The sequence below is a fragment of the Urocampus carinirostris genome, chromosome 1 (assembly GCF_059441175.1).
Source record: "Urocampus carinirostris isolate Australia breed hairy pipefish chromosome 1, RoL_Ucar_1.0, whole genome shotgun sequence".
In the NCBI taxonomy this organism is placed as follows: domain Eukaryota; kingdom Metazoa; phylum Chordata; class Actinopteri; order Syngnathiformes; family Syngnathidae; genus Urocampus; species Urocampus carinirostris.
In genome coordinates, this window is record NC_142349.1 from 31957688 (window position 1) to 32029776 (window position 72089).

General features: G+C 38.9%; 2 protein-coding genes and 1 long non-coding RNA gene across 6 annotated transcripts; 2 read left to right on the top strand and 1 right to left on the bottom strand.

Annotated features, from left to right (window-relative positions):
* Positions 1 to 21776: 21776 nt before the first annotated feature.
* Positions 21777 to 48158, bottom strand: LOC148374325 (major facilitator superfamily domain-containing protein 8-like). Of its 4 annotated transcripts, XM_088334974.1 has the most exons (11): positions 47936 to 48158; positions 47594 to 47779; positions 45218 to 45280; positions 45003 to 45122; positions 42799 to 42878; positions 40977 to 41262; positions 36704 to 36777; positions 34700 to 34913; positions 31272 to 31394; positions 30229 to 30359; positions 26817 to 27043 (listed from the first exon to the last, which is right to left on the bottom strand). In XM_088334974.1, exons 1-11 carry the CDS (start codon positions 48051 to 48053, stop codon positions 26963 to 26965), a joined length of 1476 nt encoding a protein of 491 aa, XP_088191100.1. In that variant the 5' UTR covers positions 48054 to 48158; the 3' UTR covers positions 26817 to 26962. The 4 variants fall into 4 exon arrangements, with proteins under 4 accessions (XP_088191120.1, XP_088191108.1, XP_088191113.1 ...); XM_088334994.1 differs by lacking the exon at positions 30229 to 30359 and having other exon boundaries at positions 21777 to 27043; positions 47936 to 48026; XM_088334982.1 differs by lacking the exons at positions 30229 to 30359; positions 47594 to 47779 and having other exon boundaries at positions 21777 to 27043.
* A 1252-nt stretch (positions 48159 to 49410) lies between these two features.
* LOC148374326 (uncharacterized) lies at positions 49411 to 50604 on the top strand. Its single transcript, XR_015852918.1, has 2 exons — positions 49411 to 50357; positions 50416 to 50604. It is a non-coding gene; the product is annotated as an uncharacterized LOC148374326 (long non-coding RNA).
* Positions 50605 to 59104: 8500 nt separating this feature from the next.
* kcnmb3 (potassium calcium-activated channel subfamily M regulatory beta subunit 3) lies at positions 59105 to 71262 on the top strand. The gene is made up of 4 exons (XM_088354911.1): positions 59105 to 59190; positions 63923 to 64126; positions 67023 to 67197; positions 70894 to 71262. Exons 1-4 carry the CDS (start codon positions 59105 to 59107, stop codon positions 71260 to 71262), a joined length of 834 nt encoding a protein of 277 aa, XP_088211037.1.
* The last annotated feature ends 827 nt before the right edge of the window (positions 71263 to 72089 follow it).

Below are 72089 nucleotides of genomic sequence, written 5' to 3' on the forward strand. Positions count from 1 at the left end.
ATCACAATGACCCAGCACTGGTGAGCTTAGTTTGAACAGGCACCTCAGCTGTCCTTAGGGGGCACTCTGGTGCCTGTGAGCACCACGTTAGAGACACCTGCACACAAAATACAGTGACATCTTGTGGTCAAATATAACACAATGTCCCTTCAAAATTAATTAGGACATCTTTGTATGTTACAGCCACCTTTGATTGATATTTAGAAAAAATAATATAGAGTAAATAAATAAAAAACCTGCATACAAATAAATGAATGACAGAAATAAAAGGTTCTCCGCAGTACAGAATGTGAATACCACAGACATTTTGATAAGATAGTGAATAAATACTAACTTTAATTTTACCCTTAAATGCATTTTTTAGAATTTTTTTTTTTTTGCCGTTCGGTCAATTTGATTCTCAGTATTCCTCTTTGTTCTTAGTAGCAATTGCTTTCGGTTGCACTACACAATAAAGTGACACCTAGTGGTCAAATAGTACAGTGTGTCCCTTTAAAATGAATTAGGACGCCTTTGTATTCTACAGTCACCTCAAATTCATAGTTGGGAAAAAATACTATAGTAGTCAATTTGGACAATTTTCCCAGCACACCTGATGATCTTACCACTCTGATAAGGAATCACCCAGAGCTGATCCCAAGACGTGCAGATGCGCCTGACAGGCAAGTGACCGGGGCCAACGTTTTGTTTGTCGCAAGGGACAAATGGTGACATACGATGGCAAATTGGACTGAAGGCCCCCCTCTGAGCTTTGCAAGAGGCGGCGAACGGCGAGAACAGAAGCGCACGGCACATGCATGAAGGTATCCAAATGTAATAAAGTTCAATAAAAGGAACTGCGTCGTTAAAGAGCAGACAAAGAGACGACATACAAAAGACTGCTTTGCGTTTGCTCCCATGTTTCACATGAAAGAAGAGGACTAAACCAGGGCTCAGCCTGATCCTATAAAAGTTCAAAACTCCAGACAGATGGAAACTAAGTTCTGCGGGTTTCCCGGAGAAAAAAAAAAGCTCTTGCTCCATCCTGCACTGTGAAGTGCGCTCGAGAAATAACCACAATAGAGTCATAAATAGACTCTGGTCTGCCGCCACATACATTTTTTTGTATTTTATTTAATTGGCTGGATATGGCAAAGATTTTTTTAATTTCCCCAGAGGATTTGCACAGCAGAGGGAAGATATGCAGTGCCAGGAATATACACTTGTTTCAGCTCTCAACTCTCTCCACAAATACTGGACTAGTTGTGCAGGTGGTTAAACATCAAAACGACTCAAATACTCTTACGGACGGTGAGCTGACTGCTTCATCATGGCGGCTTGCAATCTTGAGGTCCGCCGGCCCCAAACAACCCCCACCTTGCTCAAGCACAGACGCTTCATTGTGTGCTGGCACAGATGAGATTTGCATGCATGTTAGGCTGGATTACACATTTGGACTCTTGGAAGCCAGCCCCCTGTGGCGCGTCCCGCCGGCAAAACTAGCCCCCCCCCCCTTCTTTCACATAACAAACTCAACAAAATCTCATAGCCTAATTTTCTGATCGGGTTGGAGTCAAAGGTCAAAGTTTTTGGGTGATTTTAGAGAAAATGTTGCTTTGAGGCTGCCTACTTGTGTTTGAATCAATCTAAGATGGGGGGCTCCAAATGTATCCGGCATACAGAAAATGGTCGCAAATAAATTGTTTCACTTCTAGACGGAGATGGAAAATGAGAGCAATTTGTAGTAATCGACCAATTTTAAAGCCTTTACCTTCGATTGGTAAGCAGTAAGTGGAGGAGCCCCTTTTCCGTTCTGAAATAGATTGATCTTCAGTTACGGTTATAAAGACCAAGTTGTGTTTCTTTTTATCGGAAATTATACTTGTAACCAAAAATGTGTACAGTATATTTTCGATTTTGGTCAGGTGTTATTACACCAGATGTGAGAGCAACATTATTTGATATAATTTTAGCATTTGCCCAGGATTTGTTTACTGAGCTTTATGGCTGTCTGACCAAAGGAACGCCTTTCGTGGCAAGCTACTATGAAAAAAATTGACAAATCGCAAGAGTGAAAAGTTTTGCTTCTGTCATGATGAGTTGGACGGACCCAGATGCAGGACAACAAAAAGAAGGAATAAAAGGAACGTATTTCCAACATAAGATTGAAGAAACAAGATATGAAGACACATTTTTCTATACATAGGTCGATTACTGTATTATATATATCTCATCTCTCATCTCATCAGCTGTACCGCTTATCCTCATTAGGGTCGCGGGGGGGCTGGAGCCCATCCCAGCCATCTCCGGGCAGTAGGCAGGGGACACTCTGAACTGGTTGCCAGCCAATCGCAGGGCACACAGGGACAGACAACTCATTCGCTCATTCACACCTAGGGACAATTTGGACCGGCCAATTCACCTGAAATGCATGTTTTTGGAACGTGGGAGGAAACCGGAGTGCCCGGAGGAAACCCACGCAAGCACGGGGAGAACATACAAACTCCGCACAGGAAGTCTGGAGCTGGATTTGAACCCACGACAGGTTCCCATGACATGAACTGTGCCGCACAAGCGCTAACCACTGCGCCGCCGTGCTGCCTGTATTATTATTATATATATATATATATATATATATATATATATATATATATATATATATATATATATATATATATATATATATATATATATATATATATATATATATATATATATATATATATATATATATATATATATATATATATATATATATATATATATATATACATATATATATACATATATATATATATATATATATATATATATATATATATATATATACATATATATATATATATATATATATATATATATATATATATATATATATATGTATGTAACCGCGGTGTACGTGTCCCACCAAAGATCCACATTCACGCTGGACTGAATGATGAGGTTTTTATTATTACAGTTTCTGCAAATGGATGAGTCACAACATTAGCTTTTCTGCTGGCTTTGATCTCTTTGATCTCATTGCAGTTCTCTCTGGTAAGACTGCCAACAAAGCATATCAAAGAGCTTTCTTTTCACTTTACATAAAATACATTTTAGAATATCACAATACATTTTTACATCTTTACATTTTAACAAGATACTTTTAACAAGAGATCGTATAGTGGATTTTTAACGTTTACAATGAATTCAACATATTTTTCTTTAGTCTGAATTTTAACCAACATCATCCTTTTTTAATGTATATGAGAAAATAGAAATAAAAACAATAATGAGTATAAAAACAGGTACAATTTACCTGCAAATGGATGAGTCACAACATTAGCTTTTCTTTCGGCTTTGATCTCTTTGATCTCTACAAAGGGAATTAATATTTTGTAAAACAGAACCAAAACGAAAATAAACCTAAAAGCTTGACAATATCAATCAAATTACTGTGCATGTTGAGAGATTTGTCAGCTGGGGTTATAATGTTTAAAATTAACTTCTTTTGTGGAGCACCAAAAATTGTGTCTTACCATTGCAGTTCTCTCTGGTAAGACTGCCAACAAACCCCGCCTACCGGTCACATGTCAGAAGCCAAAACCAAACCCCACCCCATACCAGCAGATGGCACTGTTGGACTCATCGTTGCAGGACATTTACCAAAAACTATACACATATTTCAGCAGGAATTTCAATAAAACAAAAGTTATTATTACACCCGTTACATATATATATATATATATATATATATATATATATATATATATATATATAAAATCTAACAGAATAAAGGGAGCATACTAAATCCATTCAGCACATTAGGCAAACTAACACCCGAACATGACATGAGTGGCTGAATAACCGGAGGAATTGAGATCAAAAGTTAGGGTTGACAAAAACAAGTGGACGAACTGATGACTCTCCAGATAAAAAACAGTAGTCTAGAATAAAAACCATATCACGACCAAACAAAGTACCATGGTCTGGTTAGCTTCCCCTTTTCTGTTTTTCCAATGGGAGAACTTCAAGAAGCTAAACATGAAGTAGAAGTGTGAGAAAGGGTTAATCAGCAATGCAACTAAATGGAAAGTCAGTATTTGTTAAGAAGATGAAAGATGAAGGATAGAAGCGTCCAAATCCTCTTAAAAATAGCCGATCCGCAAATATTTCTGGAGTCGATTTTAAATTCAGATCCCGGCTATGCTTCTCCTTGATCATATTTGAGGTATTTGATCAAGCTTTTCATCAGGCGTATTTATAGAGCATTGCCTGCCTGCAGGCAACAAAATCACTTTTTCCCAGCACGTGTTCCTGATTACGTTTACTCACATGAGCATTAAAGCAAATTGTTAAACGTCACTGTGTTGAAGCAGCTTAGCCCTGCCGAGCCTACCAGCCCTGCAGGAATATGACCAAGACAGGATTTGATATTGATCCGTTCCCACCCCTTTGGCAACATTCTCATTATTTGATATTAGTCGTCACACTTAGCGTTAATGAGCTAGCCGCTAGACCCAACGGACCTCAACAAACCTTGACCTCGGTCAGGTAGCGAGCGTGACCGCATGCTCTATGGGGCTCCCTTCAAAACTGCCCCATTTTTGTTTACTTAACATGCTCAAGTCATATTTTTTTCACACTGTCAACCATGAAAATGATATAGGGTTCAGTAGTGTCACTCCACCTTGGCAGGGGCCAGAGCGTGAAAAATTGTGTGTAATTCTACTGCGCGCTGGAACTAAACTGGCAGATTCACAGTCAGCTCAGAGTCTTGTTTTTCAACTCCATGTCAAGGAGTGAAAGCAAATACAAAAAAACACCTACAATGAAGTAAAGTCATTTTAGTTTCAAATCCTGCTATGTTTTGTGGAAAATATTGCCATACATTGCTTAAACTAAAATCTAACCTACAGTTCTGTTTGAAATAATAGCTGTGACCATGTGACTAACCAGAATATGCCTGCTTTTTAGTGTATTCTTTTATTGTTACATGCCAGACAAGTTACCAGTAGGTGCATTAGCTTCTCCGAAAACAAACAAGAGCTAGCGTTCATAGTAGGGACGCTCCAACAGCTGTGCAATTGGGCAAATGGTTCAAAGGGGTGTGTTCAAAAAAGTAGCAGTGTGGCAGCCTATCTCTGAGGTCAACAATTTTGGGGATGAAATAAAAACAAAAACAGGTGTGAATCGGGTGTGAATTGGGTGGCACCAATTCAAGGATGATGAAGCCAGCAAAGGTTGAACATAGATTTGATGGGTCGTTCAAGACTCTGATCCATAGAACGGCATATTTTGATTTAAAAAAAAAATGATAGGAGAGGGCAAAACATATAAAGATGTGCAAAAAATGGTTAGCTGTGGAGTTAAAATGACCCCAAATGCCTCAAAATGGGTAGAAAAAACAGAGAAACGTGGAAGAAAACGGAAGACAACCATTAAAATGGACCGGAGAATAACCAGAATGGCAAAGGCTCAGCCAATAGTCTGCAGTTGTAAGTGCTGTGACAGTTAGAAGACGTTTGTGTGAAGCAAATTTACACTTAAGAATACCACGGAAGTGGCTCTGTTAAAAAAAAAAAACATGTGCAGAAGAGGTTACAATTCGCCTGAGAACACATAAAATGGCCTAAAGAAAAACGGAGGAACATTTTGTTGACTGATGAAAGTAAAATTGTCTTTTTGGGGTCCAGGGGCCACGGACCGTGTGTGATACAACCCCCATACTCTGAATGCAAACCTTAGTACATATTGAAGACAGTAATTCGTGGTGGTGCAAGTATCATGGTCTGGGCACATTTCCCCTACTCTCGTGTTGGGCACATTTATTGCATTCCAGGGATCCTGGATCACTTTGTGTATGTCAATATACTTGAAGAGGTTATGTTGCTGTATGCTCAAGTGGAAATACCCTTGAAATGGGTGTTTCGACAAGACAATGAGCCCAATCACACCAACAGACATGCAAGTTCTTGGTTTCAAACCAATAAAATTAATGTTATGGAGTGGCCAGCCTAATCCCCAGATCACAATCCAATTGAAAACTAGTGAGGTGACATCAAAAAACAAGTTAATTGACTCCATGCCACACAAATGTGAAGCAGTTATAATAAAAAACTGTGGTTATGCAACTAAATATTAGGATTGCTAAATTCTACCTTTTTAAAAAAAATACCAAACAATTTTGAGTTTGTACAGTTAACAGCAGTCACTGATATGTTTTGAAAACACCCTTTCGAACTATTCGCCCAATTGCACCCCCTATTACGAATGTTGGTCTAATGGTAACTAGTTTTGCATGTTACAATAAAAAATATACTAAAACCTGAGATATTACGATTAGTGACATTGCACTAATATTATTTTGAACAGCACTGTATACTGTTTGTTCTTTTTATTGATTCTTGTCTAAACGTGTTCCAATTACTTCTTACTTATTTTTTAAACTTGTTTCAGGGAAGTACTGCAATTTATCATTTCTGTGTGTGCATAGGTTTTTCTGACACAGCATTCAGTCATACAGCATCATGTTGTGGTATGCTAGGAGCACGGCAGCTGACACAAATCCACACAGGTAGTAATCAACATATCCCAGAAAACCATTGGCTACTCTCTGCCCAGTCTGGAGGACATTGGTGACTTGTGATCTTCTCACTCTAGCCACCACCTGTTTGACATGTTGCCATCTGGTAGGTGCTACGGGTCCCTTAAAAAATGACTAACAGACTCAGAGACTGTTTCTTCGCCGAGGCCATCACCACCCTAAACAAGCAGTTGCTCTGACATTCAAATGCTTATATCTTATTTAGAAACTTATATATGATTTTTGGTTGCTGCTAAATGTTTTTTCAATACTTTCAATACAAAACACTATTTTTATTGCCCTATTACAGTGGAACCTCGGTTCTCGACCATAATCTGTTCCAGAACCCTGTTCGAAAACCGATTTGCTCGATCACCGAAAATCGTTTTTGCCATTAAAAGTAATGTAAAATCATTTTAATCTGTTCCAAATCCTTGAAGGCTTACCATGAACGTAAACATGAAGCTAACCCAGGCTAATCGTACGTTCGCGTTAGCGTAATCTTCCGTACGAAAGATTACGCTACCATGAACGTGCAAAAATAAAAAAATCAGGTCGTTTACACGTCATTTAGCACCGGGGTCTCCACAACAAGTGGTGAGCCGCTAAATGATAAAGAAAAGATTTATGAATAGGATTTCTTACCTTTGTGGTGGTCTGCAAAAGCCATGCTCTATTCCCTCAAAAGAAGGGAAACTCGCACATCTTCTTCATATTTTGCTATTATTTCTTTCTTAAATGCAATAGTTGTAGGCACTACTCTTCTTTTTTCACCTGTAGTAACTTTGTTGCTTGCACCGCCCTTCTTCCGAGGCATAATTAGGGGTTAAAACACTCCGTTCACTGATATTCAAAACGAAAGCAAAAAGAAGTGCGCGATCACGTGACAACAGTTCTTCTCGAGGGGTGGGGGCAATCTACACCCGTACGCCGCTCAGCATCGCCCCTAGCGTACCGGCGTTCGAACTCCGATTTTTTGAACGAAAAGTGAAGCAAGAATTTCTAGAAATTTTTGGTCGAGAACCGATTTGTTCGAACTGAGAGGCGTTCGAAAACCGAGGTTCCACTGTATTGCACCTTAAGCCTGTCTCAAAACACTGCTTTGCCTATTTTTCCTGGCATTATTATTTTATCTTATTCTTATAACTGAAGTCTTTATTACAGGTATATCATGGAGTGCCATGTCTAGTCTCATTGCAAACAATGTTCACTACATTGATTAAATTGTAGATCTTTCGTAGCCTCCGTCACATGTGACGTCACAGTCAAAGCTGGAGGAAAAGAATGGTCAACACACAGAAGAAACCAAGATTTCATTTCTGCTAGTTTAGTGTTGAAATGTCTTCATGTTGTGTGTTTGTGTGCCTGAATTGGAGAAAAAAAGTTAATCCACGGATCCCAGAAAACACTCCCGATGGAAAAATTTCGGAGCGAGTTGGGGTTAAATGCAGTGAAGCAAAAAGATTGATCCGAGGCACTCATGAAAAATACCTGGATTTGCAGCATATGACTGCTTTATTTTCCTCTGTCTTCTGGCCAGCACAAGTATTGTTTTTGCTTCCAGGCTAAGCCCCGCCCACTGTATACGTCACAATGTTTTTAAACAACTGTAAGCGTTTATAAAGACAGTTCTAATTCTAAACATCAAAATACCATAATGAATACATGCATTTAGTCAAAGATACTTTAGTTTAATTAATTTCCTGATTTCCTGACCAATATAAAAGTTTATAATGCGTGAGTCAGTTCTAACATTAAATTCCTGCTACCACTTGTTGCATATGGATGGTACAACTTTACATGGGTTAAAAAAATAGGTTTTTGCATGTATTATACAAGACAATGCAAAAGCAACATAAACAGCGGTCACTTTTTTCTTATAAATATTATTATACGAAAGCACAAATTTTAATAATTGACTGGTTGTAATGGTGATGGATGCCTTAATCACTAGGGTTGTAGGGACACCATTTTCTGAGGTGTGTCCTGGGCAAGTACATTCTGGTAGTGCCCATCCCTTTGCAGACCTTTTGTATTCTGAACAATTGTGCTAACCAATGCACAAAAGATTCATATAGAAGTTTTCACAGAATGGACAATAGCGTATAATGTGCTGGTAACTAACCAGCATCATCATTTAAGTTAATCTACGGTTTGTTCTCAAATCACCATGTCCGTGCCGTGAGGAGGAACTGGATGCAGTGGCAAAAAAACAAAATACCTCAGTCCTTTTTTCGAACGTAGTTGTTTTTTAGTTAAATGAGACTTGTCTGGTAATTCAACATTGATTTTATTAAGTGCACTCAGAGATCTCGAGTAAAAATGGGATGAAATGCTTTAACTGTTTAGCATGTGCTATTTTTACATTCATGACTGGCATGCGGGATAACATTATTTTTGGACTCCAGTGATATTTATTCATCTTCCTTTCAGTTTCAATGCTGTCAATCGTAGACATCTTTGTTTTCCACGAATAGGTCTTAACAATAAATCAGCGTAGACTGGTTCTGCTCTTTGAAAGTATTCTAGCGTGTAGTCCATCCCTCCAGTCATTTTTGCATAACTCCCCGATACATTCCAGGAAATATTGACTAAGAGACTTGGCTTAAAAAAATGGAGACGTAGTCATCACAGCGTAAAACGTATAAATGCCCAACTGGTAGAATTATGGTAATACATTAACCTACATTGATTAAAAAGCCTGTTGGCTACTCGCCCACTCTCTTCAAATAAGTACTGTATGGACTTTGTGGTTGGCTTGCAAATTGTAGACATTGTTGTAGCATTTTTATCGTTTGTTTAAAACAAAATAGTTTTTAGATTTCTGAGTGACGATTGCAAGTTACAACATATTACCAAAGGGAGTTGAGCTGGGTCAAAAACACACACAAATTGATTGATAAACACTGAACTAAATTTCTTCTTATGAAAGTGAATAATCAAACATTTCAATTGGAATGTGGTGGACTTTCAATAGGTGGGTGTATTGTGGGAAGTGAACTTAGTTAGAGCAAGAAATGAGCAGAGATTTTCTATGGCAAATTTTAAGTGTTGACCTGCAGCACCAAATCTGCAGTTATGCTTTCTTTGTGGCACAAGTATCTTGTCTTAGAGAGACGTAGTTGCTTCGGTCGTTTGCAGTCAGTTGGAGCGCTTGTTTTGGAGAGAGAGGAACTTGTGGACAAAGACTGTTTTTTGAGACGTACTTCCGTTGCCGCACACGAGACATTAGCGTGGACACTGGCAATCCTGAGGTCCTGGAAAAGAGAGCAAAGCTGTGCTCTCCCTCCCTTTTTAAGGCAAACTACTGATGTCAGCGACCCCCAAAACTCTGTCGTCCGAACCTGCAATGTGACTTCTTCTCAAAGTACTTCCCACTTTCTTTATCAATAACAAAGTTGGGGCGTTTACAGCTTGTTTTGTGGGTTTTCATCATAAATTGTCTCAACAATGAACATAGATTGTTTAACAAGCTTCGATATAAAGACATACAGGCAAAACAGACTCTGTCACCTACACTTTAAACTGTACTTGAGACTTTACCCTACATACCGCATACTGGATTGTGATGACCCAGCTTCGCATGTGAGAATGACCTTAACAAACATGTGAACACCATTTTATCTCAGAGCCAGATGTTCTTATGGAGAGAGCCATATATGGCTCGCGAGCCATAGGTTCCTGATTCTTGCACTATACCGTAGCGCTTGAAGATTTATGCATTCTCTTTGGGTTGTTTCCAGATTTCCCGAATTATCACAAACTATACCTTTAAACATTGATAAAATCAATATTCAAAATCAACATTCTATGCATGTTTTTAACGAGTTATCTTTGGACGTGGTTACTGTTCGTCTGTCAAGCTCTTCCCTGGTTTCTCTATTTTGCCATCATAATGAGTTGTAAGCAAGCGCGCTTTGCGATTTACACCATGAGCCCACGAGGCATTAATCTCGCCTAGACTCCCTTAGGAGATTGCGGGTGGATGCTCAGTGTGGGCGGAGGAAAATCGTTCAAAGAATGTGAGGCGATGCCAGTGTGCGGAATTCAAACACACACACACCAGTAAAAACTGAGGAAGGAGGGCTACCAGAGCTTTTTTTTCGCAATTCCTGCCTGCCGATTGCAGACTGCTGTCCGACCATCACGTGTGATAAATCAAATCACTTTGCCTTGCCGAATTCTCATCTTTTTGCGGAATCCAGGGCCGAAGCCATGAAGGGGAGATTTTTATTCCTCACTACCCAACCATGAGTCGTTCCTTCTATGTTTTTGTCAGCTCATTATTAAACCATACACATTTGAGGCTCAAGACTGAGACTCTCTTCCAATTACACGTCCTCTAACTTATAATGCTGTCAATTATAAAGGGGAAAAAAATTGGTGGTCGTATAATTGGAACGCATGCACTTTGGATTGGAGCACGCTGGCAAAGGCACCAAGCTCCTAAATCAAGAACCAAGACGGCCATGCTGTAAACCCTCTGAGTGCTGAGCAGCCACCGACGTCTATCTGAAAAGAATAGTCTCATCCGCGGAAGCAAAACGACACCCTTAGATAAATATATTCCAGCAAGATTAAATCTCCCACTTGGATGATTTGTGGCCATGCGCCTGGAAATTATGGATTGAATATAGCTGGCTGGTATCCAAGTCCTTTTGTGTTTTCAGGCATGGAATTCATTTATCTTGCGGGAGCTATTAACAGTCGTCCTCGATTTAGCTAATAGCAGCGCCAAGAACAGATCCTGACGTCGCCAAGCATAATTGTTACACTTCAAAAGGGCGCTTTGCACGTGGTCGTGACCAATTATGTTGAGTGTTGGCGGATGCTTATGCACCGTGAAAGACGCTCCTATGTGGCGAACGCGTTTCATAGTATGTGATGGTTTGCTTACAGACTTAAACTTTATTTCGTTCATCCCACAACTTCATTCGACTATTTACAGGCAAACACTGAAATATTAAAGAACCCTTCATTTTGTTTAGCATAAGTCGGCTAACTTAAAGCCCCAGTGTGTAATATTTGACCACTAGATTGCACTGTGTTATCGAGCGAGGGCCATACACGACAGAGCATGGCGGCTGAACAATACAATATTATCATAAACATGTGCCCAAAAGTATGCTTAAGCAGTGTTTAATTGTGCTTTATAAAAAAAGTCCGAGTGATTATTGTGCCATAAAATTATTCATACTATACGTTCTTATCTCAATAGAAAACAACAAACAATGACAAGCTCTAAGGATAAGAAAGAGACATTATGCAAGCCACAGCAAGCAGCGGTCATTACTGAAATCATCCTCAACATGATCTTCATTGACATGCTCACATGTTTGCATTGCAATGCAAAGCTCTCAAAGAAGAAAGAGTGAGGGAGTTAGTGAGCAAGGGTGATAGTGGTTACCTTTTGCTTGTTAATATTGAATGGAATTTCACATTTACATTTATTTCTTGTTACAAAAGCTCATGTCCCTTTAAACAACAAAAATACACATTCTTTTGTACTTTTCAAAAGGCTATTATGTACATTTTCAGGTGTACACTATTGATTTGTATGTATTTTTGTTTATCGTTAAGTTAACCACTTGGAATGTTCATGTTGATACGTGTCACTGGGTAACAACAAACAAGAACAAAGATGCCTTTTTTCGAATTTACGAAGAAAAAGTATATATACAGTATTTGCAGGTGTGCAGCATACATCTGTATGTATTTTTTGTTATCACAAACACAGATTTTTTTTTAAATTGTTTAATATTGTAGAATGTTCTGTTTTGTGTACTTTATTCTTATTTTTTCACTAAATGTCAATAATTGAATAAAGAAGAGGACTTTAATAACGTATTTTTGTATCAGATTCATCGATTAATCGATATAATAATCGTTACACACTGTCCCTTTAATCTTACAAAATAATGCATGCATTGCAACCAGTTACTGTATAAAGAAACATGGGTATCGTATTGAAAATTGGGTTTTCATATCTGTTAAATGTTATTGCACTTTTCATTATCATAAAAGACAATCGCACTTTCAGCTCCAAGCACTACATTGTAAATATGTTTGCCTATTCACCCCGACATTCTTTTACCTCAATTTTCTGTTATAGGTATTTATTACATGTTTATCCTGTTTAACATAGAGTGTCATGTCAAATCTCATGGCAATATAGGACTTCCCATATCATCAGTGGCATTCACAGGAAGCAATTAGTGCTAGAGGTGCCGTTCCTACGCCCTATCAAATTAGTAAATTTACATGTAAATACATTTATAATGGCAGAAACTCCAACAGTGGAAAACAATTGGTGAGGTATGCTGTACATTTTCTTATAGACAGAAATGGGAAAGTGGTATTTTTGTCAAAGTGACAGTTTTCAACTCCCTTTTCTTCTTTTCAAAACCAGGGTCAGATGACAAATTAATACTGCCATAAAAATTGTATATAAGGTGTTTTGTTTTTTTAAATATAGCCAAATTAAAAGCAAATGGTGTGCTGTACTTTTTTTTGATGGTCCTCTTTTAGCTACGACAAGAATATAGAACACCTATATTTAAAATATTTGATCACAAGACAAATCATATTAAAATGATGGTAAACCTATACACTATTTCCTTATATAAGTATTATGTTGTTAGAAAATGAATTAAAAAGCATTATCCTTGCCCTCATGTCAGTTTTAGATCAGGGGATGGCATAATAATTGTCCGTAGTTTGCAATAATCTGTGGTCTGTGCAGCCCTTGGAGACTCCTTGTGAAAAAGGGCTATACAAATAAATATGACTTGACTTGACATTAGCCATAAGTAATAATAATAATAATAATAATAATTTCCTTGTATTGTCATTCTGTGTAACAATGTACACAGAACGAAATGTCGATTGCACCTGACCCGTTGTAGCGAGCCGATGCAGCCGCAGCCAACAGAGGGCGCCGCCGACCACTTTTTAAGTCTAAGGAATGACTCAGCCGGGGCGCGAACCACCGACCTCCCAGTCTCAAAGCGGGCGCCTTACCATCTAGGCTACTGAGCTGGTATAGTGTCATTCGTCTCAAGAAGCAGCCAGTTTTGTACTTGCTGTCCAGTGAAAATGACATCATAAGTTTTAAAGGCAACAGCTAACAACCAATCAAAGCTCTTGTTTGGAAAACAGGTAACATGGTTGGTATTTACCTAATTCCTTGGCAACTTAGCATTTTCTTCCCCAGGGCCAATACCATCCTAAATAGGCATGCAAGACTGAAAATTTAGATATATCTTGCGACATGTCGGGAAATTTTGTTTGCTACCAAATGTTATTGCACTACTTTTCTTTGCACCATTGTTATGGTAAACTATTTTTCATTCCACTGTTATTACGAAAGAAATGGCACTTACATCTTGGTCTCCAGGCACTACCTTGTAAATATTTTTGCCTATTTATCGTGTCTTTTATTAAGTGTTTATCTTGTTTATCCTGGAGTGCTTTGTCTACTTTCTCTGCAAACAATGTTTACTATATTGTTATCATGGTAAGACTATTCTATTTTATTTTCAGGACACAGCAAGAATCCAAACAACCATGGCACGGTGTACAACTCAGAGGTTCAGTGCAGGACCGCAGGTAAAAATATTGCGTATTTATTTTTATCCTATTGATGAAAAAGGAGGATGTTTATTTAATAAAGATAAAGTACACAGGTATGGAGTGAGCCTGACTTGGCATGAAGAAAGCCCGAGTGGAGCAAACGTAATTACTGCACGGTTCAGTTCATCGCAGAGCAACAGTGACCCCCAAAATCTACTTAACACTGAATAATGGCTGAAGCTATTTCGAGACTAAAATAAACGCTTCCAGCTGACTTATTATTCTTGGGCACGGCGCCACTTCATGCGGTGGAGCAGAAGGACGAAGCCATTTCCTGCCAGCCACCAGCGCGACATGCAAATATTTGCACTACACCTCAATTTGTCCTACAACCACCTCTCGGTTGCATAATCCGCTTGAATCTTTAGCTCTTACTTACTTCCCACAACACCCAATCTCCATGGCAACCCACACACAGCTCTCTCTCATAGAGAGAAAAGTTGACCGCAGCATCAAATGGCTTTTTGGTGCTCAACATGTTTAAATATTCATACGGTGTGCTTCTCTGCGTACCTTTGGGGCATTTAACATAAAAGCCCCCCGGCCTCTGACTTGTCTATTTATGTCCTCTGGGGGAGATTGTGTGGTGTCCTTTTTCGATGTGTGGGCTAGTTGATGCATCCGATAAGCATTTCTAGAATTACACTTCAATAATGGCTGTTTGTTTATGTTACTTAACTTAATAGATATTTTACACGCTAATGGTGGTCTACGTAACTTCAAAATATTCTACCTGCAGCCATCTTATGGCTGAGATCATCATTGCAGCCTCTGTCAAGCTGCTTGTTTTGCACGTGCAAGTACGTGAATCTCTCGGATGCAGTCGAATAAACTTTTCAATTGTTATCTTTTGGGGGGGTTTTGGTTGGCATTTGGACTCTATTTGAAAAAGTCCTTTTCTTACTTTCCCCATTTCATCCTAGAATAAAGAAAAAACGTGAAAAAAGGAAAATCAAAGCGTAGTGAAACAAAAAGATATAAAGGATATTTGAACTCCGTTGGGCATTGTTAACACATACTTAATAGAGAAAATGTAAACTTTTTAAGGACACCTCAATCAATGCATACCACCATTGAAGTAAATGAGTTGTGGTGTTTTTTAGGGTTTATTTTGCGTTATTATTTTCAGATTCCCCCCAAAAATCACATGTCACACTTTTCATCATGTAGCACAGGGGTGCTCATTTACATAGAGCGTGATATATCAGTGGATCAATGAGGTAGTACTGGTAAATCACGGGAAAAGTATTCAGTGCATTGTATCTGTTGGGACACGCTGCAATCTAGCAGTCAAATGCAGCATTTCAGCATACACATCAATGTTGCTTTGCAGCAGTTCTAAATTTTGTCAATGTAAGGTGTAATTTATTGCATTTATTTTCTTTTTAATGTTTTGCTTATCATGTAATAAGCATTTAACGATTAAGAATAATATCAGCATTAACATTTATATATCGTAAAATGATGTTAAAGTTTATCAACATGCCTGAAAAATAAATCCCCCAAAAATAGAGTTAATTAAATTACTATTTAGGGTTAGGTTGGAATGTTGATTCTTACCCACAAATGTAAGTATTTGCCTGGATTGAGTACAGGGTATTTCGTCTTTTCCGAGTAATCGAACTGCACGACTGCAGTACAGTGAAACCTATTTCATGCAAGAGCATCATTGCACGAAAACATTGGCAATAAAAAAAACTGACTTGAATTAAGCTATGGAGTTTATCATTGCATTAGATGTTTTTATTTTGATTAAATGTGTTTGATTTATTACGCGCGCATTGAGAAATATTGTGAGCATTCAATTTCACTAATTAGGACGCTTTTTTTTAAATGCTCGACTGCTCTTGAATCTCCATTTTTTTGTGTTTGGTAGATCATTTTGGCTTTTTGCATTTTGTAGCTCAAATGTGGAAAAGTCTGAGCACCCGTAATGAACCGCCTTACTTACAAAACTTAGTGCTCAGGGTCAAATTAGCTTAGAATCTTTAACTTTAAATTTAAAGCCTTGAAGCAGTGTGTATTATTTAACAATTACATGGCGCTGTATTTTGTCGTGCTAACAAAATTGAATTCTAAATCCACAAGGAAAAATACAGACTCCAACTGACCAAATGGCACTGTTATTTTTCTCATTGTATTCCTTTTTGCTTTTTTGGGGTACTCTTAGCGACAAGATTCCAAACAATCATATCAGCTTCTTTAGGTGGCCCTCGTTTTCTGGAACATAAAATCAAATTTCTCAAAAAGTGCACGTTTAAATAATAGTTAATATATCTTTGCTTATTATCTAAATCAATATTGTTTTCATTTAAATTATTTAAGAAAAAATATATACCACTAAGGGTTGCTAAAATAATACACACTTTCCCTCTAAAGCTGCGGTGTACCAACAGTTGTAATTCATGCATTAAAAATAAGATTATTGTTAAACAATTCTCTGTCAATACAAATAGTTTAGGATTTAAAATATGTTGGCATTTGTTTGAAATAGGTGCTCTAGGCTGATGGAATAAGGGATAGTAAGACATAAAAAGGCCCATTGATCATGATTTGGACACTCGTGCTTTGAAACTTTAATTTTGATCCAAATTGATTTTTACCATATTGTGCTTGTTCACGTATATGCTGCTGCTAGGGTTTTCTTGTATGACAAACAAGGAACTCTGAAAAGTGCTTTTTAAAAAATAATATTTTAAGGTAGTTCTGGGAAGTCTTGACTTGAAAAGCGCTATATAAATGCTGATCATTTCATTTAATTTCATTTCATTTCTGCCATCCTTTGGCACAATAGCACATTCTACAGCAGGGATGTCAGACTCAATTGCACAAGGGGCCAACATTCAAAACACACTTAAGGTCGCGGGCCAACCAGGATAAACATTTATTGAACACACTTAAACTGAATGTTTTTGGAACAAAAATATGAATAAAAACAGACTAGAATATTAAATTTAAACCTTAAATCACTTATACAGTATTTATTATTTTGCTCTAAATAAAAATATCTTGTTAAATTATACAACTTATAACTTAACTTAAGCAACTTAACATTAAAATAACATTCCTTTGCTCCTATGTCAATGTATATATCAAATAAAACTTAAATATCCCAAAAGATCTCATGTAAACTCACCCAGTGTTTCAGCACTTTTTTCTTACTCACCAGTAACTTATTTACCACTAGTTTCCAGCAGCTGCCCTGTTGTTTTATTGTCTGTTCCTATCTTCGGTGTTTTTTCTTCCCGTTTTGACAACTACACTATGGATTGCTTCTATCCTATGGACATGGGTTTTAACGCACAAGAAATGCGTGTATTCAAGGAATTTCAACTCCTTGCCCTGGGGAATTCTCGTGCCGGCGTGATGAAGGGGCCTATCGTGGAGGAAAAGCCGGAGCTAGCGAAACGGCTAGCGGCGTTATAAGTCTTCGGTACCATCCGTAATCATGGTAAATGCGAACTCACGACCAAATAAGATCATCGAGTGCTGGTGGAAAACATCGAAGCGCACAGGGAGCGCAGTTGCTGTGTTTTGCGGAAACGTGGCTCACGTTTGGCATTCCGGACGCTAGCGTGTAGCCACCCGGAGCTTCCCGGAGCAATCCGGCTTCAACGCCGCTAAACAGAGACACAAAGCCGGGGGGAATCGGAGAGGAGGCGGACTTGCTAACACGAGGTGGTGCATCCCTGGATTTTCACAAAGAAAAGTTTTCCAACTGCCGCAGGAATGTCGAATTTTTGGACTGGCGTGACGTCATCCACTTCGCTACAAGCACCCCTAGGGCATCATGTTCATCTGTTAATAAACAACAGGGTAGACTGCTGGAAGTGTGAATTTCCCTACGGGGATGAATAAAGTATCTATCTATCTATCTATCTATCTTTAGTAAAAAGAATAAATAAATAAAAATGAATGAATAAGCATTCGAATGGTAAAATCTACAAATGTCTGACCAATGCGTTGACCATTATTATATTGACTCATGCATAGTGACAACATCGAAAGATAATTACAACTTTTAATATAAAATTATATTCATGCTGTTACATGCTCTCCTTAATACATCTCCTGTCAAAAGTAGAAATATGAAAATGCTACACAAAATATTTTGTAAAAACGTCACAACATTCTGAGAACAGGGAGCCTGATGTGCTTACCTTTGGCGCAGACGGAGTAGGGCGAGAGATGGGAGGGAGTGCTTGCACTTTTTGCATAGCTTCACCCATCCCTCCCACTCACCCAATCAAATAACTTTAAGTTCTCCTCCGGTGTTTTAGCGTATTTACAATTTGTTCCGTGAATTCATCAAAAACAAGTTTTTTTTGTGTGACACCTTGACTGTAAATTGTAGTGAAAACATGCCCTCTATATTCTGAAAAGTACTGCCTTGAAATTCAAATTTGGTTTGGCTTTGCGTGTTTCTGAACAGGATTAATGGCTCAAGTTTTAAACAAGATGGAAAAAATGTGCATGCAATTCAATCTGTCTCTGAGCCATAGGTACTCATAGAAAGAGCCATAGGTTCCCGACCCCTGGTATATAGTATAGTATACGTCATATATGAAGGAATAGGTACAGTGACTAAAACGTCAGAATATGATGTCCAGGGATGAGACGGCGTTGTTCATATTGACGGGCCACTAATAACAATAATGTAAAATGGTCTTGCGGGCCGAATATGATTACACGGCGGGCCGGACGAGTTTGACACATGTGTTCTACAGGTAAAAGGGGATATTACAGCAAAAGTCTTGCTTTGAGGTGCTTATTTCTAAGTGACGTAATTGTATATGGTGTGTTATAAGAATAATATAGCGGTGGCTACAACATGAAATTAGTTTTCCCATGTCAGTGTTTGTCACTTTTAAAATCAGCTTTAATAATCACGATAGAGAAGATGACATTGACCAAGAGTACTTTCATTACCAAATGTAGATTTTTTTTACTTCAGTAGTCAATATTAAAGGGTAGTATCTTTGAATAGATCAATGAGAACAAATAAAATAAAACAAATAACATACATTTTCTTTAAAACTAAATTATTGAAATATTCTATTCTTCTATATTATCTTTCCTAAGAAGCAAAGGCAAGTACTGATGCAGTGAGATACAAGATCCATATTGATATTTTTTGGAATTTTTAACCTAAGAGAGTTTTGGAAAGACAATATTAAATTATTGTCATGGTCATTTTCTCCCCCAAGTCTGTTTCAATGAGGGATGAATTATCCTTTTTTCTTCACAAAAGATATCATTGTGTTTATGTTTGACTGGTTGAAAATGACTCCATTTACATTTGTTTGTACGTTCATCCTTGCCTACTGAGAAAATTACCCTTAAGCTCACAAATTTGTTGTGAAGTGTGCCATTTTTCATTGCTATATTGATGATGCTTTTTGCTAAAAGTGCTCCAGGACATTTAGGTACTATCTACTAAGTTAAGAATCATCGATCAATTGCCTTGGAATTAGTGATGCATAGAACAATCCAAGTATTGATACTACAATTATAAAAGTGAGTACTGTATTGGCATTGTATTGTACCGTATTTTCCGCACTATAGGGCGCATCCGGTTATAGGGCGCACCCCCAAAAAATAGTTTTTGGTCCTATATCTTCCGTACATAAGGCGCATCGGATTATAAGGCGCTACAATGGGAACGTGGACAAAACAGTCAGATAGTTCAGTCAAACTTGTTACCCCCTTAACATTCCCAAAGCTTGCAAAGAAGCAAATACGTGTCGAGAACATGTGCGGATGCGGTGTCCGTACGATGTCACTCAAATGCATCGTTCCAAATATCATTCGGATGGTTAAAGTCTTGGGATTCAAGAAATGCCAACCATTCCTTAGTTTCTATTTTCTTTTTCGCTCGCAACTTTACTGTGCATATGACAATAAAAACTTGGAATTGAGTTTAATTTAAAAAAAGACCCATTACAGAACCATCGATATCACTCTGAAACAAGATACTGGGAAAATATATAGCCGGAGTAGCTCACCGAAGTCGTTGTGTTCAACAATAATGTGCAACCATGGTCCTCTTATATCCGTGAGTGTAGTAAATCCAGGAGAGTAAAATGTTTACAAATACAGTACAGAATAGTAAAATACTGTTTACTCTATGCCGTAGTTCTTCCCAACATGCTATTCACATTCATCTTTTTCGGCCAATTGCAGACTTTGTTTTGCCCCTTTAGCCTATGCGAGCCTGTAAATGATAAAAAGGATCCGCCCCCTTTACCTCCAAATAACTTTAGCCAATAGTGATCGATTCAAATGATGATTGACACATTGGCTGGGAAATGAAACGCCGGCATATGTATCCCAGCATACACATCGCCTACGAGGAAAAATCTAGTCGGCGGCTGCTTGCCTTTGTTGCGAGACCTTGCAACTTAATATTGATCCATATATAAGGCGCACTGTATTATAAGGCGCATGGTCAGTTTTTGAAAAAAATAAAGGCTTTTAGGTGCGCCTTATAGTGCGGAAAATACGGTAATTGAAAAGCCAGTATTGGTTCTTTTAATTTAAAGTGAACAGGTTCTGAAAAATGTTTTTATACATAAATATTTGGAATAGTTATTTACAGTGATTTACATTTTACGCTGGAATCACATAATTCTTTTAGATATATTGTGTAGCACAAGATTCAAGTATGTTATAGGCAATAGTGTGTTTCTATATACAACAAACATTCTCGATTGACCTTTCTATGAGTGCAAAAGGCTAAGAAGAAAAATGTTAGCGTTATACAATTTAAGTTTTCGGCTGAGTATTAAGTATTTTAACAAAGAAGCAGATGAACAATAATCAAATATGTTATTCTAAAAGGACACATACTTAAAAATATGAGACTATTTTATAGGACCTTTTTCCCCTATAAAGTAGGATTGTGTCCAATATATATTATGGATGTATGAGACTGATATTTATCAAACAAAAAAATGTGAAAAATGAGCCCCTTATTGAAAACAGAAGTACAAAGTTGTTGCAAAAGAAGATAAATGTAAAAGGGTTTTTATTTCTCTTTTTAAGTTTATATTTTTAAGAATTGATGTTATGATTTGATGTAGTGATTTTGAACCCATGTGGGGTATGCAGAAACTGCAGGCAGAGGTTCTTAACAAAAATCATAGTACCAAACAAACAATTGTGTACTAAACGACTAACAAATTGTCTAAACAAAAACCTATGAACAAAAACCAAAGTTGACAAAGTTCAAACTGGAAACAACAACCAAAACTGGAAAAGCAAATGGAAAATGTAAGGATCAAGGTAACAAAGAAACCAGAAAACAATAAACTTGGCGTCGAAGTAAAAATGACACAAGGAGGATGACAGGAGAAATCAAAATGACCTGATAGAGTTAGTGGAGCGAAAAATTTTCTTTTAAAGGTTTCAGCATGTTTGGGCACAGGTGTGTGATAACTGGACACACCTGTGACCACTTCAAAACGCCAGTTGTGGCCCTCTGGTGGTGGGAGGTATGTCAGACCCTAACAATTTAACTGTAATTTTGATTTATTTCAACATTAAAAATCTAAATGTATAGTTTATAAATCCTTTTTTGTAGTGTGTGTGTGTGTGTGTGTGTGTGTGTGTGTGTGTGTGTGTGTGTGTGTGTGTGTGTGTGTGTGTGTGTGTGTGTGTGTGTGTGTGTGTAATACGTATAGGCTTCGAAACGGCTGACCCAATTTTTGTGAAAATGTGTACAATTTTACACAGGCCTCCCCAAGTGTCTTTTGCCAGGTTTCATGCCAAGGCATCCCCAATAAATACAAATCTGCTTTCATGTGGTCTGCTTTTGTGGGGTATCTAATGCCCCATGGTGGCTAAATTAGGTACTGCACCTCCCGACATCCAACCTACTACAAGTAGCCAAATCCAATCATCTCTCAGGCCGGCATTTTGCTCGTACTTAAAAAAGACAACGATCTGCCATCTGGCATTTTCGACAATTGGCTTCTATATCCACCCATCCATTATCTGCACCTCTTATCCTCAGTAGGGTTGTGGGTGCTATCTTCGGGCAGTGGGCAGGGGACACCCTGCACTGGTTGCCAGCCAGTCGCAGGGCACGCAGGAACAGAAAACTCACTTGCTCATTCAATCTTAGGGACATTTTGGACCGGGCAATTAAACTGATATGCATGTTTTTGGAATGTGGGAGGAAAACAGAAGGCCAGGAGGAAACCCACGCAAGCAAGGGGAGAACATGCAAACTCTGCTCAGGAGGATTCAATCCCATGACCTCAGTAATGTGCTGCTGACGTGCTAACCCCTCTGCCGCCGTGCCAGCTATTGGTTTTTACAGATGATGAAAAAATATAATGAAAAGTTTTATTTGAAAAAAGCTGCTTAAGATTAGCAAAACAATTCATCAAGTACTCTTGGTTATGAGAATCGTTAGTTAAAACATGTTATTGCTCATCCCTATTATTGTTATATATTATCCATCCATCAATCCATCCATCCGCTTATCCTCAGTAGGGTCACGGGGGTGCTGGAGCCCATCCCAGCCATCTCCTGGCAGTGGGCAGGGGACACCCTAAACTAGTTGCCAGCCAGTCGCAGGGCACACAGGGACGAACGATTTGCTCGCTCATTCACACCTAGTGACAACTTTGACCGACCAATTAACCTGACATGCATGTTTTTGGAATGTGGGAGGAAACCGGAGTGCCCGGAGGAAACCTACGCAAGCACAGGGAGAACATGCAAATTCCGCACAGGAAGGTTGGTAGCTGGATTTGAACCCATGACCTCCAAACTGTGCCACACGTGCTATCCACCGCGCCGCCGTGCTGCCCCTGTTATGTATTATTATTATGTTAAAATCAAAATACCATGCAATAATTCCTATTTATTGGGCTTATTGGTAGTTAGAGTCAAATTCAGTGAAGCAATAATAAAGTGTTTAGTTGACACAATCTGTTAGCAGGCTGTTCTCTGTATTTGCTTTGAAGTGGTAGCCGACATGTTTTTAAGGAACACAGTCGCCCAGGCCGATTTATTTTTCACTGCATCAAGCAGCAGGAGTCACGCTGAAAGAAGTGAGCGAGTTCAAAGAGTGTAAAATCAGCTTTGACCCTGTTCAATACACTTTCTTATCTCCCTTAAATGTCAAGTAGCTGAATATGCTGATCATGGCATGAAAGTACTTATGAATACTGTGTCCTTGAGGCTCGGAGATTAGATTTTCCATTCCAGGTGAAAAAAATGGCTCCTGAAAACCAAACAACGGACGCTGATTGTTGAAAAATGGAAAGGTTACGGGGCGTTATCAGTAAATTATGCAAAACAGTCAGAGAATGTTGAAGGCCGTGATCAGACACACAAAAGCAATGGAGCGCCTTCATGTTACTTGCAGCCATTTCCTGTCAAGCGCAGATGCAGTTCCTCCAGAGGGATGGCAAAACCTGCAAGTGGCTGACTATGCGCAGCTCACAACTTGACAAGCGCTCAATTACAAAGAAGGGAAATGAAGCCGTGAGCGCTCTTTTGCCTTCATTGCCACAGAATAAATATTGCCGACTGACAAGCCTGATTTGGGCCGTGGCGGCGTATTTTCAGATATGCTCTTTGTGTTGGACTCAAGGCTTTGTGTTGTGATTGAGCCATAAAAAAAATCCCATTTTTTTTCTTTAAATATTAAGCAATCTGCAATGCGTCACTATTTTTGAACATGCTCTCCTGTCAGCTAACTGTCATGAAGCTGATGAGATGCTGACAGCTCCACTTTCACACTCAGCATGTCAACTGTTTTATTTCAAGTGTTTTTTTTTTTTTTTTTTTTTTTCTTATCACAGAAGGAATGGAGATGAGAAATGAAAAGTTGGGTCACATGGAAACCTCTTCTCTTATCTTTCCATCAGCACATGGGAGTATAAATAGTTTAGTTGGGAAAGGAATCACTTTCTTCTTCAATTATTCTCTCGTGGAGTTTTTACCTGAGAGCAACAGTGCCCCCCTGTGTTAGGATTAGTCTTGAGGGGGTGACGTTCAAGCTTTTAGGACATTTGGACGTCATAAAAGCTCTCAGGTCTGTACTTCCAGCACAATTACATTTTTTGTTGTCACAAATACCCTGACTGTAGGGACAGTGTGTATTGCTTAGGGCCAACCAGTGGTAAATAGAAATACATTCAAAGAAAAAAACAGATACATGCACGTAATACACAAAAATACATATGAACATGCATTATTTTAAATACCTCTAAATTTACATGGGCTTTAACTAGAGAGAGCTGACATGATTGTCCGCCATCTTGATGATACAGGTACCCTATGTGAAAAGCTGGGTGAAAAAAATGAGAACTAAAATGGAACATTTTTGGTCACTCAATAGTTAGTATTCTCCCTTGTGTTTATTGAGCACTTGTTTTCTGTTGCACTAAACCAGTGCTCCCCAACCTTTTCACTACCAAGGACCGAGTTAATGTCTGACATCGTTCTCTCAGTCTGGACCAATAATAACATTAGTGATAATAATAATAACAACAACAACAACCCTGAATCCAAGTTGTAATTATTAGACCACTGGGGACGTAGATTACATAGGAAAAGACATTCAGTTTTAACTGATCATCATATTTTTTTACTTGCGGTGCCAGAAATGAATGTTAGAAGATGGAGAAATGTCATCCTGAAAGATACAAACATAATCCGTCTTTGGTGTATCTTATGATTGGACTTTCATTTTGGTATTGTGTTAATTGTAACTTTTTCAATTAATGATTTGAATCACAACGCTACTTATTCAAGTGTGTAATCATGAGATAACATCCAAAGCCTTTTCCCATGTCATCTACATCCAGGGTAGTCTAGTCGTTAATATTTGGTATTCTCACTGCCATATTCCATGTTCGATTCCAACTCATTCCAATGTTGTGCAATTGTGGTAAGCAACGTTTTTTGACGAATTGGACGTTAGTCCATCCATTCATCCATTATCTGCACCGCTTATCCTCAGTAGGGTCACGAGGGTGCTGGAGCCCATCCCAGCTATCTGCAGGAAGTGGACTGTGGTCACACTGAACCAGTTGCCAGCCAGTCGCAGGGCACACACCTAGTGACAATTTCGACCGGCCAATTAACCTGACATGCATGTTTTTGGAATTTTTGAGGAAACAAGAGTGCTCGGAGGAAACCCACGCAAGCACGGGTAGAACATGCAAAATCCACACAGGAGGGTTTGATCTCATGACCTCAGAACTGTGACGCACACGCGCTATCCTCTGCGCTGCCGTGCTGCCGATGTTGCTCCGATACAATCATATTTAAATAAAAGCTCCCAAAATAAATCACGTTATACACAAAAAATAAGCATGAGCAAAATAAGGCAACTTTTTTGTGCGGCCAGTTACTATATTCGTGTAGGTGTTAATTAGTTGAAAGAGATTACGAGTGTTTTAAGTCCAGTTTTGGTAGTTTTTGTGGAGAATGCCTTGGAGATGTGTCTTGGATCTAGTCATGGAACAAAATTAGGTCAAGCAGGCAAAAAGGGGTTGACTGGCACACACAGATGGCTAACGAGGCATAACCAGGACGATCAACAAAAGTGTTATTACGTGCTTGGAGGAAAAACGCGAGGTCAGCAGACAAAAACATGCAGTGAGCAGCCAGGCCACCCAGGAACCAAGAATGAAAAAAGGCTTCGGCGACAAACCCAAACTTGGCAAGAATAAACACGTGGATATGGCACGCTAGCCTTGTGCTAACGGTGTTAACCGCGACCAATCCATGAAAGACGGCCTCAGCCTCAACAGAATAACACGAGGCTGGCAGACCAAAAACACGCAGTGAGCAGCCCGGCTAACCAGGGACCAGGTAAGAACAAAAAACGGCTACAGCACCAAACACGAACCCGACCAGAAATAAACCAATAGACACGGCAGACTAACCGGCTATCTGGCCCAACAACCATTTGTCTAGCTACCGAAGTTAACTGGGAGCGAACAAAACAGGAAGTCTTCCGCAGCACTAACACAAGCGCAGCACTAACACATTATACCAATGACGAGGCAAGAAGTGAAAAATCCAAATGAAAACGCAAAGAATGAATGCACACTGTAACTCTAGCAGGTAAACTTACCTCACGCAGCTTTTGGAAATCAAAGCATGCAACTCAAGTGAAAACAGTATAAAGTTTCCCAGTGACAGGGTAGGCAATGTTCAAATGTTTCCAAACAGAAATGAGCGGAATGCAATTGCTGACTACAATTACCATATATTTCGGAGCTGCCTAATATGTTGTGCTAACAGGAGTTACCATTCTGAAAGTGATGTGTTCCTTCAATGACATCACAGCTCTAGAGTAAACAAGATAGATGGGTCAACTTTGAGCCAAAATGTATTGAGTGCCCCGACACGAGAAATATTTTGCGATATAGCTGCATAGTCGGGGGGAGGAACACTAGTCCTGTGCCTAATTGGGGAGAAAAATGGTCCTTGTGAATACCTTTAAATGTATATGTTTTTAATCCCAGAAGATAGTGGCCTTTACGCCAGTGATTGCCAACTAAAATTCAACTCTGTAAAATCGGAAGCAGAAGTTAAAAGTTATCAGAAGACATAAATAATGGACTCACTTCAAGTACAGATACGGGAACAATTTGCTTGAGTACAGTCACAAAGTCTTTGTTGCTTCCCACTTGTGATGAATGGATGCTTTCTTTCCGTCTCTGCTTTTCCTCTCTTGTGCGCCCACATTGATCCTCTGTATGATGAAGGGTCTTTCGTCTTCCCTCTGCGTGGAGCTTCCTCGCCACTTTGCGTTTATCCCCCGCCATCGGGGCTGTGAGCCCACTGAACACTTCTGAGCTGAGTCAGGCGGCCGTACGACAACGCTGTCAGTACCTAAAATCATAAATCATGCTGCATGGAGAGGAAAGGCTTTGCAACATGTGCTCTGTAAAAGCGTTTACAACCAAATGCAGATAATGTTTGAAATGCTCAAGCCAGTTTAGTTTAGATTTTTTTTTATTCAATGAATTTTGGATTAAGATTTGATCTATTGGTCCACCGACTGTATAGCTATTTCATCACAAAAACAGCGGAGTGACAAACACATACGAGTGGGACTATGAAGGCAGATTGATTGGATGGGTCGGTGGGCCATGTAGTTAAGAAGGGTAACGGTGGAGGGGATCAGGCTTTTCCCGAGGCAGCCCCTCTAAAATCCTGTTGTCCTGTATCTGCACTGTGCCAGTAGATAGGATGAAGTGTTGGTGTAGTGGGTGAGTGATATCCTGGACTATTGTGCCTGCCAGTCCGACGATGGACCTATTATTTATGTATGAGAGGTTGAATGTGGGGTATAATCAATTCTTGACTATCTTTAGGGCCTATACATTATTTTAAAATGAATTTGGTTTGAGCTTGACCCAACAAATTGTTTTCACCTTGGTAAACATTAATAAAGAATTTGTTTCCTATTTTGTAGGAAGGTTCAGGCTAATCCTGTCAATACAGTACAGTGGTACCCCAGTCCACAACTGCCTCAATGCTCAACCAAATGGGTGTTCGACCAAAAAATATGCGAAAAAATGTTTTGATGCTCGACACGGAATTCGGTGCCCAACCGAAAATAGCCGAGTCATAATAGCCGAAAATAGCTAAAAATACTTGAATCAAGTAGAATAGTCGAACGAAATTTGGCACGTAACGAGTGGAGTCGAGTGGAGCCAAGATGCACTCGGCGGCGCGAGTTAGCCTAGCTTTAGCGCCGCTTCTATCCGTCCGGACCGTCAATGACTGGTACCACTGTATTGTAAATGTAAGTTTTAATGAACTAAATTTTGCTTTTTTGTAACTTAAAACTGTTTAAATAGTGGATAACGGTTAAAACTCACTTTGGTCACAGGTAAACTGAATCCACTACCAGCTGATTGGGGGTGATTTGTCGGTCACTTACGAATTACAGAGCAAATCAAACTGCATTTCATCTCCAGTGTTAAATTAATACATTTGGATCAGAAGTGGATGTGTATGTTAATATTGTATCCATCGTTCAATTTTTTGCACCGCTTATCCTCACTAGGGTCATCCCAGGCATCTTTGAGCAGTGCGTGGGGGACACCCTGAACTGGTTGCCAGCCGCACATAAAGACAGACAACCCATTAGGGACAATTTAGACCTGTCATGCATGTTTTTGGAATATATGTACTGGACTGTCTCAGAAAATTAGAATATTGTGATAAAGTTCTTTATTTTCTGTAATGCAATTAAAAAAACAAAAATGTCATACATTCTGGATTCATTACACATCAACTGAACTATTTCAAGCCTTTTATTATTTTAATATTGCTGAATTTGGCTTACAGCTTAAGAAAACTCAAAAATCCTATCTCAAAATATTAGAATATCATGAAAAAGTATACAAGTAGGCTATTCAACTAATCACCTGAATCATCTAATTAACTCGAAACACCTTGCGAGGGTTTCCTGAGCCTTAAAAACACTCAGCTTGGTTCAGTAAACTAAATCACTGCTGATCTGACTGCTGTCCAGAGGACCATCATTGATACCCTCCATCAGGAGGGTAAGACACAAAAAGAAATTTCTCAAAGAGCAGGCTGTTCACAGAGTGCAGTTTCAAAGCATATCCACAAAAAGTCTGTTGGAAGGGAAAAATGTGGCCGGAAACGCTGCACAACCAAGAGAGATGACCGCAGCCTTAACAAAATTGTGAAGAAGAGCCGCTTCCAGAATTTGAGGGAGCTTCAAAGACAGTGGGCTGAAGCTGGAGTCCAGGTATCAAAAGCCACAGTTCACAGACGTGTCCGGGAAATGGGCTACAATAGCCGTATTCCCATGGTCAAGCCACTTCTGAACTCAAGACAACGGAAGAAGCATCTGACTTGGGCTATGGAGAAGAAGCACTGGACAGTGGCAGAGTGGTCCAAAGTCCTCTTTTCAGACGAAAGCAAGTTTTGCATTTCATTTGGAAGTCAAGGCGCCAGAGTCTGGAGAAAGGCTGGAGAAGAGCAAAATCCAAGTTGCTTGAAATCCAGTGTGAAGTTCCCACAGTCAGCAATGGTTTGGGGAGCCATGTCAGCTGCTGGTGTTGGTCCACTGTGTTTCATCAAGTCCAGAGTAAATGCAACTGTGTACCAAGAGATTTTAGAGCACTACATGCTTCCATCTGCTGAAAAGCTCTATGGAGATGAGTATTTCATTTTCCAGCATGATCTGGCACCTGCCCACAGTGCCACAACCACCAGTAACTGGTGCACTGACCATGGCATCACTGTCCTTGATTGGCCTGCTAATTCCCCTGACCTGAACCCCATCGAGAATTTGTGGGGTATAGTTAAGAAGAAGATGAAAGACACCAGACCTACAAATGCAAATGAGCTGAAGGCCGCTATCGAAGCATCCTGGGCATCAATAACACCTCAGCAATGCCACAGGCTGATTGCCTCCATGCCACGCCGGATTGATGCAGTAATCCGTGCAAAAGGATTCCCAACCAAGTACTGAGTGCATCAATGGACATTTTCAAATGTTTGATTTAGTTTTGCTGTTATAAAATTATTTTTTTTACTTGGTCTGAGGAAGTATTCTAATATTTTGAGATAGGATTTTTGAGTTTTTTTCAGCTGTAAGCCAAAATCAGCAATATTCAAATAATAAAAGGCTTGAAATAGTTCAGTTGATGTGTAATGAATCCAGAATGTATGACATTTTTGTTTTTTTAATTGCATTACAGAAAATAAAGAACTTTATCACAATATTCTAATTTTCTGAGACAGAATATATATATATATATATATATATATATATATATATATATATATATATATATATAAACCGTCTTAAAGCATATATGTGTTTGATTTTAGATTCAGTTGTGTCCACTGAGGAGAATGAAATCATACTTAAATTCAACATCGCTATCATATCTTCTTGATAAAAAGAATCTACTTTTTGTACAAGCTTTGTTTTCTCTGAAAACATATTACTCATTAGGGTAGATCAGGAATATAAGGGCTGTTCATTTTCAATGAGAATATATTTTAATAATAGAGATGGCACCTACCAAGACCAACAATAAGAGAGCCAACATCATGCCGATCATGATGTAAAGATGATTTGTCAATCCTCCAGCCCACAAAGGACCCATGATAGTAGCGAGGCCCCCGACTGACCGTCTTATACCTTGACTGAATCCTTTAGATTGAAGAACACAATTATTACTGAAGGATTTTATACATTTAACTATAAAGGATTTTATATGATTGAATAAAAGTTACATTTATTGCGTTTAATGCTGTAGTTATTTACTGACTGTGCTTTTATTCAATGAGCAGTGAAAGTTCAGGGCAGGCATGAGTGGTGGAAGTTTACAGAATGGGACGTACTGCTGATAAGATAATCAGCACATCCAGACGGAGGAAGGCAGGCGTTGTTTTGAAAACAAGGCCCTGATTACTTAGAAACGCTCGGTATTGTTTTGAGTTTTCCAGACATTGCTACGTTCTTCTCCGAGATGGTGTAGCCCAGGGGGCTTCATTGGCGCGCCCATGGGAGGAGTCTGCACGCTATTGTGCGAGGAGAAGATGGCCAATAAGAGAGCGCTAAAGGACTTCAGAAGAGGGTTTCCCAGACACTCCAATGACTCTAATTCGGCCGTTTTTCGATGGAGTACACTTAGTTAAATTGTTAATGAAATTAAATCTGCCCCGTGTGGAAATGTTGGCTTTCCTGTTCATCTTTTCCATCAAGAAACGAGCGCACATAAATATCTGGGTGAATGTAGGTTGTCTTTGGTTAATGGAGTCAGATAACTCAAACCATTTGGTAAACGGTACATTTTAATATTAATTCCCAACATTACCCTGCAATGTTTTAGATTCATTTTCTTCAAAGGGAAATCAATATACGAATGCTCAATATAAAAATCATGGAGTACGAAATAGAGAAGTCATTGCTCTGCTTTTGAATGACTATTCTCAATTGGGCCTTTCCTCTTTATTTTCAAATTTTGTGGGTGTGTGTGTTAAACTGTTCCCCATTCTAATTTGAGTCTAGCATTTAACCCAACACTTGAACTATATGTTTGAGGCCAGTGGGTGAAGTCACCTTGCGTTTTCTCGGCTGTCACTTTGGAAAAGAGCGACAGCTGAGACACGGCTACGAACGGGAGCCCCAACAGTTGCAGGAACACACCGATAATGAAGGCTGACAGCTTCCACTCCGGGCTTCCTATTTGGTGACGGAATACACAAGGTCAATTCTCGTTAACTGAAGAAAAACAAAATAAAAGGTTGGATGGATGGTTGGTTTCCTTGCATTACAGACAGACAGACAGAAAAACTGACTGGTTGATTGACTGACCGACCAACCACTGAAAAAACATGACAAAATCATTGATAATTTATAACCTTTGTTCCAGCCATATGTGACTACACAACTGATTAAAAAATGTCAGTACAATAAGATAATCTTGAAATTGTGTATGGGGAGTAAACCAAATTAGATTTTGAACTTTTAAGCAAAAAAGGCTACTCTTTACCCCTCGAAGACAAAAGAAAGACGGTGTAAGCAGCTTCCTTATTTGTTTTTCATCTGACGGTTTAAACTTTAGTAGACACTCAAAAAAGGCTGAGAAAACATCAATGGATTTTTGGACTTCACAGTTAAGGAATTTCCATCCTCGATATAAAGCCCTACCCCTCTTTTTATTCAAAATCCCAGGTTAGTAAAAGAAAATCAGCCCAAAAGGGTGTGATAATCAAAGAAAATAAAGCAAAATGATTGGCCGATCGCGACAATGACAATAAACGAACAACAGAGTACAATAATAGTCAAAATAAGGAACTGGTATCCTTTCAGGTCTCCTTTACAGGTGTCCAACATTAAAAATTGAATAATCTAATTAGAACTGAACTGGTTCCAATTAACAGCCTAATAGTAAACATGTCAGTAAATGTCCAATTGAACTTCAGAAATTAATTTGTGGTTCATCAGACGTCTTAAAATTGTGGTGCAAGGACTTTCTATCCTCTGTAGACTCAGATATCCAAACTATCAAGTGCAGTCATAGGAAATCTCTGTTATTTACTTTTTGTGATCTTCTATTCACTGCTCTAGCCCTTCCCCTGCCCACAAATGTATTGGCAAGTGCACAGACGAATGCTATCTGAACGTGCATTCTCTGCCAAGCTCCCATTTCTTTCCTGGGCCACTCTGCATCCCGCACATGTTTGTGTGAATTTCTGCCCACTCAAAAATGTTGGATATTCCTAGCTCAAGTAAAAGCTTGTAATCTCATTTTCAAAATGCAATTTGGTAAAATTGGACATGCTTCTAGATGGCAGAGGTCCAAATCACGTTTGCAGGTACGTCAACATTTAGATTGCTTTCTTTGTTTTGCTGTTCAGCTGTAACAAATAGCTTACAAATGTATGATACGCTTTAACAAATAGCTTTCTGCTCTAACGAGATTACCGTAATCCTGTTATATGTACTCAGGCAATTTCCCGCCCCGGCACCTGTCATTTGTCATCTCAGTGATAAACGTGACACGGCGAGGCAGACGAGCGCCGACGTGGAGACGCAGAATTCACTTTGCCTCTTTGAGCTCCACATGACCTTGCAAATGCTGAGTTATATATATTGTATCATTTACATATTCACAACAAAGGATTGTGCAAAGAGGAGCCAAATGTTGTCCTCATTTTAAATGAACATAATTTAAGTTTTAAAATCCAAAGCTGTAATACACGATGTATGTAGACATCATTTGTTTTGTAGTCACTGTAACATTAGAGTAGTCCTATTAGAGTACTTATAATTTTTAAATGACTTGAATGTATCTTATTTAAAGGAGAGCAGTGCAACATTTGACCACTAGATGTCACTGGAATGTGCAGAGCAAACTTAAAAGCACAAGGAAGAATACAAACTACAGAGACTTAAAGTGACCAAACCACATAATTTTTCTTCTCATTTATTTTGCCCATCCTTTCACAAGGTTTTTGTTTTTGGAGGGCTTCCGGCAGCAGCGAGATGGCAGATCATTGTGTCAGCTCCCTCTAAATGAGCCAAATGTTTTTGGGTTTTTTTATAAATAGAAATTTCTCGACCGACGAGTATTTAAAACACAAAGATCATCCTTAGTTCATGCATTTTTGCTTATTGTTGAATTCAACATCTTTTCAAATGTTTTTTTACTCTTGGAAGCCCTTATTTTTACACACTGCCCCTTTAAATTAAAGTTAACAAGTCAAATCAAGTCAAGTCATTTTTATTTGTATAGCCCTTAAACACAAAGAGTCTCAAAGGGCTGCACGGGTTATTGCACAGACTATTATTACAGACTATCATTACACCATCCCCTGATCTGAAACCAACATGAGGACAAGGAAAAACTCAAAAACCTCAACATGAGGAAAATGAAGAAACCTTGAGAAGGGACCCCACATGAGGTATCCCCCTTCCAGGATTACCAGACAGCAGAGGATGTTGCAATCGCAAATAATACAGGGATATTGTCCATGAAAAGTTTAGGTTATTCGTATGCTATATAGTAGTAGTGTGTTTTAAGCTTAGATTTAAACATTTCCACTGAGGTTGCAGAACATTGATAAAAAGTATTGTATTATTATTGTTGCATTATGCTATACTATATTATATATCACATTTTATTGTATTATATCATGTACCTGTCGTCATAAGAGTATTATTATTATTATTTTAAAATAAAATCATTATAAATATAACTTTGAGATGAAAAGTTGCTTGATATGCAGTCTACTGTATAAATAACAGTGACATAGCAGCAACAACAACAAAAACAATAACAATTACAATAATAATTAATGATAATATTTAATGATGATAATAATAAAATATTCAATTTAACAATAGTCCAAATAAAATAAAATAAAAAAAGATTAATGGAGCTGGCAATATATTTGCTGTGATGATATTCTAATATCTAAGAAAAAAAAAGGTGCAGAAGATGCTCAGTTAACCATTGAAAAAGCCCAAATATTCCCATAGGTGTTTCCTAACCCTTTCAAAGTTTCAGGGAATTGAGAGAGAACACTTAATCTTGGATAATGTTTTTGGAAACATAGAATTGGTGTCCAGACATTTTTCTAACCCAGCGGTGGGCAAACATTGATTGTTAAATGAGCTTCCATACATAGGGTTCCTTGAAGACGTCCAGCCAAAAAGAGGTGAACTCTAGTTGAAACTTTGCCATACATATTTTGGACCAAACTAATGTTTAACTATGTTGGTTTGGCTTCATAGTCACATAAATTGGTCGGTCTCAGAGAAGATCCCTATATACTTCATCTTATCTCCAAACCCGATGTACTCAAGAAAAAGCCATATTTGACTTGGGAGCAATAAGTTCCCAAACTTTGATGTAAATTATCATTATTAAAAAGCACGGCGGGCCATTTTTGGTCCGCGGGTTATAATTTGTACACCCCTTTTCTAGCCCCAGTAGCAAAAACTTCCAAGATAGTCCTTAACAATTGTAGATTGTTAGGTACCTCGGAGGTTGCAGAGGAACACGAGACACCAGATACAGGCGGCGCAACAGATGAGGAGGCCGGCAGCCAACACTGCACGGTCAGCCACCTTTCCACTCAGCCAGCGGACAAAGAGGAAGCCCAGGATGACTTCCAGGCCACACAGACTGTACATCACACTGTTGCCCAATTCGCCAAAGCCAAAGTAGCGCTGTGTTAGAGGAGTCACCATGGTCTGAAACGAACACAAGGATAACAGAAATCTACTGGATTCTCTTTAAGCATCACCAAGAACTGAAAGACGAGGTTTTATTTTTTTGCACAACAAGAAGACAGTGGTACTAGCTTAATACGTTCCAGGATTGTACTAGTATTTGGAATTGCTCGTAACAAGTGAAATTTTGGATATGAAATAAAATCCGGGCTATAAGCCGGGACATTTTTCCCAAGCTTTCAACCGTGCGGCTTAAGCAATGATGCGGCTAATTCATGAATTTTTTCCAGGGGTGCCCGAACAGTAAAGGTAAGACTGAAACAGGTGGAATATTTGTGGCGAGGAAGACGCAAGTTTAATGTAACTTCCCACTTAGTGCATTAATGAAACTAGCATGAACAGACCCTCATAATGGAAAAGGTGTCAATAAAAAGGGGAGGACTAACTACCATATTGGGAAACATTTTTTGAGTCTTTATTTGTAAATGGTTTTAATGTAGCAAAACAATCAGATTACAAGACGCAACGTCCAACGCAGAAATGTTTCAGGCGGAATCCTATTTATCTGTCGGTGTTAGCGTATTTTGGAATACAAATTTTGTGTTGTTGGATTCTATGGATTCTCCATGATGTAACAAACATTCAAAGAAGTTGAAGGTGACGTAATGGGGAGTTAGAGTTCGGCTAACTTGTTTCAGACTGTTCGTGGTGTTTCAAAATGGTCCTCATGTCTTAAATCCCATTTTAAGCTTTCCAATGACATGTGGCATCACGTATTTCTGTTTCTGGTGATATCATACAGACACGTATTTGTTTACAAAAAATCCTGTGTCTTTTCTTTGTAATGCATGCAGCTTATAGTCATGTGCGGCTTATGTATGTACACAATGTGTTTTCCTTTAAAAAAATGTACTGGGTGCGGCTTATCATCAGGTGCACTCTATAGTCTGAATTTTATGGCAATTTGTCACGAAATTGTTCGCCCCCGTTTTCCTAAATAGCTATAAGACACATCTTCCTGATCAATAAAGACCCATTAAAAATTAATTAAAAATATAGTAGTACAGACAAATAAGATGATATTAATAAAATACAATGTGAGGTTTATATGAGCACTTACCATGATTGAGTCACCATAATTAATGTGTGAAGTCACAGAGATCGTATACCTGTCAACTTATACATTTTTGATCATTTCAAATTGTGCATGCTGTATAACAATTTTTACACAGTCATTTTCATTTAAAAGACCTATCTCATCTTGCCCATTTTGGCTATAGTCCAGATAATATCGGTCAAAGGTAAGAGGCGACAGCGTAGTCCTAGATTGTAAGCATTTTGTTGATACGAAAACTAGTATTGTCTTCATCTATGCCAAAAAATACGGCTTCTATGTCCAAAATCGAGAAAGCTACTGTTGTTTTCTTTCATACAAAAACATAGCATAGTCACCATCAGTGTTTTAGTAATACAAAAACAAAAACGTTGTTTTACAATCCAATGTGATTAAATAGTTTTCCCCCTCGACACAATCATGTATTTTTAATCCGACGGTGACTAGTTTTTCAACTTTTATCAGGTCGCTCTGTGTGTACTTCTTTTTAAATACATTTGCTGCCTTTAGTTAGAATACTGTACGTCAAATTCCTTTTTGTCTCAAAGTGCAAATGTGCTCTAAATCAGTTGAACAGCTGATACTTAAATGGTTCTATTTTCTGGGTCGGCATGAGGTTAAGGCGATCACAAACTGCGCCAAGTATAGACTTTGGGGGATTCGAGCTGATGGGTGCAGGCTGTGTAGCAGTTCTCACCTCCAGCGCCGTCTGATTGAAGAGAGTGATGAACTGAGCTGTGAGGAGAACAATCACCTCCTCCCTCAGGAACTCTAAAGGGGGAGAGACACAGAAATGAGAAAACTCTATACTGAGCAACCAAAGAGGGGAAAAAATATCATAAAATCATCTCAAGTGCTACTATCAAATTGAAAATGTAAACTGGCAATTTATGCAGAGAACAAGAAGCTCAAAAAAGAGAGCTAGGGTTGAAGAGGCGAGGCTGCATGCATCTTGGCCTGTCACTGCTTTTTCACAGGAGATGAATGGTTCACTTGTTTTGCATGAGTCCAAAATGCAATAACGGCGAGAACAAAGTGTATTTTAGTCAATTCCAAATTTTCATCGTATCTTCTCCAGACGGAATTGTTGAAAATGGGCTTGGAAAGAGAAAAACTGAGCTTCTAAATTTGGATGCTGCTTGTCCAGATGGCTTGCTTGCTATTATGGAACTCGATGAGTACATGCTGTTAAGATCTGACTTTGTTTGTCAACATGAAGTCAACAGATAGGGTAAGTAGGATGCACATGTCATCTATGATCATCATAAATCAATAAAAAACGAACTGTGTAAATTAGATATAAATGTAAGAAAAATATCTGAAAATTGAAAATAAAGGGTGACAATGCCTGTCAATGGGGTAGGAATATCATTTTTTTTCTTGCGATGTGAGTGAAGTTTTGTTTCATGAAATGAGGAAAAATATATTTTACAATTACCCCCCAAAAAAGCTACATTTTCTGACCGTGGGGCAACAATATGAATTGTTTTTTTTTTGCAAAGTGGGTGTAATTTTGTTATAAACTCAAATAAAAATAAGGTAAAATTTGAAAAATAAGATAAATGACATTTTCTGACAATGGGGTGAAATTATTATTTATATTTCGTAATACTAGTATAATACAGTTACAAACTGAAGTAAAAATACCGTATAATGACGAAAAATGAAATAGGCAACATTTTGTGACAATAGGGTAAAATATTTTTCCACTTTAGGTGTAAATTTGTTATAAATTGGAGTAAAATTGTCATAAAATCAGACAAAATAAAATAAGTAACATTTTCTTACAATGGGGTAAAATGAATCGTATAGTAAAAATTTAGCTATGAATTAAACCAAAAATATGTATATATAATTACACAAAAGTGACATTTTATGAAAAAGGGGTATGATTTTTTTTTTTTAATTTGCAACGTAAAAAAAAAGGTAAATGAAAATAAGTCTATGGGACTGAATAATTTAAGGGTACTTAAGTCATGGCTGAGCACTTGTTTAGAATTTTTTTTCTCATTTGTTTCTCAAAGTTCTTCATTTTGAATACATTGCAACCTTGTATGCCAATCAGTCAACATTGTACAATATTTTGGAAAAACATACAGTATAGTGACAGTACTGTGGCGTATTGAGTTTTAGCTGTTCCATAGATTCACAAAAAAGGTCGCTGTTAATCCAGAAACCAACTGCAGGAGACTGAGTAATTGTTTAATATTTGTCAGTACTCTGTATGGTTATTCAAGTAGTACTGAATGTAAAGGTACAGGTTTTGTTAAAATGACACAATCTGTGATTCTCTTTATATGTTCCTTAGTTGGATAGTTATAGATAATCAAGACAATGCCTCTTCATTTTTTCTTTTACATTTTCAAAACTGGAGCTTGGTGTGTGGAGTTAGGGGGCGGGGGATCGATCCAAATATCGATATTAAGGATACTAGGTAAGTACTTTGATCCAATTCGATGTGCCCTTTGATCAATTTTTTGAGTTATGTCGTGTTGATGGTTTACATGGTCACAGATATAAGTTACAGGGGCCTAGACCTACCAGCAACTTGCATGGAAATGTTATTTCTTTCAGGATACCAACAATTTGGAATTTTTTGCCTGACCAGGTTGTTAGTGCAAATTCAGTGCAAACTTTTAAGCAAAGGTTGGCAGAGATAGATTTCTCAAATTTTCTTAGGGGAGGGGGCGTAAGGTGACCAAATTTGGCCATGCTCACCCTCAGCATTAGTTTTGTGTCATGTTTTGATTAATGTATCTAACAATACTTTCAATAAACATTTCATTTCATTTCATTTCAAAAGAATTGATACTATTCTCCTGGGATCAATACTCTCTTACTACGTTAATTAACACTATAATACTTAGTGTTAGTGAGTCGGAAGATTATACGGAGATTATAACTTTCAAATTGGATCATTTTTGTTTATACTTTATTGCACTGCTTACTTTATTCTCAAAATATTGTGCAATAAAGGATCATTTAGTTGTCCTTTTTGACATTGGTGTACAGTATTTGTATTTTTCTTACTTTCCTGATTTTTTGGGTTTGACAATTTTGATTTTTGTTTTGAAACAGTATAAATGAACTATTTATATTGATTTTTTTATACTGCAAATGGGACAACCTGTATTAGTCGACCACTATATGTCACTGTACTGGGTAGTGCATCAAAGAACGAGGAGGAATAAAAACTACAGACACTCAGAGTGACCAAAATTCACCATGTTTCTTTTCATTATTTTGCCCAGCCTTTGTGATGTTTTATGGTACCCGTAGAAGGAAGATGGTTGACAATTTGCTCAATCTAGGTGAGGCTCATGTTGTGTCAACTAAATGCAAATGTATCAACCTGTGAGTATTTAAATACAGATTTATATAACTGTTTATGTATTTTTGTTTATATTTCAAACAAATACTGTTTTTTCTTAAATGAATGAAGGCTTTTATTAACTAGTTGGAGGTGCTAAATAATACACCTAGTCCTTTAAAGGTGTGCTTTGTTATTCCATTAGAAAAACAAATTTTAGTGCCTAAAATCCGTGCTTTAATAAAGTCTCTTTGAACTCAGTTGTGCATTGATAGACTATTTCTTAATATAAATGATATTCTTTCAAGTTTTTAAGGACACCCCATTGGATGCACTCCACCTTGAAAGTTGTTATTTTTTTCTGAAGAAAAAAAAATTGTGTAAAGGATTAGCTTCCTAAACCAAGATTATTTTTCTTTCGAAATTGTATTCACATTGAACAGAGATATGACCCTTTAATACCCACAGAAAGATAAACAATATACATTATAGCAGAAAAGGAGTTTCTTTGACTTTTTTCAACTTGTTCTCGATCGATTTTGGACAGAGAGGCAGCTCCCTCCTGAAACAGTTTTTGTTCTCCGGACATTTATTAGTTTGAGACGATAAACAAAGCCCTCTCTGCATCCTACAGAGCCAAAACTTTGGAACTCGCAGTGTTGTAAACTCATATTGGAAAAAAATACTGTCCTAGTGTAAAAATTCGGTAGAAGATCTACTGGTTTTATTAACAAGAGTATATAACCTGCGACTGTATTAGAAAATAACTTTGATAATTTGAGTCAGTACTGGAGCAAAGAATATACTTTTTCCCCTATTTTGTTGGGGGATTGTCTGTGGTTTTAACTTCTCCTTGCAAGAGAAACAATAAATGGGAAGAAGGATGAGTGCACAAGCATTTCTATCTCTTTTTGGAGAATGACCAGCATACTTTGTCAATAATGTGCTATTCATCTGGCAATTCCTTTGCCACATTTTCACAGAGTGAAAGAATCAATGGCAGGGTTTGACACACACTCAAGTGCTGCACAATATACACAAACGCACAACGTACAGGATGGATCATAGATAATCAATGCCAATGTTCAATAGCTCTTTGACTGTAAACTGACACTAATCCTGTACAGTTTTTCCCAAGGCTTAACACGCCACTGACAAAAGATGGAAGGAAACATAACCCTGATCTTGTTTCAAATTTCACATTCTGGGTGTGAGATTTGTGCTTCTTACCTTGGAAACAATACTTTTATAGTCTGTGTTATTGGGCAATAGGTGGATTAACAAGATGATCGTTAACTATTGAGTATATTATTGTATTTAACTAATCAAGGTTCTTGTTCAAGTTCAAGTTTTCTTCTAAAAATCAGAGACAAAGATTGTCGGAAGTTAGATTTGAATTACCATGTTTTCCGCACTACAAGGCATATTCAGTGTACGATAAAACAATCAAATCCCCTCCTTTATCCCCACCAACAACCCAAAACACCAAATACACAAACACACAAAATGGTTCAAATACAGTAAAAAACAAAATAATGTATAAATATATAATAAATAGAATAGTAACATTGTTATTTCCCCATCCATAGTCATGCTGTTATTTTCTGCCGGAATATAAGATCATTATTCATCTAGATGGGCTTCATGGCCGCCGGCTCACCTGCACTGAGGCTGAAATCTTGAAACGCTTCGGATCCAGTCAGTGAGGCCTCGCGGGAAGGCTTCATTTCGGACGAGGTCGCCAATTGGTTGGAGTGAACCGCTTTGTAAGTTTGCACCTGCATACCGTCCGAGCCGATCAACGGCTCGTCTTCATCCTCCTCGTCTTCGTCCAGTTTTAGGTCCATCATCAGTACTGCTTCCTCTGTGTTTTCGATGGCCGGCAAGTCCCAGTACATTGCCAGGACCACAAACTGGAGCAGCAACCAAGACAAACACATGAAGATCTGGCAAGTAAGAAAAAAAAAAAAAATCAGGAAATATGCAAATAACAAAGTTTATGTTTATATTAAATTAATTTATGCTATTATGATTTTAAAGGACATTTCCAACCAAACTTAATAATAAAATAGTCCACACTGCTCAAATATACAGCAATATCTCACTTTAATGTGGTTTACTTTTCACTGTCTGGCTATTTCACAGATTTGCATTGTGTTCTATATTCTGATTGGCATGACAGTCTCCTCCATTGTTATGCCACGCGATTAAATAATGAATATTTATACTGTAGATTTATGACCATGGCAACAAGTAATGGCTGAAATGTGATTGGTTAAATTCTTAAAAATGAAAGCACACATCTGTAAGCAACGCAACCAGGAGAAAAGCAATTCTTAAGGGGTTTGGTTTTTGGTTTCAGTGTATAATAGAGTATTTAATTTTATTATAATTGTGAAGAATAATAATAATCAGCCAGCTACTTTCATGAATTTTGCCTATCATAGGTTCCACCAAAGCAAAAGCGCCAACAGACATTTAAGAAGGAAAAATTACTGTTGTGTTGATTTTATAACGAAAGGTAGACAACGCGAACAAGCCATTAAGAAGCGGGAAAAGGTTTTGTCCACCACTTTTAGCGTACAGGTAAGATCTTAAGTCCGAGCTTAAGCCCGAGCCCAACCAATCAAATTTTCGGGTGGGTCGGGCCTAAAATATCAATCATTACTTTGGGGTCGAGCCGACTTTCCCTTTCGCTGAATTATTCTTTGATTATCTACCTGTCATTGTTCTTCTGTTTGTACAAGCTTGTTTAACTTGGATTTTGGTTCAAACGACAGACCTAATGTGTCGCGCACAAGCGTTCAAGTCCCCCAAGCTCAGTCTGCATGACCAGCTTTTCAAGCGGACCGTGTTTGAGACCCAGAGAACCGAGCACCTGGTGGAGGCTGAGGTCAGCCCAAATCACTTCTACTCCAACGAAGTCCTCACAAAAAAAATTGGAAATTCAACTTCTAAGAGCGGGGCTTACAAAGGCGGTTCATTCGCCAACAACATATCACTAATTCAGACCGGAGCTAAGGCTTTGGTGTGCCAGTTGTTTATTATTTAATAGCCAAATGAGATGAACAAGATTTGACTAAGGTTGCAGATCCTAAAAAGAAATTCCACAACACGAATTATGGAAACCCGGACTGCTTGTGGAGAGCGCCGTTTGCTTTTAACACAGCTGGGGTGCCCTTGAGCAACGCACCAAAGAGCCAATTATTTGAATGTCATGCTCATGGATAGGCAAAACAAAAAGGGGAAAAAAATCAGTGTGAAACAAATTTCCCTTGTGAGGATAAAATGATTGTCTTCTGAAGTATGTGGGCGTTTTTAATTAAGTGAGGATCGATGCATGTTGTAGAAAGTATAAGCAAGAACTCTACTTCTTACAAAAAATATACAGGTGCAGGCTAAGGACGAGCACTAAATTTCTGCACATTCCATTTGTGCTTATGTTTTAGGGAACCTCAGATTATTGATCAGGATGCTGTTACCCCAGGAGATGTAAAAGTGTTGACAACAAAGGGTCCAAGTTTGAAATTACACAGCCGCAGAAACAGGTTGAACGCCGGCCCTGGAGAGACAAGAGGAAGTTCTTTAAAGATCAGACGGAATACCACAACAGCCCCACCTTGGAGAGACTTTTTTTCTACCTGTTATTTCCTGAGAAGCTACGTGAGGTCGAGTCAGGAGTGTATACCGCGCATGTACTGCATGTGTGTGTACCTCTGTGACCTAGAATCACTGACCACTGTCCTGTTGGTCCCATAGAATTTCCCATCAGTCAATTCTCTTCATTTTTGAGTGTTTCTAAAGGCTACATTGTTGTCATTACATGTACGCAAATGCTAGCTTTTATGTTCTGTCCAATCAGATTACAAAACAGGTGTCGCCATGACAATCTATTCAGCCAGGGACTATCACTATCAGTTGTTCTAGCCCATGCAACTCAGCTGATTGTTGATGTCAGTCATGCAGTATGATCTTTGGTTTCTTTTTTAACTCACTACTATTAGACAGTTATGTTCGGGTATGATTAACTGATAGAAAGTGCTGAACATTTCTTCAGGTTTGCGGAATATGTCAACCAAACTTGTCACAGACAACTTCAGCCAGAAAACACATCATTGGAAATCCGCATAAATATTGGATGAGATAAATATTTTTCGGTAAAAAGCTCTAAATGACGCAACACTTCAAAAAAATGAATTCTTACCCCATCAGCAGAAAATGTTGCTTATTGTATGTCTTTTTTCTCATTTTTATCTCGTAAAATGAAAAAATATATCCTGCTAGGATCCAGCACGCCACTGTCCTCCAAAAGGTGCCAATGCAGTGATAGACTGGAGGACCTCACACCTATTCATCATTACATGCACCTCAATCTAATCAGGAGAGGGGTATTTAAGACTTGTGCAAACAGCAGAACCTACTCTGTTGGCTGCGGCTGCATCGGCTCGCTACAACGGGTCAGGTGTATCGACATTTCGTTCTGTGTACATTGTTACAAAGAATGACAATACAAAGGAAATTATTATTATTTGACCGTTGCTTGCCATGTTCATGTTTGACGTGTTTGCTTCTTGACCCCTTAAATGTTGTCATCGATCGACTCTGAACTTTACCCGCCATGAGTTTTTAAAAGACTGTCTTTTTTGGTTATCCTTGTCTATCCTCCTCCTGCGTATTGAGCGTTTTTTGTCAGATATCTTTGTCCCCAATGAACTCTTGACATTCTGCTGGTGTGGCTGCATTTGGGTCTGCCTCCCCAAGACATGTCAAGTCAAGTCATGTTTATTTGTATAGCCCTTAATCACAAAGAGTCTCAAAGGGCTGCACATATCAAATACTATTGCAAACTTTTAATACAGACTATTATGACACCATCCCCTCATCTAAAACCTACATGAGGGCAAATGACACACATATTATCAACATAAAGTATAGGTTATTAATATGCTATATAGTAGAAGTGTGTTTTAAGCTTAGATTTAAACATTTCCAATGAGGTTGCAGATCGGATCTCAGGGGGAAGACCATTCCACAGCACCGGGGTCTGGATGGAAAACGCTCTCGAACCTGTGGATCTCTTCTTGGCTCTTGGGATCACTAGTAGAGCAGCGTTTCCAGAGCGAAGGCTCCGGACCGGAACATAGGGGGAAATTAAATAATAACAACATACTTTAAATAAGACAAATCTAAAAGAGGGTAAATTCAATTTTTTGTAATGACAAAAGATAATTTTTCTTACAAATAGCCAAATTATCTTATTTTACAAAAAACAAACTGAAAAAATATTTTAGAATAAGAAAAATTATACTTGAAATGTTTTAAACACCTGGGGAAAGAACTTTTTTTTTTGCATTGTACTTAATGCGCGGAAAAGGTTGACCTTTATAGGTATATTTAAGATGTTTTGTTTTTCTGACATGAATTAAGACAAATCATTGCTAAAATAAGCAAAATGATTGATTGTTTTAAGCAATACTATCTACTTAGATTAGACAAAAATACATAAAATTACCAAAACAATCTAAAATGCACGGTTTAATTTTGCTCATTTTTATACATTTTCTCATGTTCCGGAAAAATTTAAAATAATTTAAAATGAGACCAAATGCACGATAAGCAAAGAATTATGCAATAAGCTTAATTTTCTGCAAAATACTGATACTGGTTGGTGTCCGGGGAGACTAACCAAAAAGTAGTCCTAATTGTCGACAGGCCATGATGGCTGCAAAGACACCGGCTCTTTCATCTGGCCGGGTGCACCGAGTCAGGAAACCGAAGATGGAGGATCCTGCTCCCGCACCGATACCTGAAAATATAAAAGCATCTGCCGATGACACGCAGCGAAAACCTGACGGCCTGCCGAGTTCACACTCGTTTTGATAATATGATTTGCGTCCGTACCTGTCACGAGGCGACTGCCTACCAGCAGCCACTTTGAATAGCCGATAAAATACATGAAGTTGCCTGGGAAAAAATAATCAAACATGCGAGTTACATGTGCAACATTTACAAAATATAAATGATTTAAAATGTGAGCAAATATAAACGTTGAAAATTATCATTTCACAGTGGTGGGCCGTCAAAGCTTACAAGACCTTCTCTGCTGGCCTAAAAATATCTGAATATTGTGATGTCAATTATTATTTTTTTTGTAAACACTTTTTAGATAATTCCAAATTGTCATTTTTCTTTCATTGCTTTTCCCCATGTTGCGCTGCTCTGAGATGTGCGCTTTCATATTTAAGAATTTAACCAATCACATCTTAGCCATTACTTGTTGCCATGGTCAAAAATCTACTCGAAGACATTCACAATCTATTTTGGAGGCCCTGAAGCATAACCGTGTTGATAGAGTTGCTGGATTAGCCAATAAGATTTTGTGTTGGTGGAGCCATGGCCTTATAGCAGAATTAAGGAAATGTTAGCAGTTTCACAAACTATGATTGGCTAGGACGTTGGTAACAGAAGTATCACAACGAAAAAGTAATGGAAATATCCCCATGTCCTCTGCTTCTGTCAAATGGACATTTTTAACTCTAAACATTATAAAAACATATGACAGAAATACACGGGACATGCTGGGCTTTCAGAATGAGAAAATAACTATCGACAGTGTAATGAAATCTTCTTGTGGAAAGAAAGAAGAATAGATTTTGTCCACTAATAAAAGGGGTTTTGGTGAGTAAACTCCGCCGCCAATATTTCTAAATAATACTGCAAGTTTAGATTGATGCTTTTATTATGTGTAGCTGCGGTAAATGTTTTACGGCTATAATGATATTATTGATGTGTATTGATAGTTGGATTGGTTCAGACAAAGCACTAATGAAGGCCTAAAGTGTGAAATGCATGGCCTACAACTCGCATTTCATCATATTTTGTAAGATGGTGGCTATGAAGGAATTGGAGGATAGTTTCCGGTATACCATATATGGATAGTTTCCGGTATACAAAGTTAATCATTACAGAATAATCCAGGCCTTTGTTTTAGTATCATGGCAGGAATACTGTGATGTGTTTTATTTTGGAGTGAAAAAAGCCCTTCCCGTAATCATTTTGACACATTTAACAGACAATACACATAACATTCTGTAAAAAAAAAAAAAAAAGAAATTCAAGCAAGCCAGATGGTTTGCCAAGTGTTGTCTTATCGAATCCTTCTTCGGTCAAACTACTTGCCCCCTTTTTTTTGAGGAATTGAATCCTAGAAACGAAGCTACTGCCAGAGTATATTGAAGACTTTTGTCCTCCCGGACACTGTCCATTTTACATTTCACATTCTAACATGGTTTTTTAAAATTATTTAAATCTCATCTAATTTTCAAGAGGGTCACAAGGGTGCTGGACCCTATAGCAACTGTCCTTTGAGGCAAAGGACACCAGAGCATTAACAGACAACCATTCACTAACACTTATTTCTATGGCCAATTTTTGACTTGACACACGACCGAGCATATTTTCGGCATGTAGCAGGAGACTGAAATCTCAGAGAAAAAGACCCAGCCAGGAACAGGGAGAACATGCAAACTTTATACAGGAAGGCTGTAGCTGGAATTTAACCCAGGACATCCGAATCTGTGAGGGAGACATGCTGACTATTTGGTCACCGTGCCACCTTAATATATATTATCTTTGAAAAAATTGATTCCTAGTATACTGTTAGATTATTAAAATAGGTCACTGAGTATGTTGTCACCATAACATGAGTTTTCCAACTATAGTAAGATTATTGTTTAATCACAGCATTACTCATTTAGTTGTTATAAATGCACTTATGTTCATCCTCATATTTAACCGAAGTATTTACTTGCTGTATCCTTTTATCAGTATTATCCCAGCAAAGGTCTTCCGATGTGTCAGCCTTATCTTATACAGCCTTCAAAATCCAGCTCTGTGTAGTTTTAACAAAAGTCTGATCCTTTCTTTTATCTTGTAATGTGAGTTCCCAGGAGAGCTCAGAGTTTCACTTTTACGTTTTGTATAATCCACGCCTTTCTCCTATAAGAGAGGGGCCGAAACATCGATTGGACCAGAGTGCACTCTGGTTTGTCTTTATTTGAAACTTTGTAATAGATGTCCTCAACTGCATTGCTTCTCTCCAGCTCTATTTTTCAAAGTCCGAATCCTCGGTCTGGTCCAGGAAAAGAACATGCGGCGAGACATCGGAATTGTCCTTTTGCCTTCAATAGATATGTAACCACACTATTCACTTTTTGGGGCTTTACTGTCCTGAGTCAATGAACCATCCATAAGTTTTTCAACTATGTTTATACTCACCTGCAATTTCAAAAAGATTGGAAAAGAGAATTATATGTTTGGTGGCTCTGCTGTGATCCGACCAGCAGCCAAAGAGTGGTCCGGTGAGAAGCCCGCTCAGACTAAAAGCAGACAGACCCAGACCTAAGAAATACGGTGGTGCCTCCAGGATCTGGAGATATCGCCATATTGTAGGCAGAATGACAGCTGAAAACAACAAAAAGGATCACTGAAGGACCACAACAACATCAGATTTATGTCGCTAAAACTGGACTCAACCTTTTTGGGGACGATAACAAAAAGATTGTTTGCCTTTTTTTTACCTGCCACTGCTAGTTGTTTTCAACATGAAGATAAACTTACCGTACTCGATGCCACTCAGCATAAATATGAGCCCGATGGTAAAAAATGTCAGCTTCCTCTTCTGGAAATAATCCATAGCGCTAGCACTGTGACTTTTTACACAATGACTTTTGTACATGTTCTGCGGAAGCGCCGTCCAGTACTGAAATCAGATAATAAGATACATCACATGTCCAATTACAGAGCCTTCGCTGGACCAGAAGGGGATTTCTTTGCACTTTTAGAAAAAAAGCCATTTTGGCAAGAAGAAAAAAAAATTGAGATTGTGTGTTTAAGCCAGTGGGATCAGTCGGGCTAAAATGACATTAGTCGTGTTTTAAGTTGCCGTCTATGTTAAAAATGAAATTCTCTTTCAGTGTTATGGGAGTTTAAGCTCAATTGCATCAGCCTGCTGATCAGGGAAATGTCTCGGATTACCAGGTGATACCAAGTCCGCTCAGCTTTATACATTTTTCATCTTGTTGTCTACAATTCCATCAAGCACTTTGAGTGGCCTGAGAAATCGGTTTTGCTCTACACTGAATTTTACATAAGGATTTCTGTTGACTGTCTTTGAGGACATGACGGTAAAAAGAAACCTACTTTGAACACACCCATACTGACTTTGTGGGCCAGAGTTTTTTTGTATTGTTTTGTGTTTTCCACTCGGAGACGCTCAATAATACAAACTGTCGGTTTTAGGTTTCATTTTCATAGAGAAATAATTTACATGTATTGTAAAGTAAATGAAAAACTCTTATAATAAATTCAAGTTTTATTTGATAAATATTAACATTTTTTACTTGAAATTAGATTAAAATATAGTACAATAAGAAATACGAACACAAAAAATGCCAAATATTATACAAAAGGTGTCAGATTTTTTTGCAGTTTACCACTTTGTTGGATGTCCGTTTGTGCGGTAACGTAAAACAATGTTATATAAAGGTAAATATAAATTAACAGTCAATACAATAACTAAAATACTATGTTTGAATCACTTTAAAGGCTTCTGCTTTTAGTTGAAGTATTCAAGTTTTATCTTTGACAAAATATTCAAATAACGTTTTCACCATTTTAAAAATGCATGTTAATCATGATTCAGGACTAATATTTGGATTTTTTTCAAATAACAACAGTTCAAATGCTAGGCCTGAGTTTAACTACAGGCAAATGATTAATAATGAGTACTGATTTATAAAATATTACATCAGAATATTACATTATATTAATTATTAATAATTATTACATTTTGGACACATGAAGAGGATGGATGAGTAGCGAATGTTGAAGAGGATCTACAGAGCAGAAGTAAATGGAAGGAGACCAAGAGGAAGGCCGCGATTGACGTGGATGGATGGTGTTATGAGTGCACTGCAGGAAAGAGGTCTAAATATAATAGAAGCTAGAGCTCTTGTTAGTGATAGGAAGGAGTGGAGAGGTGCTGTGAAAGGATAGTGAGATTGTGGACGCGTTCTTAAGGATGGGCTGGGCACCCGTATGATGCGGCAGGGGTTAACCAGTGAAAGCTGTCGGGCCCTGCTGTTGAACAGAAGAGTGTGTTGTGTCACCCTGACCCTAGTGACATGGCTGCTTTCTCGTGTCCCGTTTCATCTGGAAGGACGAAAGCATGACCAACTTAGGTGCCGAGGTGCCTAACTTGTTTGGGTGTTTGGGCAATTGGGTTGGCCATGGTCCAAAAATTTTTGTGCGTCTTTTTTGCTATTTTTTTCCCCTTTTATCATCTTATTGTATGTGTTTGTCTTGCTGTCGGTCACCCCTCTTGAGGGATATGACCAAGGTAGATAGATAGATAGAATTATTAAATAATAATTAACTAATATTTAACTTGTGCTGGATGGAGTATGTTACCAGTATTTTGGAGCACTATCTTTGTTTGTTTGTGGCTGTTTATTTAGGCAACGCACACGAACAAAAAAATACCCATCATTAATTAACAAAATGAAACAATAAACAATTTGCACAATAAATAGCTGTAAAATACTTTGTACAGTAAAATATATTTTGCTCAAGAAAAGATTGACTTCGATCTCGCTAATGAAATGAACAGCTTACATTGTTCATAAATATTATAATATAATTGTTTGCCTCAGTGGAGAAATACATTGTGGTGTTATTTTCTTTTTAAGATCGAATGAGGGAACAAAAAAACAATGTATTTTTCATCAGTCTTTACATGTGAGAGTATGTAAAATATCTTGCCCTCTAGGGTGATGCAATCCAAAAGATTGACATGATTTTCTCCTTTAAAGTCTTTATGGTCATCCATGCTCTGAAAGCGATGAATATGGATACTACCACAATCCATTTTATGATGTTCAAGCTCTAAATATCCATTTTCTTTCCTTTCAGTGTTCTACAGAGATTACAGAATCTGGAACAGGTGTCTTCCTGTATTTAGGTTTCAAAATACAGCACTTAGGTGAGGAAGGCACTGTGACCAAGAAGTATGCAGTATTAAATGTTCTTTCTCTTCTCAGTGCTGCCTGCCTTGGGTACTTAACTGCAGCTCCAGCCAGTGCAAGGGCATCTGCCGATTGCATGTAAAATAAATGCAGCCTTCAAATTAAAGCATTATGGAGGAATAATACAGCTACATGTAGAAATGCATGTAGGAAAAAATAAATACCAACAAATCTTTCATATGAATAAATGAACACATAAATACATACATGAGTAAAAGGAAAATTTTTCATTCTCGTCTCATCTCATCAGCTGCACCGCTTATCCTCAGTAGGGTCGCCAGGGGTGCTGGAGCCCATCCTAGCAATCATCGGGCAGTGGGCAGGGGACACCCTGAACTGGTTGCCGGCCAATCGCCGGGCACACAGGGACAGACAACTCGCTCGCTCATTCACACCTAGGGACAAATTGAACCAGCCAATCCACCTGAAATGCATGTCTTTGGAATGTGGGAGGAAACAGGAGTGCCCGGAGGAAACCCACGCAAGCACGGGGAGAACATACAAACTCCGCACAGGAAGTCCGGTAGCTGGATTTGAAACCACACAGGAGACTCCCAAGACCTTAGAACTGTGCCGCACACGCGCTAACCACTGCGCCGCAGTGCTGCCCTCAAATTTTTCATTCATTTATTCTATTGCTATTGATTTCATCATTTATCTATTTCTGTATTCATTTTCTCATGTATTTTGTAATGTATTTTGCACATTATTTTGTCCTGTACTTTTTTATTATTTTGTTTATATATTTTGTCAGGTGTATGTCACAACAAAAAGCTGTCAGAAACAGAACAGGAGGAGGACCCAAAAGCGCAACATTTTCACACAAGCTTTATTTTACGGGAATGGGGCAGTGATGCGTGTGAACACAAACGCCAGTGATTTGGCGATCGCTGGGCAGAAGAAGTAAGACAGAAGTCAGGTGTGGAAAAATACCGGACAGGACGGGACAGCCAGGATCGATACCAGATACGCGAGCAGATACCGGACAGGCGGATACTGGTAACTGGAGTCAGATATCAGACAGGACCAGACAGACGTGATCGATACCGGATATTCGAGACTGGCGCAGTATATCGGAGAGGATGAGACAGGCGGAATCGATACCGGATACTGTAACAAGGTATCAGACAGGACGAGACAGACGGGATCAATAACAGACACCGGAGACTGGAGTCAGACATCAAATCGGACGAGATAGAGAGGATCGATACCCGATACTGGACTCTGGAATCAGATATCAGACAGCACGAGACAGACGGGATCGATACCGGACAGGATTCACCGGACAAACACACGGACAAACACACGTCTTGCGGGTGCAGAGGTTCGTTGAAGGACTGACAAGGGGGGAATGCAAGCACTGAGCTTAAATAGGAGGGAAGCCAATCAGGCAACGAGCCACAGCTGGCGCCAAGTGGGCGGGGCCAAGTGAGGGCAATGGGCAACCGTGACAAATGCTATTTAAATGAGAAGACGGCCCAGTTGCCCAAGCTTTCCCGGTTGATAAACCAATCGACTACTACATCAATCAACTAATTAGTGAAAAACAGATTGACCCGCGCTAAATTTCAAAATAAATACCAAAATGAATTAACGACAAAATAAATGACGTTGTATTCATGACGTATAGTAAGGCATTACAATTTTTATTCATGTTTCATTTTATCGATGTGGCATATAGTTATAGGTATTTATCTATATATTTATTTTGACATATGGCAAAATCAGTCCGACATAAAGAATTGATATAATAGCGCAACTGTTGCCGATTATGTGACTGGAGAAAGTGATGAGCGACATGCTACTTAGTAACTTGTTAGAAGGTTCACACAAATGTCCAGTTATCACCTCAATGTTTGTTTCCTTTGTTTTTGTTAAAAGTGACCATTCTTAATTCTACTGAGCCCTCCTGCTGTTTCGGGACAGGCATGCTAGCTGACCTATTGCAATTTTTCTTTTCCTGAAGAGGCAGCAATGTGGCAAAAGACGTTGTAATACTGACTTTGAACCTTGAAATGTAACCCTATAGACACCATAATGATACAGTGGGGGAGGGGGTCTCTGTGCTCAGTCACATTTTGACAACCTCTCCGGTGTTTCCCAATCACATTGACTTCCCTTTTCCCTGGAAACAGCGGTAGACCGACGCTAGCGGGAATTGGATTCAGGAGATTTATTTGCTTGCATGGTCGCAGGCAGACGGCCATAAACTGCTCAGTATGGACCATATGCCTCACCTCCGTAAAATATTGCATTGAATCACAATCACTGGTAAGGATGAGGCTTTAGATAAGAAAAAAGAAAAAGAATCGTGAGCGTAACTAATTTTTTCATCTCTATGAAAGGGACTTTGACAGAAAATGAAATGCACTTCTATTAAAACCAGGAATTTACAATGAGCACATTTATTACACTACAAAAATAATCTTGTTTAGGGGTGTACGTATATTTAGGGAATTACATCAAGCCAAAGGACTGGTGGAGAACGTGCTGTAAGGACCACCAGTAGCCTGAACAGGAAAATAATTGGATTGCTTTTTTTTGGCCACTATCTACCACAGAGGAGGACTTCCTGAAGCGCATCTTCCAAAAGTAATTTAAACTTCACTTTATTTATCTTTATAGAGCATTATATTTTATGAAATGTTTATTTTTTTAGTACAAAACAATGCAGGTTACTTATACAAGCCTCAAACATACTTACCGTAAATTCTATAAGCTATAAGCCGCTACTTTTTCCCCAAACTTTCAACCCTGCGGCTTATTCAATGATGCGGCCGATTTATGTAATTTTTCCAACGGCTGCCAGCGGCGCTCGAGTACAAAAGGTAAGATTTAGACCGGTGGAATATATGCGCCGAGGAAGACTGCAACTTCTTGGCTTGACTAGCGGCGAGAAATCTTTCACTAAAACTGGCTGCATGCAAAAGGCAACTTTTTCGCAAGTCTGCGAGTGGATCCTGACAGCGTTGGGCAGCATCAAAAAATCCACCATCACCAACGGGTTCCGAAAAGCCGGTCTGCTGCGTGACGGAGAGGAGGGCACAGAATCAGGGGTGGATGGGAGCGTGGGACGACGTCTATATGACACTGTTTCTTTCCGACACTGAGGAAGACGACTTTGATGGCTTCAGTTCTAAGGAGGAAGATGAGGACGGTTTACCGTGAATTTTACAAGTACGGTATGTTTTTTTAACAGACCCGTTTACTGTGTTGCGAGCGTGTTGCTAGCGTGTTGCTACCATTAACTGCCTGGATGAAAGTTATATTATTATTATTAAAGCTTTGAAAACTCTCTCGGTGTACCGTCTTTCTTTGTAAATATGTGTAACCATGTATAATATGTGTTTGCAACTGTATATTTTTGTAATGTATTTATTCGTATTTATTTTGGACACTTATTCTGATATGTGGGCAGCACGGCGGCGCAGTGGTTAGCGCTTGTGCGGCACAGTTCATGTCATGGGAACCTGTCGTGGGTTCAAATCCAGCCCCAGACTTTCTGTGCGGAGTTTGTATGTTCTCCCCGTGCTTGCGTGGGTTTCCTCCGGGCACTCTGGTTTCCTCCCACATTCCAAAGACATGCATTTCAGGTGAATTGGCCGGTCCAAATTGTCCCTAGGTGTGAATGAGTGAATGAGTTGTCTGTCCCTGTGTGCCCTGCGATTGGCTGGCAACCAGTTCAGGGTGTCCCCTGCCCACTGCCCGATGATTGCTGGGATGGGCTCCAGCCCCCCGCGACCCTACTGAGGATAAGCGGTACGGCTAATGAGATGAGATGAGATGAGATTCTGATATGTTTTGGACGGGCGAATTAAAACAAGGGGTGTAACAAACGCGGGCTGACGGGAAGTATGGACCGGTAAAGGTGAGTGTTTGTGGATACGGCGACAATAGTGGATATATATTTTTCCCACCCTTACCTTTGGAAATATACATTTTTTTCTTTGGACTACTTTCGACGGGACCCGGACTCTGCCGGTCTGCATCAAACGTTAAGTACCGGCATCATTTTCCGTTCAATTTGCCGGCTGCGATTTTTGGACTGTGTACTTTAATGAAGGATATTCTGTTACAATCGCGGTACTGAGTTAATTTTGTGTTACATTTTTTTTTTTATGTGGGCGCATGCGGCTTATATACAGGTGCGGCTTGTGTAAGTACAAAATCAGTTTTCCTCTTAAAATGCGGTGGGTGCGGCTTGTAATCAGGTGCGCTCCATAGTCCGGAATTTACGGTACATAAACCTTATACATACAAAATATGGCGCAGAAGCAATTTATGAACCAAATGAGTAGGGGAGCGTCTGTATATAGTTTAGTGATCACTGTGGCTCAGGAGATAATACAGGTTATTCATTTGGGTTATTTATTTAGCCATCATTGGGGATTTTTATATTTTTTTTACCTATTTTCAAGTTTGACTGTATTTTCATTTTTTTGTTTTCTTGAAAAAATAAAAATAAGAATACAAAATAAAAGCAAATAATGTTTTACTAGGTTCTAAGTTTTTTTCTGTTTTGTTTTTTTAGTAAAATAAAAAAATAAATAAAATCAGCAAAGTTATGTGCAAATTCTGTACTTATTTGAAGTGTTTTATTGTTATAGTGATATCTTAAACAGCTTTGTCAAACAAAATAAGTTATTTGACTAGCCTGCTCTGTCTTATAAGAAGATAATTACTGTAGTATATAAAAAGAACAAAAATAGTAATCTGCTGCCACTTACTTATATGGATGAATGTTACAGTTGTTCGACTGAATAATGGAAGAAAGCAAATATACTGAACAACGGCATGCTTTTTGGCAATTTACTGTGGCTCACTAGACAACTTCTCACGTAACACTCGTGTGCCCCGGCAAACTAGGTGGAAAAACACTGCACTAGATGTTGCTGTATTGTGTAGTGCAAAAGGAATCGAGCACTAACCAGCACAAGGAAGAATACAAACGGAGATTCAAAATGACCAAACTGCAACATTTTTCTTTTCAATGTTTTGCCAAGCCTTTCACAAGACTTTTGGTCTTTAGAGGTCCCGTAGCATCAAGATGGCATACAATCGTGTCAGCTCCCTTTAGGTGGGCCTCATATAATGTAAAATAAATACCATAATTTACAGACAACAAGGTGCACCAAAATATTCCTCCGTGAGGTATTTGTTTCATTATAAGGATCATTGGACTACTAGGCTGTCAGAACCAGAACAGGCAGTAGACCCAAACGCGTAACGTTTCACACAAAGCTTTATTGGAGGACACAACAGCGATCCGGTGCTCGGTGGGCAGGGGGAGCAGAAAGCCCTCGCGAAAAAAGCGTGGTCGGAAATCGGGAGCAAGCCAGGCAGCCGGGAGAATGGACCGAGGACGGAGGACGGAAACAAGTCGGGCAGCCGGGACGGAAGAACGGAACGTGGTCAGAGGACGGAAGCATGTCGGGCAGCCAGGACGGTAGAACGAGCGTGGTCGGAGATCAGGACAAGTGAGGTAACCGGAGACGATCGGGGAGCCAGGGACGGACGAGCAAGAAACAGAACAGGATGGGACAGACAGGAGCCAGAGTCAAAAAGTGATTGTCTTGCATGTGCGGAGGTTCGCTGACGGACTGACCAGGAGTGAATGAGAGTACTGAGATTAAACAGGAGAGAAACCAATCAGGAAACGAGCAGCAGTAATTTAAATGTTCAAAAAACTGCTTCATAGCTAATTGTACTTCACTCATTATTAAGTGGTTAGCGTAGGTAGGAGCATTTTCTTTAAATGATGCATTTCAAATTTTAAATACTTTATTTCCAGCCTTAAAGGCACATGGATTATGACGCACAATTTGCAATGTCTGGCTTTTTCTTGTTTTGGGTGTGTTTTATAGTCTGGTCTAAAAGATGATGTAATCAATGTTGCCCAGGACTAAGGTAACAACCAATCCCAGGTTACTCTCTATCTGAAACAGAGCCATGATTGGTTGCTAAGTAAAGGCTGAGCAACATCAATGTCATTATCCATCGACACCAGCTCTCAAAATGGCACACCCCAGGGATTGATAAATAAAACCGGGGTTATTGCTTATTAATCTCATATTCTATGTTGTACTCACCTACAACAAGTTTAAGGATGAGCTCTGTCTTTTTACAGCCTCGAGCAGAAGAATAAATGCACTAGAAAATACGTGGATGGCCAGTGAGTGTTGCATGTAGAAATATTGGTAAGATAATAAAAGCTTGAGAAAAATGACAAAGCAGGTGGTGTTCATGCCCGCCGGCTTGCAATAAGTTACACAGAGTAATTATTTGAAGGTTTAGCGTCTTGTTTTGGTGAAACAATGTAGTGCCTGAGGGTTCGCTAAAATGGTGAGACAGACGGTTGGAGTCAGAATGGCTGTTTTTAACTATGCCTGAGAGAGGGAGCTCCAGGCTTCTGGTGCCATGGATTTTTCAACTTTGGCCCCGGTCTGTTGGCTGCTATGATGCACAGTGATAGGACTCCACTTAAAAAATGTACTGAAATGTTCAAAAAGCTTTGGACAGAATCAATTGCCAGGATACAAACACAAATGGTCAAATCTCTTGGCTGTATATTGCTACTTCTGGGGGAATCTGGGGAATATGCTACTGTTACATACAGACAGATATACATCATGATTTTTTTAAGTTAAGTCATTTTGATAGTACTAGCCCTTAATCACAAGAAGTCTCAAAGGGTTGCACAGACCACCATTACAACATCCCCTGTTCTGAAACCTACACGAGGGGAAGGAAAAACTAATTAAGAACCTTAGCATGAGGACAATTAAGAAATCTTGAGAAGGGAGCACATATGAGTTAATTCTCCTTCTAGGTTGACCAGGCTGCAATAGATGTTGAAGGCCATCAATAGACGTTACAGTCATATAGGTAATAACCAAACTTTGCGAAAGGTAGGAAAAATTAGACGAAAAATGGTGGCGTTTGGTCACTTTGTAGTTTATGTTCATCTTGTGCTTTAAAATCAGCAATATTTCTCTGCTAGTGGAGAAAATATGTATTTCTTGTCATGTACAAAAATATTTAAAACTAAGAAATTCTTTTTCTATGGTGCCTGTTGTCCTTGGTGTAGAAAATAATGTTGAATGTTCTGACTTCATGTGAACAAATCATTCCAATCATATTTCAAGGTCCAGACGTTATAAATCAGGCGTCTCAAACCTAATTTACTTGGGGCCGGCTAGAGCTAGGCTCCTGGTGAAGTTTGGCCAAATGGGTTTTCCACCACCAAAGCGCTGATAAAAACCTCCCCGGTTCTCTAATAATATATTTTATTAATCTCACAGACAAAATATGATATTAAAATTAAAGTGACCACACCTACCCATCTCACAGCCTCTTCCACCAGTCTTAGAGTCAGAACCAGCAGGCTCAAGTATAGCTTCTTTCATCAATGTCCGGACTCTGAACTCTCTCCCTGCCCTATCCTCTTCCGCCTATCTGGCTTCTGCCATATCAATGCAAAAATGCTCTATTTATATTCCAGCTGTACTACACATTTTTCAAACCTAAACCTAGAGGCAGGTGACATCATTGTCAAGTCAAGTCATGTTTATTCATATAGCCCTTAATCACAAAGAGTATCAAAGGGTTGCACAGACCACAGATTATTGCAGACCACAGACGATTATGACACCATCACCTGATCTAAAACCTACATGAAGGCAAATAATACACAGATATTGTCAACATGAAAGATAGGTTACTTATATGCTATGGAATAGAAGTGTGTTTTAAGCTTAGATTTAAACAATTCCACTGAGGTTGCAGATCAAATCTCAGGGGGAAGACCATCCCACCGCACCGTGGCCCAAATGGAGAACGCTTTGGATCTCTTCTTGGCTCTTGAGTACCCCAAACAAAAACATTGGTAAAGACAGGGGGAAAGAAAGAAAATGGTTGCTTTATTTTCACTTTGAGTCTCTGTATTTTGTTTTCTTCCTCATGGTTTTTAGCACCCTTTTTGTTGCAAAATAAAATACAGTGATATTTAGTGTTCAAAAATAGACACTGACCCTTTAACATTAAACTTTCATATTAAGGCGGGGGGCCCAAAAAAAAAAATTAAACCAGACCCAGCCCAAACCCCACCAATTAACTTGATTTGAGGGACTGAGGCCGAAGCAAACGCCAATTTTCATATTTTGTTTGTGAGGAGGTGTAAGGGTATCATTGCATTGAATTTAAGGTCAGGCTCGGGCCGGGCTCAGGCTTAAGCCTAAGATCTTACCTCTACCTCAAACTGTCATCCTGGGGGCCGCCATTTTCCAGCTCGCTGCGAGTTTAAGACCGCCGCTATAAATAATGAGCCGGAGTCCAAAGTCACATGGATCCGACCGAATTGGTAGGAAAGTCCTCTGCAAAGCTTCCGTAATCAAGATCCAAACAAGACGTGACATCCATCTCGCCCACCCCGGCCCACTGAGAGGCCATTAAGCATCCTACCTGGCTTACCTGTGCCGGTTTCTATAGAAACAGACACAGAGGTGGAAGCTGTTTTCGCTCTCACCTTTGAGCCTGAGTAAACAAACGACTTTCTCCCTCAGCGGTCGGCTTCCGTCCCTTCGGTTTGGTCGCCGCTGGAGCCCGCCGGAGACGATCCGCCTTGAGCTGTTGACATACACACATTAAACTTTGGGGAAGACAGAGAAGAGCTTGTTAGGTGAATATCGGGAGTGCCCGAGTCAAGATGTTCTTGAACACGGCCTCTCCCCGGAGATCCTTCAGCATCCCCGTCAACATCAACTTGCAGGGGGCTCGCAGGCGACAAACACGGTAGGAGGACCATCGACCATTGACACGGCCCGGAAACAAGATCTAAATCAGTGGAAACGCTGCTAAAGTTTTAACCTTGCGATTCTGCATATGAATAAAACTTAATCCTTTAGCTAGACAAATTAAAAGACCGTTCTAAATTTGTATTTCATGTTAAGATAAGATGTTTTTTAGTCAAATAGGAAAAAATAGACATAAAGATATCCATCCATCCATCCATTATCTGCACCGCTTATCCTCAGTAGTGTCGCGGGGGTGCTGGAGCCCATCCCAGCTATTTTCCGGCAGTGGGCAGGGGACACCCTGAACTGGTTGCTGGCCAGTCGCAGGGTACACAGGGACAGACCATTCGCTCGCTCATTCACACCTAGGGACAATTTGGACCGGCCAATTAACCTAACAAGCATGCTTTTTCGGAATGTGGGAGGAAAGCGGAGTGCCCGGAGGAAACCCACGCGAGCACGGGGAGAACATGCAAACTCCACACAGGAGGTTTGATCTCATGACCTCAGAACTGTGCCACACACGCGCCAACCACTGCAGACATAATGATAGTATGTACAAAATACATTTTTACTCCATTGAGGGAAAACATTTAACTTTTTAAATACCGCATTTTACAGATTATAAGGCGCACCCAAAAAAAACCAAACTGGCAAGAAATGTGCGCCTCATAATCCATGCCTTGAGTATTATTACAATTGGAAATGCATACCGTGTATTGATTAGTCGATAGTTATCGCTGATTGAAGCCAGATAACGACGGTACAATTAGGCCGCTACGGACATAGATGAAGCAGGGAAAGGCAATGGGTCTTATTACACAATTTTTTGTCACAGTACCAGATACAAATGTTAAAGAAAAAAAAAATGAAAGTAATTAAAAATCGGTATAACATTCTGTTTCACTTTTCATTAGCCCAAACTGAGTGACAAATGTTGAATACGTGCGGCCATGCGTAGACTTATATCTTTCAGGATCAGTTCACAAATAATTACAAATGTTCTCTCCTACACTTTATTACCAAACTCTTCAATACCGAGCTCACTCCCTCACAGTTTTTCATGCATTCATTGCTTAAAGGACTTTTCCCCAAGATTAGCATTTCTTCCCATGATGTACACAACACCCATCATGTGACCTGAATTTTATAACACTGTATTTTTAAATACATTTTTATATCTGAGACTGCACATTTTTTGTTTGAGCCAACCGCAAGACTTAAATGGTTATCACTTGTTGGAGAGAGGTCACAGATTAAAACCTTAAATACTCGCCCGACATTTTATCGCCGGCAGGTTGTGGGTTTTAACAAATGTGGCAATGATTTTATTTAAAAGGTATTATGACACCCAATAACAATTACCACAGGATGAATACATCCTTTTGTCACTTGACTCTGCTGCTTTCATTTTGTCACTTCTCCGTCATCCTCAGTGTGGCATTAAAACAGATTGCTGGCCCTTTAAGGTAAAATCTATCCTGTGAAGAAACATTTCCTGTTGACTTGTAGCTACAAGTGCGCAAGGAACAAAACAATTTTTTATGAAACAGTTCAGATTATTGATGTTAAGTCCTTTACCTAACAAAATATCTCCTTATAGATAGACATATGTAAGAGAAGCCATATTATAGATATTAAACAATCTGGTTTTGTGGTCCCATTGATAGAATTTAACAACAGTAGTATAGTAAAATCTATGTTTTAATAACTTCTTACGTGACATTATTGACTTTGTATAGCCTAACTCTTTGAAGTAAACAGTGGGTGAGCAAACTGGAAAAATCCTCCTCAGCAGGGGATCAGACCTTAGTTGTGAAAAGCAGGAGTCGTTAAGACAAGTCGTGGGCTATCAGGGCCTGCAAAGCCTTCTCTACTGGCCTAAAAATATCTGAATCATGTGAAAACTTATTAAATAATTCAAAATTTTCTGTCAGCTTCATTTATTTTCCTCAGTTGCGCTTTTGCTTTCATATTAAAGCATTGATGCCACGGCAAGAAATACACCCAGAGGCCTTCACAATCAGTTCTGCAGGCCCTGTGGGGTAAAATATGTTTTTATAAAACTGTTGGTTTGGCCTTTCAGATTTCGAGTTGGCAACGGCAGGTCCTTTTAAAAGGAAATGTCAGCAGTTTCACAAACTGTCATACGCTAAGGGCCAAAAAAATTGAAGTATCGGATTGAAAAGCTGAAGAAAATTACCCGTGACCATTGCTTCTGTCAAACAGACTTTTTCAACCCTAAATCCAATAAAGATTTATGCCAGAGATTCGAAAAGGCTGGCTCGATTCTCAGCATTAGCTTTGATGGCGATAGAAAAAAACTTCTTGATGGAACTGAAACGCACGGAGTAACTGTGCAACAGATTAATTGAAATCTTCTTGAGCAAAGAAAGGAGGACCTATTTTCTGCACGGATAACAAGGGTTTTTGGTGACTAAATTGATGTTATATTCCTAAAGAATATTGCAATTGTATGAGGTCATTATTGATGTTTTTCATATATGCTGCAGTAAATGTTTTATAGCCAAAAAATAGATATTGAGGGTTGGATTGATCGATCACATTGAAGGTGTCGCTGGTTAATAAAGATACACAGGCACATATGTCTTATTTCACATAAAGTAGACTTTGCCCCTAGAAGTTCAAAAACAGCATTCAGATTATTATTTTGCTTGTGAAATATCAAAGAAGCAGCAGAATGGAACAGCTTTTTCCATAGAAGGAGTTAGCCATTTTGTTATTTGCTGTCAACTGACTATGACATCATAATGCTGCATTCAGGGAAGTCGTAAGTTCAGATTTGAAAGCCTAGGTGAATACAAACCTCAAAGATGGTTGATTTAAAGGGACAGTGTATATTATTTGCTACCAAAAATGAGTGTGAAATAGCACAAGGCAGAATATAAATTACAGCGACTCAAAGTGACCAAAAGACACCATTATGCTTTTCATTGTTTGCCCAGACTCTCTGAGGTTTTTGGGTAACCAAGCCAGAAAATGGTGGACAACTCAGTGTTGTCAACCCCCCCTGTGTTATTTAAAAAAAAAAGTAAATTTCTTGACCTACAAGTATTTTATAAAATGCATGTTGACATGGGTAGTTTATGATTTTTATTTTTTTATTTTTTAGGAGAGGCTCATGTCATGTAAAATGAATGCTAATTTCTCCAACTAAGAGTACTTTTTTAAAAACACATGTTTATATGGTACTTCATGTATTTTTGCTTATTGATTAAATCCATACCACTTGGAGACACTAAATAACACACACTGGCCCTTTAAAACCAATTTGGTTGATAGTTTAAACCACTTTTTGAATAAGAAAATATTGGTTACATATTTCAAAAAGCAAAAAACGTTGTCATGATAAACTAAGCAATAACATTTGTATTACTGAAAATTTGATTTTGCCGTTCACTGTCTCCCATCTGATTCAAGTTGGTTGTGTCGAATTTCTTTTCATTCTTTGCAACTCAAAAGGCCTTTAAAGTGCGCTTTTTGTGGTTTGACGCTGGAAAAGAAATTAGATTTTCCATTTTCCACGAATGCAGCCTCAGGGCTCAGCTGGTGGACCGAACCCAGAAACTGGTGAGCTGTGATTGGTTGTTACCAAAGCCCTTGGGCACTGAGATAACATTTTCATTTGACGTCAGGCGGCAATAAAAAATCAAAATGCAACATTACACACAAGTTGTGTTGTAGGCTATTTAAGCCAAAGTACATATTAAAATTGGCCTGAGAGGGATAGGCACCACGAGGCTGTACTAGCCCAAGACAGACCACAGGAAATGGTGCCCATACAACCTAGATGGTTTAGGGATCCATGAACTGTGAACAAATTGGAATATTTTTTAACTGTAATTTATAAATTTTAGAACATAACATAGACACTACCTGGAAAATGGTAAAATATTCAGAATCATTTTGTCTAGTTTAAACACTGTTTTAAGGCTCTAGATCAAAAAGTATATTTGAAAAAATACATAAAACACCATTTGTACACGACCCAAACTCACACATGCGAGGAAGATGCTCTCTGACAAATAAATGCAGAGCGGCCAAACATTGAAAATCACATTTCATAATACACAAAAAAAAAATTTCAAATTTTGAAATTAGTTTTTGTTGGATTAAAGAGCGCAATTCCAGCAGATGGCCTTAATGAACCGTAATAATCGAGGAACAATCAACATTGTTAATACAAAATTAAGCATTGCTTGATTTTTTTTTCTCCAAAAGTGGCCCTAAATTGTCGTTTTACTAATTCAATTCTAGGGTTATGGAGTGGGGTGGCAGCATGTACACACATACACACTCAGTGAGCACAGGAATGGTTAAAAAATGAGAGACAACAGGAAAAAAAGAAATAAAGTAAAAGAGAATTGTGTGAAACTAGGAAAAGGAATTGTTTCATGGCTCCAAAGCAGAATTTAATGTCTGCAAGACCAAAATTTCACATATAACCAACAACTTCTATAGGCACTAGATACAGGACACCCAAATCTGAAGTTGTTTGGGAGCTGGCTCGCTAACAGAAGCCAGAATTCCAATCACTATTTTTACACCCTTACCCTATACTAAACAACTTTCACTTCTTCACTAAAAACCTTGCTTGAAATCTTCTCTTTTCAATGAAAAACGTTGAATGTGCATTCTTCTCCCTCAGAGTTCATCCTGCCCAAAATACAGTAAATATTCATTGAGTATGCTTATCATTGAGAACACAGGGAGCTCCTCCACAGGGTGACGGCCCAAGAAAATGACAGAAGCGGAATTGCAGAGGATCCCGACGAACAGCGAGTGAGAACCCAGAAGTCGGTGGCGAGCATCGGGGAAGAGAGAGCCATCTTGTTGGGCTTCAGCATGATGGCATTCTCCGTACTCATGTACTTTGTGGTTGGGATCACAACGGTCAAGCCGCATGTAAACAGGTAGAAATGATAACAGAAGGTGCAAGCTATATTCTCTGTGTCCAATTCAAAACATCTGGTTCAATGAGACAGTTTTTCAAATTTAAAAAATAAGCTGACAAGAGCAGTTCAGTGGTCGATTTTTAATGCAATAGAACGAAGTCCCACAAAAAAACATGAGTAAAACGAAAAAGACAGAATGTATTCCGGGCTTGTTTAGAGAAGCTTGTACACTAAAAAAATATTAGGAAACCAGCCAAGTAGCAGTTCATAAGACATGGGCATGGTTTGAAAGATTAGTCTCTGTGAAAACTTCCAGTTTACCAAATTTACATTATTTTCAACCTTGGGCAAGATAAGCTGACTCGTTGGAATTTCAAAGTGTTCTGGCATGGTTACAGACACAAACTATATTCTATCCATCTATCTATCTATCTATTTATCTATTTATCTATTTATCTATTTATCTATCTATCTATCTATCTATCTATCTATCTATCTATCTATCTATCTATCTATCTATCTATCTATCTATCTATCTATCTATCTATCTATCTATCTATCTATCTATCTATCTATCTATCTATCTATCTATCTATCTATCTATCTATCTATCTTTCTTTCTTGGTCATATCCCTCAAGAGGGGTGACCGACAACAAGACAAACAAATACATTAAGAAAATAAAAGGGGAAAAAATAGCAAAAAACACACACAAAACTTTTTGGACAATGGCCAACTCAATTGCCCAAACACCCAAACAAGTTAGGCACCTCGGCACCTAAGTTGGTCATGTTTTAGTCCCTCCAGATGAAACGGGACACGAGAAAGCAGCCATGTCACTGGGGTCAGGGTGACACAACACACTCTTCTGTTCAACAGCAGGGCCCGACAGCTTTCACTGGTTTAACCCTGCCGCATCATACGGGTGCCCGGCCCATCCTTAAGAACGCATTCCACAATCCCACTATCCTTTCACAACACAAACTATTAGTAACTCAAATACACAGTCTAAAGGAAATGCTTCACCCAAATAAATTAATCAATAACTAAAATAGCTGTGTGCCAATAGAGCGTTGGTATGCGAAATCATTTTTGGGTGGCATTTCCCTTTCTGGCGAGGTCATTGGCACAGTAGAATTGAAAACCCAAATAGTAAAACAGTATTTAGTTCTGAGGTCATGTGATCAAATCCAGCTACCAGCCTTCCAGTGTGGAGTTTGCATGATCTGCCCGGCACTCCGGTTTCCTCCCACATTCTAAAAACATGCATGTCAGGTTAATTAGCCAGTGCAAATTGTCTCTAAGTGTGAAAGAGCGAGTGAATTTTCTGTCCCTGTATGCCCTGCGTCTGGCTGGTAACCCTTTCAGGGTGTTCCCTGCCCACTGCCTAAGGATACCTAGGATGGGCTCGAGCACCCCAGCGACCCTACTGAGGATAAGTGATAAGTGATGCAGCTAATGTGTGTGTGTGTGTGTACATTTATATATATATATATATATATATATATATATATATATATATATATATATATATATATATATATATATATATATATATATATATATAAATATATGAAACCCTAACTGGGCTAATCCTAACCGGAATAACCCAAACCCTGACCCTAACCCAACCCTAAACCCAACCCTAATCCCTAACCAGGCTAACCCTAACCCTGACCTTAACCCGCACCCTGTACCCGAACCCGAACCGGGCTAACCCGAACCAAGCTAACCCTAAACCCAACCCTAACCGGCCTAACTGGGCTTACCGGGCTAACCGGGCTAATCGGGCTAACCGGGCTAACCCTAACCCTAACCACAACCCCTAACCCTAACCCTAACCCAAATCTAACCCTAACTATAACCTTGATGCTAACCCTAAACATAACCTGACCACTGATCAACTACTCACAGCAACTGGAACCCCTCCATAAATTCAACCTGGAGCAAATCAATGACCACATCTCCAGGAACATGCCATACCTACCAAAACTCCCAGAACAGGACTTCCACACCACACAGGACGGAATCCACTGGACAGGTAAGACGGGCTCCAGGAACCAATGGCAGCAAAGTTCCTAACCTAACTAGCCAGTGCCTCCAGGAACCACTGTCAGCAAAGATTACTAACCTAACCCCTAAACTTTAACTTTAACTTAATTGTTAACTTTAACTTTAACTTTTACTTTTACTTTTACTCCAACCCAAACCCTAACCCTAACCCTAAGTCAGTCAGACAAATAAATATTTGTGAATAAAGACACAAACACACACACACACACACACGCATACATATAACCCTAACCCTTTACATATATATATATATATATATATATATATATATATATATATATAAACCCTATAGTGTGTGTTAGTCTTTATATACAAATATTTGTCTGTCTGTCCGACTGGGTGTCAGACCACCCAAGAACAGGGGGAATGAGTTTACATATAAAAATCATCTTTCACAGGCAGAAGGGGGGTTACTCAAGAGGTGAAAAAAGCCAACTCAGCACATTAGGTTTTGTTGACTCAGCATTTTTCTGAGATCCACTCTTCCAGCCCAGAACGATATTGAATATCAACAGTATTCCAGGATTTTAGTCTCCATCTAGACTCTTTGGGATTTCCATTCTTATTCGCCAAAAAGGGAAATGCCACCCAAAATCGGTTTCGTGTCTCAACACTGGTGAGGTTTTCTATTGGTGCACAACCATTTTAGTCTTACATATCGTCATCTTCGTATGTGTGTGTATGTGTGTGTCAGTGTTTCTGCCCTCATCGTAATACAAGTCCCGGTCTCTTTCTCTGTCTTTAAGTGTCTCTGTTATTTCTTATCTTTGACCCTGTTGGTGCGTAGAGTAACGTGTACGTCGGTAGCTTGGGATGAACTCATGCCACCTTATGTGCCGCAGTAGGTGGGAGGAGGAGGACGTTTGTGTTCTGGTGCACGCTGAAATCCTGCACGAGTGGGTGGACTGCAGAGGTGTGAGCAGCATGCCGTGCCTGGCGGTCACTGTAAATCTTACGCGCGCCAATCAAAGAGCCTTTCTGCACTTGAACGAGGAGTCGGTGTTGCTTACACCCAAAGTAAGGATCAATCAAGTTCAGCCAATGTGGATGCAGTCATGATCAAAAAACCTTTATGCAAATACATCATTTTTTTGTAGACTGCTTTATGTTTTAGTTCCCAATTTTCTTTTAAATGTTTTCCCTCAACAAGGCGTATTAGTTCATCTATTCTGTTCACATGTAAGGTTAGGGCGGATCAATAACAAATCAGTAGCAAACTGCACATATCAGAAAAAAGGCAAGTTATGAATGAATGCTCTTCTTCAACTGCGATATCATTATACTTTGCCAGCAAGAGCTGAAATAATAATTAAAAAGGAAATAGATGAATTCATTGTTTTCGCTGTCAAATTATGATGTAGTATTTATTAGTTATATTGGAAATTCTCTTCCACTACTCGCTTCGGTAAAGTAACAGTAAATGGTAAAGGGTCAATGATGACAATGTGTAATATTTTACCACTAGATGCAGCTGTATGGTGTCGTGCAAATGGAAACGAGTGCTAAAAAGCACAAGACAGTATACAGACTACAGAAACTCAAAGAGACCAAAATGCATCATTTTAGTTTATTGCCAAGGTTTCTGGGTAGCTTAAGCAACAGAATAACAGACATTTATGTCGGCTCTCTTTAGATCAAATACATGCTTCTGGACACGGGAATATTTTAAAAAATACATGTGTAAATGACTGTTCATGTATTTTGCTTATTATTTGAAGGTGGGCTGTGTCATTTGAGGTGTCCATAACCCTCTTTATATGCATTTTTTGGTTACACAATGTATGTCGGTGTACGTTTTTTGGATGTGAACTTAAAATGTGATAACTCAACTATTTGTGAATATTTGTTTACCTGTAACCCCTCAAAATCTTCAGGGTCATCAGACTTATCCATATACATACAGTTTTTTTATTTATTTATTTCTCCCCTGGCTCTTAGGACAGTACCTATATATTTTAGCTTCATATTAGTCAAAAAGTGGTGATTTTTTTTTTTCAGCACATGCCATTTTTTTGATAATACTATAGTAGTCTTCCCAAAAACCTTGCACACGGCATGCCAGTGTACATTATTTGGAAGTGACCTTGAAGTGTGATAACTCTGTCATCTATGAACATTTTTTGACTTCCAATCACTCAAAATGTTCCGTGGCATCAGGCCTATCCATACAGATTTTGAGTTATTTTTTATTCACCCGCTAAACTTGAGGGGGCGGCAGTAGCTCAGGAGGTAGAGCGCTCGTCTTGGGATCAAGGGATCCCAGTTCGAATCCCGGCTTGTCCGTGTTACATGTCGAAGTGTCCTTGGGTAAGACACTGAACCCCTAATACCCCCAATAAGCAGGTTAGCGCCTTATATGGCTGCAAGGCCGCTATTGGGAAATGTGGAGTACATTGTAAAGCGCTTTGGGAAGTCATTGACTTGAAAAGCGCTATATAAATGCAGATCATTTCATTTCATTTCATTTCATGAAGAACATTGTAGCAGCAAGCATCAAACGACCCAGTTCTTTGTCCCACAGGCTCTTTGCTGACTCGTCTTTTGACTTGTATATTCCAGCTAAAACGAGAAGTCTTAAGTATGCATGGAGTTGCTGTGCGGTGATCGTGTTCCAGCGCATAATTATTCCCCCCCCCTTATAAATTAGACATTGCGACTATGTAGTCAATAATTTCCTCAAAAAAATAAACTGAGTGCAGTGGCTGGGCTACTGATGCGGGCAATTGCAAAGTTGGCCCAAGGTATGGTAGCGTTGGAGGTTTAAAGTGGCCAGCCAATTTATGTGATAGAGACCACATAATTTTTTTCATTTTTGGATCGCCAAATGTTTTCTCCACTCACGTCTTCCACATAATCTTGCATATTTTCATCACCCAGATCTTCCTCTATGTCCCCTTTATCCACACCGTCACCCGGGTCATCGTTGTCAGAAACCTCTTCCGTTTGTCTGCCAAGCAATCAGGTTCAAAATCCTCATCGGAATAGTCCAAGGGGTCAGAGAAAAAAAAAATTCCGGTTCAGATTTTCCCCTCCATGACCAAATCGACAAAGTATTTCCTTTCCATCCTGCCCAAGTCAGTGCCCCTAAATACATTTTGCCAAAGAGGTCACGATCCACACAGCAGACAGCGGCGTTAATAGGCACGGGCGAGGCGGGCAGCCCGGTGGTGGGGGTTGTGGGCATTAGGAGGTGGTCTCGCCCAGGGAGTCATTTTGTGTAGAACCGCCACTGCAAACAGCTGACCAATGATAGTTGAGAGTAGAGCAAGTTTTTCTTTGAATTGTTAACACTTCCCACAGGAATCATCCTGATCTTATCTTTCCCACCAATCAATTAGTTGTTTATCTATGAAGCAGCGCAGGGTCAACACGCCCCCAAAAGCTTTGGCTGTGCCAAGAGGCAAAATTTTCAAAAAGTCTTTTGATTTTATTTTGCGGGGGGTTTTGGGGTTTTTAAGGGTTATTGATCTATCTTCGTTATTCATTATCCGTTATCGGTCAGTTCATTATATGCTACAAAGTCTAGGAGCCGGGACACTTACTCTCAGCCAAAAGGCTAAGCTAAGGTCCTAGCCCTAAAGCCTTGTTGCGATCATTGCGAATGCACCGCATACTATTGACCTCACGGCACTAACGAGATAAAACCCAAAATTTCACAAATTGTATTGAAATACAACAGGTTTAGGTGTTTAGTTAAGTCAAAGATTATGAATTATAATGGATGTCAACACGTCCAAATAATGTACAGAGCACGCTTTGTGTATAGTATCTCGTTGTCTTCTAAAAGCAATAACATTTAAATCACAGCACAGTGCCATTTTGAACTTTCACATACAGTATTGGAATATTTGAGCTCCCAAATGTGTACTTTTCAATTCTCTCTTTTTGATTGAAAACACAAAAGACATACAAAAGTACATAACATGTACCTGTGTGCCACGAGGGTTAAAAAAGCTTTTCTCTATTAAGTATGTGTCAAAAATGTTTAACTTAGTTCAAAGAGCCCTTATGCTTTATTCTCCCCTCAGCTGATCTTCTTTTATTTTACTTTTAGCAAAGGTGTTTGGGGCAGAACAGGAGGAATAGGGGTTGGGGGAGAGTGCTGGAGAGTGACGGCATGCTTGTTTCAATTATTTTTTTTGTCTAGCATGAAAATGGTGAAAATAAGAAAAGGCGTGATGCCACTTTCCATCGCCCCACCCCAAACAGCGGATTTAAGGCGTATTATTATTATTATTATAATTATCATCATCGGTTATTGTTATCGTTATACTTAGCGTTATCATCGCTAACGTTATTAATCGGCTGGGCTATTATAGATATTGTTGTGGTGCAGGAAATCTTGCCGAGCACTTCCTAATAGCAACTATTTCCAGTTACATTACACAATACGACAAAATCTAGTGGCCAAATATTACACAGTCTCCCTTTGGTCAATATATATATATATATATATATATATATATATATATATATATATATATATATATTTATATATATATATATATATATATATTTTTTTTTTTTAAATTATGTGTTGTTGATCGTTCAGATTTCCTTCAATGTATTTACAGTAGAGTACTTTGATACTGCAGTAGTTTTTCTATTTTTAATATTATCTTTATTCTCTATGTAATGTTTTAAATTGTAATCCTTTTATATCATTCCTTTTATTATTTTGGGAAAATAAAGAAGGTTTTGTCTTCTTGGCAGTGTTTCTACATCCCCAAATGTAAAATGGAGCAAACGGAACTTGAAAGTGAAGCCCTGAAGGTGAAAACAAACTTGGATGCTCAGCTGGGAAGCGGCACCTCCTGCCTCAGAGACAGGACCCGGCACCCCAGGGATGTGATTTTGAGCAGGAAATACACTCTGAGGAGGACGCTGAGTGCACTGCTGTGGCCCAGCCTGATGCTGGCCGGCGGTGCCTTGCTTGTGGGCCTGGTCAAAGTCACACAATGTCTTGCTCATCTGTCGGCCCAGATATGCAGCGTGACGGCGGGGGGGCCCCCGACTTCCATCTACGTTAGGGCAAAATTCTACAAACTTATCCAGAGGTCGCCTATGTCCTCGCCGATGTAATCTTGTCCGAGGAGAAGCAAAGTGACAAAAGTCATCGTGACCATTTTAATGAGATCGAAGGAGCGGTGTAGAACTGTAGCCTTCTACTGAGATGCATTAAGTAGGGATGGGCGATACTGGGAATTTTAATATTGATAAGATCCAAATTGTTAAATGCTAGTATAGATTATCACCGATATTTTTTGATGTCACCATTATTGAACAATTAAACCCTTCCCCTTCAATTAGTTTATATCAGGGTTGTCCAAACTTTTCAGAAAGCGGACCAGATTTGGTATGCTAAAGATTTGGTATTCTAAAGATTTGGGAGGCCCGACTATTCAGTCTGGCATTAATTGGACAGTCCTAAATAAATTCAACCTCTGTGAAAGGTTTGCAGTGTTTGGTGATCTGCGTTGCAAAATCGTAGCTCGTCTTTGTAGCACTTTCATTCGACTCAGGGGTCTTGTAAAAAAGCACTGCTGTCCAGGTAACTTTTTGTAGTCAGTATCCCACTCGATATTATACTCTTTGAAAACAGCCACAGTCCATTTCTTGGCAAAGTAGGCGCACACAGTTATTTAGGATTTCGGTGAAAAAAAATACTCCATAGTACTTTCATTTACAGCCGCCATGACGGAAATGGGATGGGCTAAAATTCTCACGAGTAACCCAAGAGCAAGGTGCCCTAAGGGCTACTGCCATCATCTGGTGGAGTGATGATTTTTTTTGTAGAAATTGATTTTGTGCTGTGGTTGCCACAAATAATTATTTTTATGACAGAGGCCGCGGGCCAGGAAAAATCTGAACATGACTGGTTTATATTAACAATAAACACAGTACAAAGA

What these genes read in the sequence shown, in the direction of transcription:
- kcnmb3 (XM_088354911.1), top strand. Translation starts at nt 59,105, where the DNA reads ATGTTCTTGAACACGGCCTCTCCCCGGAGATCCTTCAGCATCCCCGTC. An exon ending in GTCAAGCCGCATGTAAACAG is followed by an intron (nt 64,127 to 67,022) that starts GTAGAAATGATA and finishes TATGTGCCGCAG; the next exon opens with TAGGTGGGAGGAGGAGGACG. An exon ending in CGGTGTTGCTTACACCCAAA is followed by an intron (nt 67,198 to 70,893) that starts GTAAGGATCAAT and finishes TCTTCTTGGCAG; the next exon opens with TGTTTCTACATCCCCAAATG.
- LOC148374325 (XM_088334974.1), bottom strand. Translation starts at nt 48,053, where the DNA reads ATGTACAAAAGTCATTGTGTAAAAAGTCACAGTGCTAGCGCTATGGAT. An exon ending in GCTGAGTGGCATCGAGTACG is followed by an intron (nt 47,780 to 47,935) that starts GTAAGTTTATCT and finishes TGTTGTTTTCAG; the next exon opens with CTGTCATTCTGCCTACAATA. An exon ending in CTCTCTTATTGTTGGTCTTG is followed by an intron (nt 27,044 to 30,228) that starts GTAGGTGCCATC and finishes TTATGATTTTAG; the next exon opens with GTACTGACAGCGTTGTCGTA.